This window comes from Argentina anserina, chromosome 6 (assembly GCF_933775445.1).
Source record: "Argentina anserina chromosome 6, drPotAnse1.1, whole genome shotgun sequence".
NCBI classification, from domain to species: domain Eukaryota; kingdom Viridiplantae; phylum Streptophyta; class Magnoliopsida; order Rosales; family Rosaceae; genus Argentina; species Argentina anserina.
Window position 1 is genome coordinate 29,477,034 of NC_065877.1, and position 70,540 is coordinate 29,547,573.

The 70,540-nt window shown below is 37.0% G+C and overlaps 9 protein-coding genes, 1 long non-coding RNA gene and 1 pseudogene across 14 annotated transcripts in view; 4 read left to right on the forward strand and 7 right to left on the reverse strand.

Moving 5' to 3' along the window:
- Nucleotides 1–1,308: 1,308 nt before the first annotated feature.
- Nucleotides 1,309–2,213, reverse strand: LOC126799498 (uncharacterized). Its single transcript, XM_050526710.1, has one exon. It carries the CDS (start codon nt 2,211–2,213, stop codon nt 1,362–1,364), a length of 852 nt encoding a protein of 283 aa, XP_050382667.1. The 3' UTR covers nt 1,309–1,361.
- Nucleotides 2,214–5,632: 3,419 nt separating this feature from the next.
- Nucleotides 5,633–8,161, reverse strand: LOC126799499 (glucan endo-1,3-beta-glucosidase 1-like). Its single transcript, XM_050526711.1, has 4 exons — nt 7,809–8,161; nt 6,479–6,946; nt 6,276–6,306; nt 5,633–6,131 (listed from the first exon to the last, which is right to left on the reverse strand). The coding sequence occupies exons 1-4, from the start codon at nt 7,885–7,887 to the stop codon at nt 5,966–5,968; spliced, it is 744 nt and encodes a 247-aa protein (XP_050382668.1). The 5' UTR covers nt 7,888–8,161; the 3' UTR covers nt 5,633–5,965.
- Nucleotides 8,162–10,123: 1,962 nt separating this feature from the next.
- On the forward strand, nt 10,124–11,752 carry LOC126797238 (pentatricopeptide repeat-containing protein At2g42920, chloroplastic). Its single transcript, XM_050523899.1, has one exon. The coding sequence runs from the start codon at nt 10,124–10,126 to the stop codon at nt 11,750–11,752; it is 1,629 nt and encodes a 542-aa protein (XP_050379856.1).
- A 175-nt stretch (nt 11,753–11,927) lies between these two features.
- LOC126798201 (AT-hook motif nuclear-localized protein 16) lies at nt 11,928–12,850 on the reverse strand. Its single transcript, XM_050525088.1, has one exon. The coding sequence runs from the start codon at nt 12,754–12,756 to the stop codon at nt 11,953–11,955; it is 804 nt and encodes a 267-aa protein (XP_050381045.1). The 5' UTR covers nt 12,757–12,850; the 3' UTR covers nt 11,928–11,952.
- Nucleotides 12,851–13,148: 298 nt separating this feature from the next.
- LOC126798200 (uncharacterized) lies at nt 13,149–19,780 on the reverse strand. 2 transcript variants are annotated; one of them, XM_050525087.1, is made up of 10 exons: nt 19,414–19,780; nt 18,640–18,683; nt 18,138–18,255; nt 17,955–18,057; nt 16,626–17,206; nt 15,972–16,236; nt 15,616–15,877; nt 14,560–14,721; nt 13,969–14,391; nt 13,149–13,597 (listed from the first exon to the last, which is right to left on the reverse strand). In XM_050525087.1, the coding sequence occupies exons 1-10, from the start codon at nt 19,592–19,594 to the stop codon at nt 13,376–13,378; spliced, it is 2,361 nt and encodes a 786-aa protein (XP_050381044.1). In that variant the 5' UTR covers nt 19,595–19,780; the 3' UTR covers nt 13,149–13,375. The 2 variants fall into 2 exon arrangements, with proteins under 2 accessions (XP_050381044.1, XP_050381043.1); XM_050525086.1 differs by having other exon boundaries at nt 13,149–13,654; nt 19,414–19,777.
- Nucleotides 19,781–22,231: 2,451 nt separating this feature from the next.
- On the forward strand, nt 22,232–26,439 carry LOC126797239 (uncharacterized; annotated as a pseudogene).
- Nucleotides 26,440–27,903: 1,464 nt separating this feature from the next.
- Nucleotides 27,904–29,713, forward strand: LOC126797968 (two-pore potassium channel 3-like). The gene is made up of 2 exons (XM_050524764.1): nt 27,904–29,187; nt 29,301–29,713. Exons 1-2 carry the CDS (start codon nt 28,133–28,135, stop codon nt 29,449–29,451), a joined length of 1,206 nt encoding a protein of 401 aa, XP_050380721.1. The 5' UTR covers nt 27,904–28,132; the 3' UTR covers nt 29,452–29,713.
- LOC126797969 (uncharacterized) lies at nt 28,671–33,591 on the reverse strand. Of its 2 annotated transcripts, XR_007672479.1 has the most exons (6): nt 33,406–33,591; nt 32,883–33,082; nt 30,742–31,217; nt 30,532–30,609; nt 28,946–29,164; nt 28,671–28,803 (listed from the first exon to the last, which is right to left on the reverse strand). XR_007672479.1 is itself a non-coding variant. In XM_050524765.1 (4 exons), exons 1-4 carry the CDS (start codon nt 33,557–33,559, stop codon nt 30,570–30,572), a joined length of 870 nt encoding a protein of 289 aa, XP_050380722.1. In that variant the 5' UTR covers nt 33,560–33,591; the 3' UTR covers nt 29,895–30,569. The 2 variants fall into 2 exon arrangements, 1 of the variants encoding a protein (XP_050380722.1); XM_050524765.1 differs by lacking the exons at nt 28,671–28,803; nt 28,946–29,164 and having other exon boundaries at nt 29,895–30,609.
- A 9,895-nt stretch (nt 33,592–43,486) lies between these two features.
- Nucleotides 43,487–45,718, forward strand: LOC126799079 (WRKY transcription factor 71-like). The gene is made up of 3 exons (XM_050526195.1): nt 43,487–44,203; nt 44,663–44,803; nt 45,169–45,718. Exons 1-3 carry the CDS (start codon nt 43,683–43,685, stop codon nt 45,605–45,607), a joined length of 1,101 nt encoding a protein of 366 aa, XP_050382152.1. The 5' UTR covers nt 43,487–43,682; the 3' UTR covers nt 45,608–45,718.
- A 15,823-nt stretch (nt 45,719–61,541) lies between these two features.
- LOC126799911 (uncharacterized) lies at nt 61,542–63,539 on the reverse strand. Of its 3 annotated transcripts, none has more exons than XR_007672666.1 (4): nt 63,390–63,539; nt 63,222–63,272; nt 62,335–63,155; nt 61,542–62,187 (listed from the first exon to the last, which is right to left on the reverse strand). It is a non-coding gene; the product is annotated as an uncharacterized LOC126799911 (long non-coding RNA). The 3 variants fall into 3 exon arrangements; XR_007672665.1 differs by having other exon boundaries at nt 62,335–62,529; nt 62,960–63,272; XR_007672664.1 differs by having other exon boundaries at nt 62,335–63,272.
- A 4,303-nt stretch (nt 63,540–67,842) lies between these two features.
- LOC126800829 (probable receptor-like protein kinase At2g42960) overlaps nt 67,843–70,540 on the reverse strand; it is a 4,792-nt gene continuing 2,094 nt past the window's right edge. Inside the window, exons 4-8 of the mRNA XM_050528236.1 lie at nt 70,237–70,359; nt 69,693–69,863; nt 69,480–69,609; nt 69,157–69,366; nt 67,843–68,399 (exon numbers count right to left, since the gene is read on the reverse strand). Of these exons, the coding sequence (XP_050384193.1) occupies nt 68,268–68,399; nt 69,157–69,366; nt 69,480–69,609; nt 69,693–69,863; nt 70,237–70,359 (766 nt within the window). The 3' untranslated portion in view covers nt 67,843–68,267. The remainder of the gene's footprint in view (nt 68,400–69,156; nt 69,367–69,479; nt 69,610–69,692; nt 69,864–70,236; nt 70,360–70,540) is intronic.

The following is a 70,540-nucleotide window of genomic DNA, read 5'->3' on the forward strand; positions in this document are numbered from 1 at the left end:
TCGCGGGGTCTTCAATTTCAAGGCCTGGGGGCAATGTTTGGGCCTAAAATAATACTCCGGTATTATCTAGACTATTTAGGCTCGTGGACCGGTTATTTGGGGAAAATACATCACAAAGCAAGATTACATGCCGTATTGTAATAGATTTAGGGGACTATCGCTGTATAGAATCTGAGTTGATTAAGGAAGGTGAATCTAAATCAACTAAGAAGTTCTCAAGACTTGATTCGCAAGAAAGAACAATTTGTGTTCTCTATATAAGGGGGTCGAATGTGCAGAATAACACACGCAACGTCAAAACAAACTATCGCGCAACCGCATAGTCAAATCTCCAGACGGAGTAAAAGTCCGATTCGCTTCGGCAACCAAGTCTCCTATCGGAGCGGAGCTACCCAGATGTACGCCTCGCGCTGCATGTAGCAAACAAGTCCGATTAACCTGGGCAACTAGAGTCAAGTCCATCGAGTCGCTAGCCTAGCTTATAGCAAACACAAAAGTCTGCACTAGTCAGCAAATCTCATTCGCGAGAGAGTCCTGCTATTAACGACACAATATAAGCTCTGCTTTTCCCCAAGCGGTCTAAAGTAAGATCGGCCATCTACTTGAGGTGGAGTGAAAGGTACCTAGCAACTCCGGTTGTGTATAGGTCATTCGAACTTCAGCGGTTTATCAGCAACTGCGGAGCAATCGTTTGAGAAGAAGACAGTACATGAGCGCAATCATCGTCAAACAAAGCAAGAGTTATACCTAACTCAAAGGTACTGGCACGCCGGTAACAACAGAGAACGAAGGGTCGAACCGTCTAGGGTTCGACACCGGGACTTGCTGATTGTTCTCTGAGGAGAATCCGTTTTCCCAGCTCGAACATTCTCGACGAATGTTTTGTCGTCAAAGACTCGTAAGTCCTACAAAAGAAATATCTCATTGACGAATTCTTGTCTAAAAGTTGGTTGGTACAAAGAAAATTGTCCATGATGTATGAATGAGCGCCATCAACCTATCTTCTCAAACAGTCAAATCACGTACATGGGTTAATTGAGAAGAAAAACTGAGAAAGAGAAAGGACCAGGAGAATTATGGTTGAACGTATATAAATGTTATAGCTACATGTTTGACATTGTATATCATACTGTATAATAAACCTTCTGCGCAAAATAGCTAGAACATATAGCAAACCAGAAGACGACCTTATCTACTTGATTGGCGGATTGTACACACACACACACACACACACATATATATATATATATATATATATCATTCATATCCATTGATCCGAGACCACTAAATCCTTGTCTTTGTGTTCAAGCTACAATTACAATAGAAACCTGTATCTAAACCCACAAACTTTCGAATCTCGATCAATAGCTGGACTTGGAAAAATTATATTCACCATACAAACTTTGTAATGGCATGCCTAACGCATCATCCACTGCCCGATCATACCACTTATCCCTCAGAGCTCTATTCAGCCGTTGAATGAAGCCCTTGCTGTACCCTTCGTAAGAACACAACAACTTTACCACGGCCAGAGGGTTCTTGTCCCCCCACCAAATGTATCCCTCGCCCGCCTGCAACTTCCCGCCGGCAACACCACTTGTCAGGCCATTAAACCCTTCCGCTGCCACCCTTATATACTCCACCATTCCTTCCACTAGCTCCGGCGGAGCACCTGACCCTCTGCCATCCCAGAGCCACACGCGGGCCATACCACGTCGTATTGCTGCCAATAATGCACGGTCAGCGTTGGCCTCTTCCATAACCGAAGGGCTTATGTTCACCACAAAGTTACCGTCATCTTCTACGACGACACCTTCTGCAGAATTTGTTAGGTTCACGGTGGCGAGCCTCACGACGACACGGTTTATTTGCTTCTTGGGGATGTCGACGTCTCTAGGGTAAAGAAGGTGCTCGATGAAATCGCTGGCGTCGAGGACGATGCGGGTGATTTTGTCGTTGGCAACGTAGAAGAGGTTGAAGCGCTGGCCGGCGGGGGTATCTCGAACGACTTCGTTTAGGACGGTGATGTCAAACCCTTTAGAGGCTTCGTGGTTTGCCCATAATGAGAGGAGTACAACCAAGATGACGGAAATGAAACGAATGAGAATTCCGGCGTTTGATGTGGAATCAGACGACGTTGTTTCACAATTTGTGAGTGGTTTTCTCTCAATGAGGGGTTGGAAGAGGGATTGATGGTCCTCCATAGCCACCATAGCTGAAGGCTGAACACGAAATTAAAGATCAAATGCAAGTGATCATAGGATATGAAGCCGAGAAGATAATATGATATGAAAGCGAGACAAGTGGTTTCTAAATATTTAGGCCCCATGTAACATGTGCTTTTAATATTCTCTTATAATGATTGAAAGGACTCAAAGGAGCAACCGGCATATCTGCATAGCAATTTTAGGCTTACTGTAATTTTGGTTTCTGGCTTAACATGTTTAGCACGTACTTTGTAATTTTGCCGAAGTCGGATCACTTTCTTTCGAGTTTAAACTATGATTAAGTGTTATCTTTGCCATACGTAAATTTTACAAGTTTAGACTAGAATTGCAACCAAATATATAAATTATAAGATAATTGATTTAGAGCTGCATGTCTATAGATGGACCCTAGCTAGTTGCAACTTGTGTGGAATTAGGTAGTTGATCTATCTGCACTACATGCATGTCTTTGCCTAAATTTATTATTTTCAAGTGTTGATATTTCTTCTTTGAAACCCTTAAACAAAGAGTGGATTTCTAAGTTTCAGAAGTGTGCTGATATTTCATGTGTTAATATCAAGTGGGATTAATTTGGTGCAGCCACCCGAGCCTGGGGAGAAATATATTGACCATTGAGGAGGCGCCTGTGGAGTCTCCGGCGAAGAAAAGAGGACGACCAGCCTCTTCTGCTGCGTCCAGTGGCGGATTTAGGCTAGTTTTGCAAGGGCTTAAGCCCTGGTGGGATATTTGTAAAACATAATTAACCTACCATACCTACTTGTTAGGCTTGATTATGTTAATTCAGGGGTGCTAGGTTCAACTCCCCCTAAAAGTATTTTATTTTGTTCTTGTTCAGTCCTTCTTAGTCTTACCGATTAGAACTTGAGCATGTAATGAAGTTTATCTTGTTTGTTGTTTTGCATCTGGTTTTGATTTTTAGTTTTAGGTTACATTATTGTTCTTGTGGTGCTGCAGTACTTTGATAACAAAATGAAGTTTCGCTTGACTAAAAAACAGTGTCACCTGCTAATAAGATTTGAATGCTCGTCACTTTTCCATTGCTTATTGGCTAAATGAAAATTTCATCAACTCAAAAAATCATACTGTAAGACCATATAGACTCAAAAATACACTATATTCTTCTTTATCTAATAGACTTTTTTTGAAGCCCGATTAGCTAATTCATCCTGGATCCGCCACTGGCTGCGTCTTCAAAGAAGTTGAAGCTCATCACTAGTGAGATGGTGCCGGCAACAGGTCAGGACTCAGGAAGGTAAAATACAGAAAACGTTGAGTGTGAAGCTGACTGTTAAAACAATAGGCTTGATCGAGCAACCAGATGGGTCATTTGTTGCTGCTAACAAGAGTCCAGGGACCGATGAAGGCTATGAAGAGACCAAGAAGAAAAGGGGGCGTCCTCCAGGCAAGAAAAACAACAATCCGCCAATTAACAAGAAAGAACCAGAGTTCCCCAAGTTTGATTATTTTTTGAGAAAATTAGAGATATGCTCAATAATGGAGCACATTTTTAAAACTAAATCCATACCTCTAATTTTATTTAATCTACACCTAATATGCATTTTTGATTGACTATATTGCCCTTCTAACATTAGACAAAAATCTTCCATGAATATAGTTGTTGGCTATAATTGAAATTCACTATTTCCTTGTTATCATCCATTTGAATTTAAAGCATGATGCTAAAATATTGATTTGTTTTGATTTTACCATAATATATTACACCATTAAATTCGGATGATTATTGACTTGAGTATATATTTCAATGTATGTTGATTTCAACAGTATCCATTTTATATACAAAATCCAGGTTTAGTTTTAAAATCTGAAGAGAATATGTTCATTCGTCTTGCTTGTAAGAAATAGTAGGAGGCAAGCATGCTACAATACTTCTTTCTTATGTCTATGAAGAACAAGAGTTTAGAAAGAAAAGAAAATGGTCGGTGATTAGATCAAGGAATTGGCAGAATACTTTTTGTGATTATGTTTTCACTTAGCTTCTAAACTCACATGTGGTGTTTGTCTACGTATGCCAAAAATGTCTACTTGTAAGGTATGTCTTTTGTGCTTTAATTTTCTTCTTCTCTTGTTGGGTCTATTCTCATATGATTCATATCAATTGTATGATAGGAAAATAAGCTCTGAAATTCACACTTTACCTACAAAATAGCTAATATATAAGTGAGAATCGAATTTAACCTAAATGCATGTAAGATGTTATTCCCTCAACTATAGGTATAATATAGTAATTAATCTAACAAAGAGAACAAATAAATCTTTAACAAAAAATCTATTATCCAGGTATCATACAAAGAAAAAGAGTTTAAAGACCATGTACCTATTGAATAGTCATGGTTAACTCACAATGGTAGAATATATGTATATATATATATATATAGTCCCTATCCAGAGTGAAGCTTCACTCTGAAATTACAGAGTGAAGTTCCAATTTTGGCACACTTTTCGGTCAAATTTTTTCACTATAAGCTCATCAATATTTAGGTATGTTATTCAAGATCATCTCCATAAAGTTTCATCCAATTTGATAATGGTTTGAGCTTTCAAAATTGAGATTTACATGAACGGTTCACGTTGAATAATTTTAATTCATTCATTCATTTAATATAATTTCAATACCTTAACGATGTCCGAATTAGATGAAATTTTGTAGAGATGATCTTGAATAACATACCTAAATATTGAATCACTTATGGTGAAAAAAATTGACCGAAAAGTGTGCCAAAATTAGAACTTCACTCTGTAATTTCAGAGTGAAGCTTCACTCTGGATAGAGACTGTATATATATACCTAAGAAATAGGTTGACAAGAGAATATAATCATAATATATAGGTAAATATTTTAAATTAGTTTTTAGTTAGGCAAAATATTTAAATACCTCTAAATTAAAAAATTTAGATTACTGAAAATAAAATATATTAAAACATTTCAATTAGGAAAACTCCATCATTTTGGCAATTATGACAAATTTAATGAAATTACAATTAAAAATATATGCAATTAAGATATTTAATGTTGACGTTATTTTTGGAAGTTGACTTATATATGTTTAGCAAATTTAAATAGTGGCAATTTGTGTAATTTTTTTAAAATAAAAGCTAATAGTTTAGCTTAAAGTGAGAGTGAGTTTAGTTTAAAATGGGGTCAAAAAATTGGGTGTATAATGCAATACTCTTTATTTTTTTCTGATCATTCTATTAGCCCTAATGTTAAGGACAAAAACAAAATTTAAAGTTTTTGTTTATTTTAAATAATGTCCTGCAATTATGTTTTTTTTGTAGTTGTAAGATGAATAAATCGTGCTTAATATTCGAATAAATAGAAGAAGATAAAAGAAAAGATCCTTTCAAAAAAAAAAAGAGGAAAGAACAATTAAAAAAAATTATCAAGGCAAATACTACACACATAAGTTCTGCTTCTACAGACAGACCCAGATCCAGAACCAACAGAGAAATGCCCAAGCCCATTGTTCACTACTGTACAATGTATCAATAAGTTCCTGTCAAAATTTATTGGGAATTACAAGAATTTCTTTTGGTCTGGTAGCTGCTACATAGCTACCTCTAGAAGCAACCCTTTTCTAAGGTCTCATCAATAAGAAAAGATATTGATATATCCATTGCAAAAGTCATCTGAATGCAGTAAGCCATTTTAATTTTTAAATGCGTGCCTCCCCATATATATGCTACATACTATCCCCCAAATCAAACACCTGAGCTTTTTAATCAATTAGAACCACCATCAGAGACATCATAGTGAACAAGTTTTGCAGGCTACGCAACTTTCTTGCAGCAGCAGCTGCTGAAGAGGTAGAAGGACCAGAAGGTACCGCACCGAAAACAGTCGATCCACTTGAATTTGTTGTGTTCAGAACCGATGAACTTGTGCTGCAAACCCATTGCATGTATACACATAAGTCTTGCCTAACCCCTCATTCATTAAAAAAAATGTATACACATAAGAAAGTTGATATTTCTCACTAAATAGGTGGTGGCAGAACTTTAGTAAATAAGCAGAATGGGGAAGTTTACCTTGTGGATGGATATTGACATGTCCCAGTACCTAAACAGCAAACACAATGTTAAAATTAAGAAAAATATAGGGAGTGGGAGTAAATGATGTTTCGAAATTGTTCATCGAACTATACTTTTCACAAAGATGTACCTAGTCAATGGTTCTTGTAACAGAAAACCGAAAATAAGAAAAATGCAAAAAATAAGAGGTAGTGTCTTACTAGGATCAGTGTTGGTGATGACAGCAGTGCCACCAAAATTGCAGCTATTTGGAACTGGATTTTTCTGATAAAAATTATTGAATGCAAAAGAAGCATGGTCTCGGACAGTGCTGGGGTTGTAACAACTTCGACCAAGCTGAATCTCTGAACAATCAGTGCCACCATAGCCGCAAGCATAGTCCAATGCAACTTGTAATGCCATTTTTGATGCACTTGGGCTAGCAACACACCAACTTGCAGAAGTAGATGATGTTGTGGTACTATAAGAGGGGGTTATAGTAACTGGAGAGGTTGAATCTGGTGTGGAAGTAGGGTTCATAATCGGTGTCGATGAAGTGGTAGTGGTGGGAGTTATTGTAGGAACTGTGGTTATTGGAGTAGTGATGTCATTCTGGGTTGTGGAAATTGAAGTGGTAATGTGTAGCTGTTTGTCTTCATGGCTTTGTTCTTTGATTCTCACCTTCAGACCTGTACTAGAAAGGACATCTTTATATATTCTGTTCAGTCATTCCAGTGCCTTTTGAACATGGCAATAGTGGTACCAAATTTGAATTTGTTCCCATTTTCAAAAACAACATCATACCCTACATATTGTTTCAACAATTTATCCCAAATAGTAATCATTTGATCAAGTCTTGAACTTTTTTTTTTTGGTTACAGTATAAACTATTAAGACTTAGTCATATATATATATATATATATATATATAAGCAAAAGCCGGGGGGGGGGGGATATAAATGAACATCATCATTAAAAGTTTGAAGAACTAGTACTCTAAACCCTGCTTCTGAAAAGAGAAAGAAGCAGAAATCTGGAGAATGCAAACATAAGCAGAAAGCCATCTTGAGGAATCTTAATGATCCAAAATGAGATTTATTATGCAGATAAAAAAAATTGCACCTCAATATTTTTAAAAGAGAAAAAAAATAGTGATTAGCTTGAAATGATTTGGAATGAAACTTCATCAGTGTTCCATTAAGAATCCAGAAAAAGAACCACACTTAAAATGACAAAGTTCCTTCTGAGCAAGAAATATGCATATCCATTAGTCAATCAAACTCTGACTCAGAAATTGGATTCTCAACGAACACATAACTAGATTCTTATTAGTAGCCGAAAGTTGATGGGAAGAGGATTATTAAGGTATTAAAATTCATTGTCAAAGGCTGACAGAAACAAAGAAAAAGTTAAAGAAGCTAATGGGGATTATTGCCACATTATAAAATTTAACAAAACAAAATAATAGATGCTGTCACATTGGATTAGAAAGAAAACCAAATATAAAACTGGAAAGAAGCCGCATGAAGTTCAAATCAAGAAAGGAATTCACCTGAACAGAAGAAATGACCCAATAGGATCAGGAAAACTATTAAACCATAGTTAAACCTTCCACCGATAATCATCACCATCCTCTGTTGCTTCTATTTGATGCCTCTTCCTTCTCCTCCTTTTCTGCTTCTTCTGCTGCTCTTGTGGTTCTTCGATATGGTGTTAACTCTACCTAGTCCTACTTTCCCTCGGTTTGAAAGAAAGAAAGAACAAGAAGGATATGTTGAACTGGATACTTATGAATGATGTTGTTGAAAAGAAAGGATTTTTGTACCTCTTTGTCAATTTCATGTACTTAAAATATGCATATATAAGTTTGAAAGGAAGTGCAACCCAGAGAGAGAGAGAGAGAGAGAGAGAGAGAGAGAGAGATGGGTTGTTAGTGTAATGTAGGGGGGAGGTGCAAGCAAAGGGAGGGTGCAAAAAGGAGGGAAAAGTGAGGGCAAGGGAAGAAGGTTGAAGAAAAAAGTAAAGAGAGAAATGTTTGGAATTTAGGTTTGGTCTCTGCGGGATGGTTAGTGATGATTGTAATGATGGTGGTGATATGTTCATTTTGCCTTTCTCTGTTTTCTCTCACACTCCTTTCTTTATGTTGGTTGATACCACTGAATCTGGTAGCCATTAATCACCATATTTCAATTACTTTATTTCTGGTGGGAGACAGTAGAGTTCCAAATTCTTTATGATCACATAGCTAGGTACCCAAATTATAGTCTGAAAGCCTTGAAGATTATTAGAAACAACATATAGGTGAAGTCTTTATTGGTTTCTTTTGTTGTTGGGAACTTGGGATAGATTTTCTTGCAAGGCCTTGTAGATAGTTAGGTTGTTAATTAGAAGAAGTATGACTACCTACTGGATAAGCAACAAGCATATTTGTATCTGTACATTATTTTTCTTTTTTTGCTGCTTCTTCTTCTTTCTTCTGTGATTATACAGCAACATCTGTTATTGTTGAATCAATCTTAGGACATCCTAATCAGGGGCATATCATTAAACTAATATGCATTATTAATCTAAATAATCATGACACTTTCGGGTATTTTAACTCGCTGAATCTTTACTCAAACATGGTTGTAAAATCCAGTTAGTAGCTTGACTAGCTTCTATGTAAGGAAAGCAACCACAGTTAATGAGTTAGCTTACAAGCCAACCCTCCTTCTCTACTAGTATGTAAAAACTTTCTCAGACTCCTAATTAGCATCTATGCTTAGTCATTGATTACCATTTTAATCATGGATCAGTGTTTGTATCTGGAAATGTATGTGGGGTACCATATTTTGAACAAAGTAAACTGAATTGATGAAATGAATATTAAAGTGGACTGACTAGAATTCTATCCTAAGCCTGCACTTTTGACCAATTGAATTCCTAATATACCTACACTGTGTATAATCCATCAACCCTAGTCTCTGCTTTATGCTTTTTTTCTAAAGAAAGGCAGTTCTTGATTGTTACTCCTATAATCCCCTCCCATTAGTATTTAGTGGGAATGTTTTTGATTGAGACTAAAGAGTATAAAATAATTGGGGGGCTAAGATTCAGCCTTCTATTATAATTATCCTTTCTTTGTAGAATTGTAGCCATCATAAACATCTGTATTTATAAACATTAAACAGTGTACCTAAATTTAATTTTGAGGCACCTTAGAGTCTGCACATATCTGTAGCTTTCATTACTTAGTGACTGAGGTTTAAAGCATTTGGAAAAACTAGTTTTTACCACAAAACTATGGAATACTTTTACCTGTTATGCTAGTTCACAAAATTACTACATTAACAACGATTTAATTGAACTAAATTATGACATTGACAATTAAATTATTCGATTCATTTTACATATTTACATATCATTAAATAAAATTACCATGTTTCTAACAATTTGTTCAAAAAATTGTAAAATGTTATTAGTGAAGTAATTACCTATAATTAACTAATTACCTAAATAATGATTCATTTTACCATAATGGCAACAAATTTGTTGTCATATTTGTAACGTGGGTATCATATACATGTGTAAGTAGAAAATTCCGTATTAACACTCTAAATTTTCACACATATTTTCCTCTACAGTTGTGTCATTCCAGCTAGATAATCACTTGTGCATTGTAACGTTACCAGATAAACGGTAAAACTTACCTTGTTAGCCAACAATCGTCGGAAAAGATCAGTAACTCTTGAATTCGTCGGCAACCGTATTTGACGCCTTTTGTTTTCACATACTGTAGTACAAACCAGACAACACTCTTCTGCAATTTTTCAAATGAAAGGGGTTAGCAGTTAGATAGAACTCCAGAAAACAAGAGCCGCACAAGAAATGACACCATGTTGTTGCTCATTCACTTCATCAACCTCAATATCCAAATTCATCTCAGACCAACCACACCTCGCCATGCTAGAAAACCAATGCACCAACATGAAAGACCTCCAGAAAATCCATGCCCACCTCATCAAAACCGGCCTAGTCAATGACACAGTTGCCGGCAGCCGTGTCTTGGCCTTTTGTGCCTCCCCGGTCGGAAACATCAACTATGCCTACGCAGTTTTCCGACATATCCACAACCCAAACCTCTTCATCTGGAACACTATCATTCGAGGTTTCTCCAACAGCTCAAACCCTGAAGTTGCCATTTCTCTTTTCATTGACATGTTGGTCACTTCAACTGTCCTGCCACAAAGGTTGACGTACCCTTCAGTTTTCAAGGCTTATGCTCAAGTGGGGTGTGCCCATGATGGAGCTCAGCTTCATGGGAGAGTTGTAAAGTTGGGTCTTGAAAGTGACCAGTTTATAAGGAACACCATCATACATATGTACTCAAACTGTGGCTTCTTGAGTGAAGCAAGGAGAGTGTTTGATGAAGACTTGGAGTTTGACATTGTGGCTTGGAATTCTATGATAATGGGGCTTTCTAAATGTGGTGAAGTTGGGGAGTCTAGAAGGCTGTTTGATAAAATGCCACAAAGGAATTCGATTTCGTGGAATTCGATGATTGGTGGATATGTTAGGAATGGAATGTACACAGAAGCATTGGATTTATTTGGTGAAATGCAGAAGGAGAAGATGAAGCCTAGTGAGTTTACAATGGTGAGCCTGTTGAATGCTTCAGCTCAATTAGGAGCAATTAGTCAAGGGGAGTGGATTCATGAATATATAAGGAAAAATCGTATTCAACTCAATGCAATTGTTGTAACAGCAATCATCAATATGTATTGCAAATGTGGAAGCATTGAAAAAGCTGTTCGTGTGTTTGAGGCAGCTCCTATAACAGGGTTATCTTGTTGGAACTCCATCATTATGGGGTTAGCCACTAATGGTTGTGAAGAAGAAGCCATTGAGCTATTCTCAAGGCTCGAATCTTCGAGTTTTGTACCCAATGATGTCAGTTTTCTTGGTGTTCTAACCGCATGTAGTCACTCCGGGATGGTGGAGAATGCAAGGAAGTATTTTTCAGTAATGATAGAAACATATAGGATTGCACCATCCATTAAGCACTACAGTTGCATGGTTGATGTTTTAGGCAGAGCCGGACTTCTTGAAGAAGCTGAGAATATCATACACGGTATGCCAATAAAAGCCGACGCGATCATTTGGGGTTCTTTGCTCTCATCTTGTAGAAAGCACAGAAACATGGAGATGGCTAAGCGGGCAGCAAAGCATGTGATTGAGTTGGATCCGAGTGACAGTTGTGGTTATGTGTTGATGTCAAATCTTTATGCTGCCTCTAGTCAATTTCAGGAAGCAATGCGAGAAAGGCTTTTAATGAAAGAGCAGAAGATTGAGAAAGAACCGGGATGCAGTTTGATCGAAGTGGATGGAGAGGTTCATGAGTTTATAGCTGGTGGAAGGCTGCATCAAAAAGCCCCCGAGATTTATACACTATTGAATGGATTGGGATTTATGTTGCAAGGAAATGCAACAGATTATGATGAACTTGCTGCCTTTTAAATTATGAAAAATTCAAAGTATTAGAAGCCACTCTTCTCCTTACATGATGTGTATATATACTTAATTAAAGTTACATAAACACGAAAACCCAGCATTTGAGGGGGCATGTGTTTTTCATACAAACCCTTGTTACAAGTAACAATACATATGAAGAATAGTAATGCCAGATACTAATGGTGACATGGTGCTCCAATCATGTTTCATGTCTTTGACATAGTTCGTCCTGATGCCCAAGAGTATACCTCAGGGGGCACATTACCATTAGTGAGCAGATTTGGAGGAAGTCCATATAAATCTGACATATCCAGGTGGTGGTGACGACCATTTTGGTATTGCTGGTTTTGCAAAGCTGCAGCTACTTCATCTTCATCCAGTGGAAGACGATCGAACGTAGCATTCATGAATGATGCAGCCATGATGAAAACTGGCCCTGAGGCAATGAGTGCACCAACCACACCCCCACCTACAACCTGCCCCTGAGCCCCAGCTAAGTATATGGTTAAACCTGTAATCCCAGGAGGGGCTGGAGGAGGCAAGATTGATCCGAGCAATGAGAGAATCTCAAAACGACCGTGGAGGGTCACAATGGCTCCAGAGGAAGCTGGTTGCCGCAGTGTGACATTGGTTACACAACCACTTCCACTCAGTATGCAAATGCCTCTTTGTTTCCTCCTTGCAAAGTTGGTTAAACTCTCACTCACATCACAGCCTGAACTCACTTCCATAGCATGCGCACGCAGCGCATTAGCACTGTCGCGGGTGACAATGATAGGCGGCTTTGGCTTGTTTTTAGACCCTGCCGGCCTGCCACGAGGTCGCCTGATTGTCTCCCCTTCGGATGCTGAAGAAACCGGTTGCATTGGCTTTGGTATTTTGGGTATCACAAGCAATGCATCAATGCCAGGCCTGTGATGATTATTACCTTTTTTATCTGCCTCCTGGCTCCGGTCGACTGAAGTTCTAGACACAACATTAGGTCCTGTTAGATCCGCACTTCCTGCCATTTTCTCATACACAATGATCAGAGAATCACCATGAGCTGCATTCACAATGTGGTTATATATAGTACCATATATTGCCAATAGTTTTATGAGCAAACCAGAAAGAATGAACCAGGATTAGGAGATGTTTAAGTGATACCAACCATATAATTATCACTAGTTTTATTAAACTCCATTGTGACAATCACTGCCTAACTCCCAACTGACTTCTTCATGTCAATTGCCTTTCCCAACAGTCGGATATGGCTCGTATTGTACTTAAATCATTCACAAATCTTACAAGTTGGTTAATCTGAGCTTACACTACCAACATCTACTCTTAATCAATTTTAGCTAATGGGGATTCTAATGTGCAGCACAACGCAATGAAGATATCAAGTAGCCCTTTCACTAGCAAAGTCAAAATTGGCAAGCTGTCCCATTCATTCAAAAATTATGCCCCAACATAGTTTCGTAGGATACAGCATTAGGGCAAAAGGCACAAAACAATAACTTCTTTGTTCAGAGTATGTACAATTGGTCAACCAGCCAGTACCACCGTGATTCTGAACTTAGTAAACAACCCTACTTAGCCAACCCCAAACTCGCTACAACCCCGAGGGAAAAAATAGACAAAAAGGACTCAGTAAGTCTGCTGCCAAATTTGGTGCAACTGCTGAGGTGACAAGTCTGGCCTACCAGCAATACCACCAAAGCCTGATTCATTGTGGCTTTGACGTTGTCGTTCTTGTGTTAAGCCCATTTGAGAATTATAGAGATCAGGGTATCCCATGGATCCGTAATGCTGCAGTTGTGAAGGAACCTGTCCAGCCTGCTCTTGTCGATATCCTGCATACTGTTGATTCTGCCCAAGTAAGCTGTTATATGCACTGTCTTGAGCGGAAGACAATGTTCTTGAACTCTGATTTCCACACAGAGTAGTTTAGAAAAGAGATTAAGAAATCAAAGTGATAACATGACCCATGAAACAACACAGCAAACAAGACTTGTGATACTACAAGAAAGGAAATTTGTTACATGCATGAGATGCACCACTTATCACAAAAGTTCTATCAGTTTCTATTATCTATTGGTTCAATCATGATGTCAACAACCACTTGCAAATCTTCACATATGACCACCATTTTCATAAAAAAAAGTAGATGTGAGATGAAAGGAGGAATGAGTCAATATTGAACTAGTTTACTTAGTAACAGCTAAATAAAAGAGCTGTACCTGGTGAAGAGGGTTTAAGTGGTTTCCATCCTTGTACTGAGAACGAAATACATCATCATAGTCCATATTGCTGATCGGCGCAACAGATGAGTTATGCAAATAATTTCCATGAACATTGGTAGAGGTCCCAAAACTCCCATGGCCACCACCGGCAGCAGATGGTGACACTCTGCTTATTGAGGCACCATTTCTGTGCTGTGGGAGGTTGTACTCCATTCCTGACACAGATTGATGGAGGCCAGCACCACCTACATATGCTTGCTGCAATGATGCTGGTGTACGCGAGAAGCTCTGAGGTGGAGTGGGGTAGCCAATAATATTTGCTATTTGTTCGTAAGTAGGTTGAATGTATGACCGAGCTGTAAGGTGCTGAGGAAGCACAGAGGACACCTCAGCTAAAGGCAAGGCAGCAGATCTCAGAGCCTGTATGATTTAATTGCCACAGATATCAGCAGTCATATCTAATTTTGTCATTGAAACATTGCAAGAGGACAGGACCTTTCTTCTAAGGGTCCAATAAACAGGAACTATTTCACTGGAGCATACACATCACATGAGTTTGACGTACAGAAGGATCCACCCATTGCTTACCTCAGACATCGAAATGGTTGAACTGTTTACAGATGAAACTGCACTGCTGTATCTTGAAGGCATTGATGGTGTCCCCAATAACTGTGAGAATGGAAGATCAGAACCTCTTAAAGATTGAAAAGTCGACTCCAAAAGATCACTTCGCAGAGAATCTGGATACGCCTGAAGTTTTATAAGATAAAGATAGAGTGAGGGAACTTGAATGAGATCAGAAAATATTGCAAATACATAAAATATCTAAGATGAACTATTAACATCTGCAAGCCGGACAACAATTAATCTGAACTGCATGCTATGGAGCTGATACTCTGGGTGCTCAGCTGAAACATTAGAACAAAGTACACCAGCAGACTCCAGATGGGCATAATTTAATTAAAGATTTATTAGTATTTGCAATTGTATATAAATAACATAAGAATCCCCAAAGACCACAAAACAGACAACTTGCTAAATAACCGGACCTGCGCGAAATGTTGAAATGATCATGATAAATAAATGCAAATGAGAATTGCTTGGCTCTTTAATTTCTCCAACACCCATGATGAAAACAGAAGTCGGCTCCGCGTTCGTTTTTGATTTCTAAAGTAACATGGCATTTCTTTTGCATGAAAAAAAAACCTGATAGTGGAGTGCTATGAAATTTCATTTGATACGTAAATACTCAGTGACAAAGGTTGAGGGCACCAATCAAATGCTACAACTTCCAGCAAATCAAAAAAAGAAAATTCACGCCAATATAAGGCTTTCACAACCACAAGTACAGTCAGTCCATGAAGCCAAAACTTTAAACAGCAACTGACTTTACATCAGATGCAAATCATGGCTTCATTGCATGGAAATAGCTTTTGTCCAATACTTACGAAATTCATCCAAAATATGTTAACCTAGGCTGGATACATGAGAACAGAATGCAGCAGAGACAACATCCGTGATCACAGTGCAGTAGAGACAACATCCATAATCAGAGAGTGCAGCAGAAAAATTTCTTTTATAACAGATGCGATAACTTTAAAAAAGAAAAATCTTTATCATGCAGAATTGTCTAATATAATATACCATATCACTTTGAAGAGGTGGAACGTTTTTGAATTTTGGTTCTTCCCATGCAAAAGACATTCCAGAACTGGCTCTCAGGATGTTGTCAGAACTGAAATCAGGTAGAGCTGTGATGCCTTTATGCCCTAGAGCTTCAAGAATATCATGCTTTACTAGCTCCGGCTGTGAATTTGCAGGAAAATCATAATATTTAGCATCTATGGTTGCTCTCCCGTTGTCGTATAAGGATCCAAGTAGCTCATCGTGATTATATCCTGAATTTCTGAACAGAAGAAAAAAAATCAAAGAATTAGGAGACATTACAGCTCAAATATGATAAGAATTGAGAAAAAGCTTCATGCCTGGTATCCAAGTACCCAGAAAATGATGCATCTACTCCTGAATAGGTTCCTCCCAAGTCATTTTGGAAGGACTGTGACCTCGAAGCAGTATTATTTCCTGATTTGTAGGTGCCAAAACTCAAATGTGAGCAATCAGCAGCCAATTCTTGCAAATTGTTTGGAAGGACTACTGTACACTGATCCTCGGGCTCCTCCTTTTTCAGACTCAGTTGCTGCATGTTTATAGTAGCTGATGATACAGCAACATCATCAGATATAGACTGATTTGGAAATGCTTTACCTGAATTACACAAAAACCAAACATTATTATGAAAGGTAACAAAAAGTTCCCTCAGTGATAAGTGAATTTTAAAAGTTCACAAAAGGCAACAGACCGAGAATATCAGCACTAAAGTAAAACAACATGAGTGGGTGGACATGCTTAATTCAGTTTGTGATGATATAACTTGAACCAAACAAGCACGACATGAACCATTCTTATATATTATTAACTATCCAATTTCTAATTCTGCATTTAAATAATATTTTGACAAATATTATCACTTTATGAGAAGAAAGAAGTCAATATAGAAAATTGTGTTTGATTATGAATTGTAGCATGAACTTATGAGCAATGAGTGAGAGAGAGAGAGATAGGAGTTGTACCATTTTTGTAGGTAAAACCATTACCTTCCTCATTCTCATTTGTACGCCTATGAGAGCCACAAGAACTTGAATTAGATGACAAACTGTCAACACGATAAGATCTTCCACTAGAACCATCAACTATCTTGGCTCTACCAGACACACTATGGTCAGAACCATGATTTTCACTATTAAAACCCACCTCTGAACCACGGACCTTATCTGGCTGGTAATCCCTCAGCATGTTGGATTCAGTACAATATGAGTTGGACCTATTAGTATGCGCATCCTCATTTGCATTTATAGCTGATGACCCATTGGCAGCTGTTGACTGCTCAATCACAGGCCATTCATCACCGAGGGCATTCTGTCCAGCAGCATCACCAGAATATTGGGAAGATCCCACATTGTAATTAAACGAATTTGTTTCACATGCATCTTGATGCAAAGATGATATCTCAGATGATATATGTGAACCCTTACTGGGGTTCTTACCCATTTTTACAATGTCAGCCATAGAAAAATGTCCTGAGCTCATGGTCGACCAAGCAGATTGATTTCCAATAGAAGGTTGTGCAGATGCAGAGATGACATCACCCGACCCTAATGAACTGCTAAAAGAATCACTGCAGCAGATATTGAAAAATAATCTGACCATGAGTAATTATATAAACAGCAGTATGTGATTATTCTACAGATTTGACTGTTTGCTATCCTGATTTAACACTGATATTAACAACAAAAGTAAAGATCATGTAGCATGCAATCCTGCCTCAGTTACGCCATTCAATTAAACAACTTTCACTTTTACAGTAAAGAAATCCAATTGGGATTCTCATCCACTGTCCTTTTCCCATTCCTCCATCCTTTCTCTCTAACATTGCCCGTTTCGAATTCCTCAATCTTTACGCACTAACATAACCCTACCACATGCAAAGTTACTAAAATTTAAACTTATAAACCATCATCAGGCTATCATATAATCGGCTAACTTACAACTCTTCTACTTCCAGTAAAAGCAAACAAAGAATAGAATGTCACAATGCATTAATGCAAATTGCAAACCCCCTTATAGTTGTAGACTAGCCTCCTACAAGGGTAGACCAACTCGACGCAAATCCAGACCTGGCTTCCTGATTGTGTATAATTTTCTACCACTGTCGAACGTGATGTAGAGTTCTACCACTGTCAGAAGCGCTGTGGGTCTACCACTCTAGGAAGCCAGTCTACCACAATAAATTATCAATGTAGCCTGAGGGAACCCAACAAAGAAAAAAAGAACTCTAGGCTAACTTATGATCTCATTCTCCCACAATTACATCTGTAATGAAAAAAAAAGGGAATTACAGACTAGAATCTCATAGTAATACTTGCCTGTGAGATAAAGGTTGCTGGTTTGTAGTTCTTCCTACAATGGAAGGATGAGGTGAAGGAGCAGCAAACCCGTTTTGTCCTTTGTATGCGGCTTTACCAAGCTCTAAAAAAAGATTATGAAACTTTGAAAACTAAGACATGCAATAATGAAATGCATAACTATGCTAGAAAAGTTCAATATACCATTGTAACTCATTTGAGTTGACCCACAGGATCCGGTAATGTGTTCAGTAGCAGCTCTAACTCCACGAATTGAACTACCATTGTAAACTCGCGGCCTAAAATCTTGTGTTTCCTTCATCTGACAATTTTGAAAAAACGCCTGAACTATTAATAAAATACAAATAATGAAAAGCACAGAATGTGGGATGAAAAAGAGAAAGCTGTTATAACCATGTCAATTTCACTATACTCAATCTTAACTCAAAATAGATAACATACATAGTGAAGAAAAGAATCACATGTCACCAAAAAAAAAACTAGCAGCAAGGCAGAGATTATTATTATTTTTTAACATATTAACCGACATTGAACTTTCACTTTAAACCACATTCATCCCATGCAAAAGACAGGCAGATGAAATACCAAAACCCTCTAAGCTGCAAACTACAAGACAAAAAAGTTAATATGATCTTATTTTACAGAAAGGCAGAAACTTGAAATTAGAGGAATTTCACAAAAATACCTCTTTCCTTCTTTCACGTTTGCTCTTCACCTCATGAAAGGTATCTACAAAATTACAAAATACTGATTCAGTGATGAATTTAAACAGTATTGAATCCAAAAGTAGTATAAGCAAATTCCACCAAGTAGATATAAAACTAAACTCAATATACTACAAGAAGCAGCACGCCTAAAACCTTTCAGATCAAACTAAACCGAGCATATGCATGATGTTTCATTCCACTATTTCCCAATAAAAAATTGAAACACAACCTACAACGCCACAAGGTCTGTTACTTCAACTGCTATCACATACTAGTACTAAAGTCGTAAATTTTTGCCATTGCTAAAATAAAGCAACACTCTGAGTCCAAACTTTTCTTCAACTTCTACCCATTTCATTTCTCAGCAGCAGAATGCATAAAAAAATATAATAAAAAAGATTAGGCCACTACAACACAGTCAATTCAGTCCAACCATTCAGTCCTCACACTAACAATTTTCCCGGCAACCAAAAAAAAATCAAAACTTCAAGAAAAACAAATCCAAATTTCACACCAATATGCCAAAGCCAGAACAAAATCCCACCTTACTCATAAAAAAAGGAGGCCCAATCCTATTCCTTATCTCATCCCAAATTTCACATCAACCAAACACTTTACAACCATTAAAAAAATATTTTTTAAAAAAAAACCCAAAGCTTTCACCTCATTCCGAATTTACTTTTCTAATTAAATAAAAGAACGAACGGTGAAAAAAAAGAAGAAGCAGAGGTGGTGGTGGCGGCAGTGGAAACCTAAAGAGAGGAGGCGCTGTACGGCTTCGTTGGGGTCCATGTTACATTCTTTAAGCACGGCGTAGATCTCAGCCTCGGGGCAGTTGACGACCTCCTTCAGGCTCTGTATCACCTTCTTCGTCCCCGGCAGGAACTGCGACGCTCCTCCTCCTCCTACTCCGCTCTTGCTCTCGCTGCCCATCGCCGCCGCACAAGACTCGGAAAACAAAAGAACGATTTTCTTCCTCGCCGGAAAATTTACGGTTGCGGCCAAAAAGAAATTTTCCGATCACAAAAACCCTCACAGTCTCTCTCTCTCTCTCAGCGATAAACGACGTTGGTTTTCTCTCTCGCTTTATCGTTTTGGCTTTTATAGGCTCCCGCTCCCCCGTTTTTTTTTTTTTTTGGAAATAATATTTTCGTGGTGGACTGATTTTAAGTAGGATTCGAAATAGTAACAGTAAAAGTCAGGAGGTGGTGCTAGTTTTACTGCCTGTTTGGATTTGGGTATTCGTCACAGACGATTTTGGATGGGCCACGAAGGCCTGCGGGGCCCTTTGGTGCGGGGAAATAGGCGGTCGTGGAGAGTGGGGTGATTTTGAGAGCGGAGACTGGCTGTGAGACTAGCAGGCATGGCTCTGTAAGAAGTATTTTCGTTAATTAACACTATTTAGAGAACCAGAGATAAAATTGAATGAAAGCATTTGCAGTGAAATTCGTTTCTGGATTATGTATTTTGGACATTAATTCAAGTGTTTAAGGCTTCACAAATTTTTTAGTTCACTTTTCAACTTAGTGTTATGTAATTCATTTACGCCTTACTCATCGTGGAAGAACAATGATGTAATTAAATTTTGAACCTTAAAAGTCCATAAATAAAACATGAGAAAAGTATATAAAATACTACTGTTGATACAATAAATGCATTTTATCCCCCTTTTGTACCAAAGATTCGATAGTTTATATATATCGAGAACCTTTCTGAGTGGTTCTGGGGTACGTGATTCTAAGGGAACTTATAATGTGCCGCTAGGCGGTACTTAGGCGGGAGACCCGGAATTAGACGTTGAGCTAGACGGTTCTAGGCGGTGCTAGGTGGCTCTTCTTGTAGTCTCTAGCAATGGTCTAAATATCGGTTATCGGCATCGTATCGGTTTTGTAAAATAAGGATATAACGGGGATATATCGAGATATATCGGATTATATCGGATTTATCGTTTTTGTTAATTTTTAATTTAAATTTAATATATTTATAAACATATACTTCAAAATATTCAAAATATACCAAATAATATTAACTACTAAGTACTAATTGAACAAAAATAGGTGCACAAAAGATAGATTGAGATATTGATTATGCATTCATGCATTATAAACTCTCTCATCATCATAATCAAAGTCAAAATCATCTTCTCTATTATCTTCATCCTCATCTTCTGAGATAAAATCATCTTCATAAATCACATTATGTCTATTTGCGTTGAAATTCCTCAGAACGACATCGTCTCCTTAAAAAAAAATCACCGAAAAAAAGTAACAAGAAAAAAAGTCACAGAAAAAAAAAGTCCACAGAAAAAAAAAAGTCCACCAAAAAAAAGTCTACCGAAAAAAAAGTCAAACGAAAAAAATCCACCGATATATCGCATGTTGACCCGATATTTTTGAGTTGACCGATATATTAAGGCGATATGGCATTTATCCTATCGGTTTCTAAATATCACCGATATATCGCCGATATATCCCCAATATATCCTGATATTTAGAACACTGGTCTCTAGTCAATGGCACGGCCGTCCGACTCTCTCTAGGCCTCTAGCTCCCTTTACTCAATCTCTTCATGAGAAAGTTAGGTTGATTACATTATTGTCGATATCCCAAGTCACTGGTCATAAGTCATATCACCTTCATCCTCCACAGAATGCCTAAGTCTAATATATCAATAATATGCGTCCAACAAAATTACAGTACAAAAGTTGCGAATCATAATGCCTCGTATCAAACCCAATAAAATAAAACGAATGAAGTTAATCTCTAATTGGCAGAGTTCAGATTTGACTAGAATAACGAACAATTTACACCTGGGTTTGACACATTGTCAGTGTTGGTGTAACTTGTTCATTATTCTAGTCCAACACTCATGCAGCCTCACTGTAAAGCTTTCCACGTGCCAAAGCTCACCGCTGAACACTTGCTTTCCAATCTTCTCACAACACCCTCTCTCTCCCTCTTTCTTCTTAGGCCTCGCATATTACCCAACCTCATCAACCTTAATTCTGTCAGGTACGTTTTGTTATTGAGTTTCATTCTTGCTTGGGCTTAGTTTTCCCCTTCTTACCAGGCATTTGGTAAGGTTGGTTTGACAAGTCTTCATCTTATGATAATTGATCACTGATATGTGCTGTTTATGCTAAAGTTTTGTTCTTGTAACAAGTCAGATACAAATAGCTGAGCTTTACTATGGTATTGGAATTCATGTAAAAGGTTATTTCTTGGGGCCAAAAGATATCGGTGATATCATGGTGCCACTCAGGTCCGTTCTCTGCTGGAACTGATGTGCTTCTATGCTAGCCTTAATTATGTATTTGGAATTTTGGATCATTCACATGTGCTTTAAACGATAAAATATGGAAAGTTGCAATGGATTTGGAGCTATAATTTACCTTGGGGGCTTGTTGGTTGTGAACTTGATATCAGAGTTTCTGAAAATCTGTTGATATATGCCTCATAGTTGTGAACTTGTGATGGAAAATTTTGTTTTTCTTTAATTTGCGCTCTGGATATTGATGTTCTCTGCTCATAGGCTTTGTTTGACTGTGGATAGATAAGGCCAGTTTGAATGATGACTACTCCTGTGAGAAACCACATGAATAAGCTACAGGATCAGAAACGCGATTCTAATAGTAGTGATGTCAGTCCAGTTAGAGATCTTTGGACTGATCGACTCATTTGTGCATTTGAGTTTGTTCGAGGGCATAAAAAGGTTCTGTCAGCTCAATTTGTTGTAAAGGATGCAGCAAACAAGCAAGTTTCGTCACCGGAGCTGAATAAGTCCTGTCACTCGAGAAAGAATGTGAAGAACTCATGTAGGTCCTCACTGAAAAGAGTTTCAGGAGTTGGTCAGAAACAAAAGGAAGAAGGCCTTAGCTGCAAACAGGATTCTCACTCAGGCCATTTCCGTGGGAGAGAAGCTCTTCCAAAAAGTTGTTGGGTACCGATTGGCTGGGATAGGATTTCTGAACTAGTCCAGACAGTGCAAGTTGATGATGGCTGGGACTCGCAGCCTATGCAGTTTGCAAGCGATGAAGATGATGATGCGGTAGCAGATGTGGCAGCTCCTTACTGGGAACGGCCGGTAGGGCCGACTTGGTGGTGTCACGTAGCTGCTGGTCAAGTGGTCATCCATGCGTTAACTCATGGGTGACTACTGTTCAATGGCTGCATCCTGCTGTCAGTATTGCTCTGCGAGATGAAAGTAGGCTGATAAGTGATCGAATGAAGCACCTTCTATATGAGGTAAGACACTTATGCACCTTCGAAAGTACTTATTTGTTTTTTAATTATTGGGCTCAATGACTACCTTTTGTAAGAATTTGTTATATATATATATATATGATTATATATATACAAATTTGATCAAAAATTGGTAAAAAGATGGAAATCTGCACCAAAATCTTGATGCGGACCTCCGCAGCCAAGAAGGGCTGTATATATGATTGTCTTACGAATCATATAATGACATTTTTTGTAGCATATGTGTTTGTCATGTACAGGATCTCTTGGATGTCATCATACCATCTGTTTCACATGCAGACATTGCATCTTTTTGTAAATGCATGTATTTTTTCTGTTCTATTACCAGGTTCCTGTAGGGTTGCTAGCGGACTATTATTTGAGCTCCTGGGCCAGTCTGCAGGTGACCCATTTGCTGATGAAGATGACATTCCCATTGTTCTTAGATCATGGTAGGCACAGAATTTTCTAGTATCAGCATTGCATGTTAAAGGTTCGGCACATAACATTAATGTGTTGGGAATAGCAGAAGTTCAGGTTTGCTTACATTCATGAACAAGTTATTCTCGACTTTTGGATGTTTCTCTTTGCCTGCTTAATGTCCTCAATTATTCGTGAAGGAGCTGCTTGCTACTGAGGGCATTACCATGCCACGAACAATTCATGAAGTCATAGCACAATTAGCCTGCCGCCTTGCATGTTGGGATGATAGGTACGGAATTTCCTTCTGGTGATCTGCCTTCTGCCCTTCTCCATATTCTTCACTACTTCTTTCAGTCAAATTAGTCGACCTCTGGTTTCGCACCTACTTTTGAGAGAATAGTTGTCAAAAGATGATCAATTACTTTATCAGTCAGATTATTCTGTTTTTCCCACTAAAAATCATCTAAAAGTTACATGTGATATCTAGCACAAACTTTACTGATTTATATGAAGTGAAATGTGCGGCTACTATAATGTCTTGAATCTGTAATGCTTTCAGGTTATTTCACAAATCCATTTTTGGAGCGGCAGATGAAGTTGAACTGAAGTTCATGAACAGGTGCTGCAGTGCACACTGGACTATTTAATCACAGTATGAAGAATGTTTACATTGGAACTGTACTGTTTTCAACGTTTTACGTACCCAAAAATGATATTCACTTATGAATAGGAGAACCCATGAAGATATGCATCAGTTCAGTATAATATTGAACCAAGAAATCCGAAGGTTATCAACCCAGGTATCAGGTCTCATAGCAGTAAATTTTCTTCTTGTGTAGTAGTGTGATCGATTTATTTCACAAGTTAGGCTGTGGCTGGTTCTTTGTTCTATAATTGTGCTTTATAAGAGAAGAGCTTTATTTATGTACGTCTGGTTTGCTATTGTGATGTCTATCTCTTTCCCAAATTTTGGTCTGATTATAGTTAACAACATAACTGGACTGATGAATTTTTTTTCTCTGATCATAGCTTATAGAAATTTGAGTCTGACATGAACTTGATTTTTTTTTTTATACACCTTCAAGGTTATAAGAGTGAAGTGGTCTCTGCATGCAAGACAAGAAATTGTGTTCGAGCTTCTGTGGCACTTGAGACAAGGCAGTTGCTGGAAAAAGTTACAAAGTATACAAGAGAGATGATGGAAGAGAAAGAAGCAGTTCGTGGTCGATTGTTTACCATTCAAGATGTGATGCAGAGCACTGTCCGTGCATAGTTACAGGTTTGAAAAAAAAGATACTCTCAAAATACTTTATTGTTCATTCAACTCTTCTTTGAATCTTTTGATGGAAACTGCATTTGATTACGCATATTTGAGAAATGTTACTTTGGCTAGTATTAATTTGTGAATAGCTTATGGCAACTTGATTGTTCCGTTTTCAATAAGTTACCTTCATCATAAGGTCTGGTTGTTATAATTGACTAAATTGAGTGACCTGGTGAACAAAATTTTGTCGAATGAAAATGCTGATGCAGCGGAACTAACCCGTTGGAATCCACAAGACTAGGTTTTTTCGAATCCATGAGAAGTTCTGAAATCCATCAAGATAATTGAGAAAACTCAAAAATTTATTGATATAAAAGTTGTCTAAATACAAAGAAAGATGATGTTTATATATGCATCAATAACCCAAAGTCATAATCTAACATCGAAACTTAAAGAATCCAAATTAAAAAAGAAATAAATAAACATAAATAAAAAAAGTTCTAAAAGTAAAATATAACTAGTCTAAAATACTAATCCCGAATCGGAATAGTAAAATGTCATTATTTGGTTTAAATTTAACGGGGCTCACTAAAGTGAGTCTTGTAGATCTCGTCGTTCCCATTCCAGAAAAGTATTATGCGTCTCAAACAGACATTCTGAATAAAATCTGCTCAAATCTGCTCAATCTGATTCACAAATTAAAATCTGCAATTTCATACGAGCAACCCAAAAAGTCTAAAAGATCATATTCTTAAATATTACAGCAGCTAATTGTGTTAGAACGCGCGAATTACCTAGTTTCAAATCATTCTTCTTGATTAATCGCCACTTCATTGTCTTTATATTTTTCTGATTTAATTTACTTCATCTTTGTTCTACATCAAATACAGATAGAAATTACCAGCGGCATAACATGTAAGAAATCTAATATACATATTGAACTCGGTCGCAAGAACAACTAACATATGCACTGCGGATGATGATAAGTAACCTGAAATTACACTTGCTCCTCTCCTACTTGAATGCTTGTTAATGATTGCAATAATACGGATCAAGGTGTAAATGTAGACGTCAAGGAGTAGGATCAGTAGAAAAATGTCAGCTTGAAATACACTTGTCAACTGCATTCAGTCTAATGTAAAGGAACATACATGTTCTTCTGGTGCTTAGTCCTTGGACATACTCATCTCTAAATTTGGCTTTGTATTACAAAGTTAAGGGAGTCCCAAACCCTTAGGCAACTATATTTTATCATTACAACTGTTTGTATCGAGTTCTGCCATAAACATGAAAGCTTCTATTTATCCTTAGGCGTACATAAACTTGGCGATTTCATTTTAGCTTAAGTCTCTTGGATTAAGTTCATGTTTAACTTCAAACTAACTTTCTTAGTTAGTTTGATTCCCAATAAGTGTGGACTTCTGATGGCCTGATGTACGTAGTTGTGGGACTTTACAGATTCTTACATGCTACTCTGATTCCAGGACAAAAGCCTAACAGTTCAACATAATTTGGGAGTGTTTGGGGGTTGTGGCCTTGTCCTTTCTATTATAACTGGACTTTTTGGGATCAATGTAGACGGAATACCTGGAGCCGCAAGAACACCATATGCATTTGGTTTATTTTCTGCTGCTCTGGTCTTCTTGGGGGTTGTACTAATTGGAATTGGATTGGTTAACCTTGGGTTGAAGAAACCTAATGTTGAGGAGAATGCTGAAGTTAGAAAACTAGAGCTCCAAGAGCTGGTCAAGTTGTTTGAGAAGGAAGCAGAGTCTCATGCACAATTACGAAAAACTGTTCCCAGAACTACCCCAACTGCTGCTGCACGCCTCCCGAATGGTGCAGGTTAAATTATCATCATTTGAACAACAATGATTCAAGTTATTCAATACACTTTCCTTATGCAGCAAATATATTTAATACAATTGAAGATAAAAATAGTGTTTTTCCTAGTTTGTAATGCAAATGTTCAGGTGACACACAGAGATTGTGGATGAACCTTCTGCCAGATTAATGAGCCATCTCATCTGTGGGTAGACTACCAGATTGTGCGGGTTTTGTTGTCATGAGCTGAATGAATAAATTGGCGTTCTTCATGTTGAACAATCTTCTTTGGATATTTTGTTGGTCTGGAGCTATGTAGCACCGACACCGACACGGCGCGACACCGCGACACGACAAATCTAAAAAACCTAGATTCCGACACGGCGTCGACACGGCTATTTATATATAATTTAATATATTTATTAATGCATAAAAGAAATATATAACACATGAAATAATGCATAAAAGATTCAAGTTCATTCCATTGAATAACAAATCAAAAGAAATAAATCTAATGAAATAAGAAAGGGAAAACGATGGGGCTGATGCAAAATTTGGGTTAATTCTGTTTTGTTTTTATATATTTTTAATATAAAATGATGATGTGGCGTGTCTGTCAAAGTATCGGAGAAGTGTCGGAAAAGTCAATATTATTGACACGCCACGTGGCGTGTCAGGGAAGTGTCGGAGTGTCGGGGAGTGTCAGACACTCCGACACTCCGGCCTTAGAAGTGTCGGTGCTACATAGGTCTGGAGTAATCATTTTTGGACTTTGCTTCCCCTTGCAATCTTGCATCTTTAATTTTAGGAGGTGTTGCTGATTTGTAAGGTCACTTCTTCTTTTTGGTTGATAAGGATTATAGATGTATACTTTTTAGGAGCCTCTTTGGTCCAGAAAGTGGAGCTACTAGTTCAACTCATCCTCACTGTCACATATCCCTCTGGCATCTGTATTATTTTTCATCATTTTTAGCTAGCAATAAACTTGCTCAGACAGCAAGCAAGAAGCTATGACAAAAAGAGCATTCTTGTCTCTAATGTTGCTTCTTTGTTCCAGCAACTTGTTATTCAATATGATCAGATCATCGAAACAAAAGAGCAAGTTCAACAAGAAGACAACAAATGAGGTTTTGCGTTATAATGTAACTAGCTATCAAATGAGATGCAGTCTGGTTAAATATTAATGGGGCCTGTGTGACAAAGCATGCTGATCAGAACAATAATTAAATAGAAGTGAATGAGGAGTTATATATAGCTCTGAACTGCAAATGACACTAATAATACGCAGAAAGTAACATAAAATATGAGAAAGAAACAGAAAGTCCAAGTGTGATGTGATGAGATCAATACTACATAATTTTGTTTGTCTTTTAATGGCTGATTTTAAAGGAATTTAGATAATGAAGCATCAGTTATGGTTATGTTCAGTAGCTAATTAACCTTAAACAGTGAGTTTGAATATGATGGTTAGCTAGAAAATTCGAAAGTTGGAATCAAAATTGCATAGAATGGGGGAGTAACTGAGTAAGCTTCGTGATTAGTCTTCAACAAGTTGGCTGCAGTTTAAAACCACCTAAAACTACCACAGCAACTTAACCTACTCTTCTATCATGGCTTGACTTGTAGTTGGAACTCCTTTTCTTCCATGAAACAAGCAACAGCTCAATAATAGAATAGACTTTGAATCAATATGAGGCATACAATATATGCAGACTAACCATGGATGATCAGCCCTTTCTTTCCAAGATTGCAGCAGAGGCAGCTGGTGAAGAAGGGACTAGCAGACCAACACCAAGAAGATCATCAAGAGACTTCCGCTCAAGTTTCCTTGATCTCGGTCCGTCGCGCCGTGATACTCAGCTAATCACAAGCGCCGGTGATATTATTGTTCCCATAACTCCCAGTTCATCTTCATATGCAAATCTCATTGTCAACTTAAACAAGAACAGGAAAAGAAGGCTCAAACGTCGATCACACTCAGCTCCCTCGGTGTTCACAGACTTCAAGGAGACGATTCAAGACTCTTTGGATCCCAGACCTGCCCCCAAATCAACCCCTAACATTGTCAGGCAAGCCTCCATCGGCGTCATAGTTTATATCATTATTGGCATTGTGGTCTACTTGACCACCGGAGGTATTTCAGGGGAGGTTGTCACATATAAGCCGGTGGACGCCTTGTACTTCATTGTTGTCACGCTCTGCACAATTGGATATGGTGACATTGTTCCAGACACAACAGTTACCAAACTCTTCACTTGTTTCTTCATATTGGTTGGGTTTGGTTTCATCGATATTCTGCTACATGGGTTGGTGACCTACATCTGTGACCGGCAAGAATCGGTTTTGTTGAGCACGGTGGATGAGAATAAGTTCAATACAATGGTTCAGGCCTATTTCATTGATAAAGAGAAGGGGAGGATGAGAATAAGAATGAAGGTATCCTTGGCTTTGACAGTAGTCTTTTGTTGTATAGCTATAGGCACAATAGTAGCTCATTATGTAGAGAGTTACAGCTGGGTTGATAGTTTTTACCTATCTGTTACCTCAGTCACAACAGTAGGCTTTGGAGATTATGCTTTCAAAACCGTAGGAGGAAGATGTTTTGCAGTAGTCTGGTTACTGGTAAGCACATTTGCTGTTGCACGGGCGTTCTTGTTCCTGACAGAGATGAGAATCGACAAGAGAAATCGCAAAATTGCAAAATGGGTTCTTCAAAAGGAGGTCACCCTAAGGGATTTACTGGCAGCAGACCTGGATAACGATGGATGCATCAGGTACCCTAAATTTTCTGTATATGGATATAACCAAGTTTGATATGTATTCCCTTTCCGAATATGCATTTAGAATCTACTGGTTTTACTCTGCTTATATGAACTCTGTTTTTCAGCAAATCAGAGTTTGTTTTGTACAAGCTGAAGGAGATGGGGATGGTAGCTAATAAGGACATCCTGCTAATTTGCAAACAATTTGATTCTTTGGGGCATAGCAATGATGGCAAGATTACTCTTGTGAACCTAATGGAAGGCGACAATGACTGACCCCATCAATGGAAATACCAAAGCAGACAATGAAGATATTTTTTTTTTCTATTTTTCACTATAGAATACAACATAAATTTGATGGTTTTACTCTCAGCAGAATTCAATTCTTTTGTTCATAGTATTGCTCCTGAATAAGAAATGGGCACCCAAAGATCTTATGTCATTGTGACCAGCTCATTTTCCGATCATCCTTCAATTAGCAGTTTAGCACCCAAGTAAATGTAAATGCTACAAGATTTTCAGAAATATAGATGGTTGTTTGTAAGGAGTTTTTTTTAAAGAACTAATGTAAGGAGTTTAAAATGGATTTTTCCCCTCCCATCAAAGAACATGCAAAACTATATTGTATGGAACAAAAAAAAAATAACCTACTTACATCAACAGAGTTTGAAAAGAAAAAAGAGACAAATCTAGAGTTAAAATTATATATGTTTTCATAAATGACTTTTATTTACTATAGCAACATGTTTACTGCCTATATTCAATACATATCATTAATTCAGGAAGTCTGCGAATTCAAGAGCACAGACTTGAACAATAAAGAAATATTATAGATTTACAAGCATAAGTGGCCTCAGAAATAAAATCTTGTTGCTTTCATTAGTAGGGCCAAACCTTCAGATGTTTCCCTTAAATAATATGAATGCAAAAAGAAATGAGGTGCTTAGGTGGGTTGTTGATACTAGATTTGTTTTTAAACCTGCCATATCTGAGATTTTCCTATCTAATATTTGGAGAAGCCAATAAGCTAAAAAGAATTTCACAATCATACCATCAGTTATCAGTTTAAGATTTAGAGCTTGTGAAGGCCTAAAAATTTCAGCAATATAGGAGGGCAATTGCACATCCTCAGCCTGCAGTACCCAACGCTGAAATGGAGGCATATGGAGCATAGAAGCAGATGGCATACAGACACTTTCCTCACAAGTTTTCATGCAGTAACTTTCAATAGGGTTCTAAGAAGTATGATCCAAACACTAGGGACTGAAAAATCATGTACTATTTGAACTATGCAGGTGCGACATATCTATTCATTAGTACCCGTTTCCACAACTCTTATGAAAACACAATTCTTACCAGATGATTGAGAATGAATGACCTGAAAGTCTGAAACTTTATATGACCTCGACATTTGCCTGCTTGATACTTGAAATTCTGAACCACAAAGATCATGGGGAAGCAAATGAATTTAACCGTAGCACAGATTCAGCCAAATATAAGATCTAAATGAACAATTCTATATTAGGACTAGATTCATATGATAATAGGGAACAGGTAAAACTATACCTCTGTCTAATGCCACCTACACTCTCAATAAGTTCCATTATCTGTTGCACCTTGAAATTTTTTGCCTTCTCGTGGTTGTCTACCACCAGGGTTGAGAACCTTAATACAGTGCTGAGTTCTGCTTCAATTTTATTAAGTTTATTATCCAGATGCTCCAAGAAATTCTCAAAAGAGGTTATTCCCTGCAAACTACTAATGTTGTCATCTTCATTCAACACTCCACTTTTTAAAGGTTTTGGAACCTCATCTCCTATTGGCTCAACTGGTAAGCTTGCTTGATTCTCCGTAGGGAGCAAGTTCCCTTGGTCATCAGTAAGTTCTGGGCCCTTGAGGCCAAGTTCTTTGACCTCATCCAATTCTTGTGCCTCTTCAGGTGTTGGGGATACAATTCGAACTGGACTGTAAGCATCTTGTCTGACAACTTCAAGATCCAAAGCAACATTTCCAATTAGCTGCCTCTCTTTTACAGTAATTGCCTGCAACCAAATAAAGATTTCTCCTCATCATATAATAGCGTGAACATTATACAGTAAAAGATCAAAATTTGGAAACAAAAAAAAAATAGATAACAGAGGTAGCCACCACCCAGGGGATTGCCATCATATGACAACCTCCCAACACCATTCCTGTTTTGTTCATCCAAATAGCTTATTAAACACGCATAAGGCCCTGTAATCAGCTGGTGTATATCGCATCTTATATTACCCTCTCTGACTAACTGCCACTATAAGGTCATTGTGATGGGCGAATGGAGCATGGGGTTTTCTGGTTCAGCTGCCTTTTTACATATCACACACGAATACGGGGAGGCACAAAGATTGTTGTTGCGTGATTTAAATCTCAAGTATTTCATCCTGCCATGAGCTATAAACCGAGCTAGCACTTGTACCTCCAGATTTTAGACTTCCGTATGCCAAGAGAGGGATCGAAAAATGGACGAGAAGGGTTATTGATTAATTGATTCAAATTTGACTTACAAGGATACAATTGTCACAATCTTGACCCTCCAACCATTCTCACATATATTTCTTATTTGTTTTTGAGAAGAGTATACTCCCTCTCTTCAGTGAAGTGCCAAAGTAGATTCCAAATGAGCCTTTGTTCTTCATTAACAAACTTCTTGCACCTTAAATCCCCCTTTTCCATAGCTAGTGAAACAACACCCCCCTTGACTAAATGGTCCTTTCTCCCCGCCAACACTCCTTCCCTCTTTTGAATCCTACTAATTAACCACTGCTACAAGATTCTGTGATGAGTTAACATATTTTTTAATTAGTAAAATTTTACACCATCCTTCTAATCTCCTCTATAGCTATTCTTTCACCAGAACCCGAACTAATTTCCTTAAAGTAATGAACAAGAATCATCCCAAAACACTTTCATCATTTTTTTTTTCTGATAAGAAACAGCTTTTATTTAATAACGTCATATTTAGCATACTGCAACAAACTGGTTAAGGAGTCCACAGAAGAGTCCAGAGAAAGCAGCAAACAAGAAAGAGCAATCGCCACTAACCAGCCTAGTCACCTTATGACTACTTAAACTACAACTGCCTTCCGATTTAAGATAATAGAGAAAATGGTGTAATTTTCGAATTCCCAAGGAAGAGACACATAAAGATGTCTGGAATCTAGCTCTTTCCCAAACACCTTCCTGCTCTGCACCCCTATTAGACAAAAAAACTTTTCTACCTGAATCAGCCAGAGAGCAAACAGCTTACAAACCCAGAGGACTTTGGCCTTTTATCCTCTGACAAAAGCTTGATGCTTGTCATGTAACAGATCAATCCTCGCTGTTGAACTTATGCCAGCCTAACAGCTTCTACTATAAAATTTAAGCAACTTCACAATCTACAGCTTCTATATTTCTTAATCCGTATGGGTGCCTAATAAAATCTTAAGGTGATGAGAATTAAATTCATAATTATATCTATGGATCTTCAAATAGCCAACGAACATACACAGGCAAATGTCCTATTCCAATTGGCAGCAACCACCCTGATTTTCAGTAATGTTGAAGCTTATCAATCCGGACACAAAGGATCATGGCTTTCTAGCATAAACTGATTCAAATAGCACAGCGACTATAATCTATTTTCTTAGAAAAAAACAAATCTTTCATGGTTATAACAGCTAGTTTACCTCATTAAGCTTCGCCGAAAGCTCATCAAGCATTTCAATGCGTTTCTTTGACTTCTCCAATGCCTGCATGACTTTCTTCTTCTGAAAGAGCATTTCCCTAGCTTCGTCTTCCCTCCCGGTCCGGACATTGATCGCTGCTTGCCGTCTAAGCTTCTCAGCCGCCTCGGACAGCCGCAGAAGCCTCAACCTTGCATTATTAGCTAAGCCAACAAACCATAAATTATTCTAAAATCATCTCAAGTACACTATTACACTACAACATAGTTATCAAAAGTATGCAAAACATAACCAACAGAAAGGTTCATCTTCATCCTAGACTAAAAGCACATTAGAACAAAAAAAAGAAGAACAGGAATTAAGTTATAACTAAGTTACTGGTTCTGAAACTAAACCCAGCAACAAAAATTGGCTTGAACTGATAAACAGATAGTCTAATGACAAAAGACAACAACTTGTATAAGATGTTCAATAATTGGCTTGAAGTGATCAGAGTGCATATGAATATATTTGGTTGTGTATATACCTTTGTCTTTGGTGGTCTCAGCCTCAGAATGAAGCTGACCCAGTTGGACACGTAGATTTTCTGAGTTGATATTGGAAGCCATGGCGGAGAACACTGGCGGCCTGAAAGGGACGGCCATGGCGGTGCCACCACCACTCTTCATCAGCATCATCATCCTCCTCCGTTAACTCTCCCCCTTTGCTCTCTCATCGCTCTGACTAAGATGAAAGGAAAGACGGGCCGGCCCATCAAATTTGGGCCTTTTCTGTTGATTATGTTTTCATTAATGAATGAAATGGACGAAAAGTCTCTCCTCAAATATATCATCAAATCATTCAAATGTATAAATGTCAAGTCTTACGAGCATTCACCCCATCTAGAGCAACATTACGGAAAACTGTAACCTGAAATCATGCGGTCATCATTGCACAAATAATGTCACAGAAATAACACCAATTGTCCACCATAAGATTATAGCATATATAGAAGTATAGAACGGTGCACCATAGATAAACCAGTATCTTGCAAGCATTATACATGACAACTGATGTTAGTGAGGTCGAGTATGGAGGAAAAGTAGCACTGATGCCTAAACAATGAAACAAAAGGTTTTTTCTATGAAAAAAATAAAATAAAAAATGTTGGAGAAGTATGTGATATTAACTCCTCTACGACATTCGATTTAGGACGACAACTGAAAGGGAAAGGAAAAAAATTCAGATAATGATTACATTCAGTTATCCTAATAAATTACTTCCACAAACTGACCTTGAACTCAATGACGGATCTAGAGTCGAAATATTAGGTTAGCGGAGAAAATTTTATTATTAATTAGGATGATTTGTGTTGAGGATTTAATATGGATGTTAAATGTACCTAGTAAATTTCTTTATATACTCGGCATAATAAGTTTTTGCCTTACATTTTCAATTTTATCACTGACATTATTCAATAATGTGAGATCACTGAGATGTCTCGAACTACACTCATTCTTGTCTCTATAATCTCCATCAAGTTTCAGATCCTTATGCTTTCAAGCTTTGTACAAGATTTCCATGTTTTGGACCATTAGGGAAAACAAAACGGTGATAGAGATTCATTATATTACTCTAATAATCATTTAATCCGATACATACCCAATAGCACATCAAGAGCTATATATTGATTTGGGTGGTTATCACAATTAAATCCTACGAAGGAACGCATATCTACCTCCAAAATAAGTACAATTAAGAACTCAATTAATCCAAAATGAAGTCGAATAATCCAGTAGTATGACATATTGATAGCTCGCAAAGGACCTTGACGCAGTAGGTGAAATTGATTAAGATTTTATAAAGACAGAAGAATTTAAGAGTTCGTTTGATGAATGATGACATAATTGGTAGGAGAGAAGAAGGAATCAGATTATGGTAGCAAACTAGCAATGAAATGGATGAAAAAGTAGGATACTGAAGCATATAGGCATATATGTACGACATGATGACATAGATTACTTGAATTGAGGTCGATATCCGGATGAAGGCTTCAATGTATTTGGACAACGTAACAGGGGTTCTGTATTGTCTTTCTTGTGTTATATATCGATCATTCGGACTCCAGTTGATGAGCCTCTGAGGTGAATAAAGCATAGTTTGTGTTCTGGTATTTTGTGTCCCATCTATCATTTCCTTTCGGACTTGACACTCGAGTATCTATACATCTCTTCACTTTGGACCCATCGATCGAATTTTGGCTCCACATAAACCAATCATCCATCGTGATCGAATATCATCAGTCACTCATGACGTACAACTTCCCATCATATCACACTCAATGATCGATGGAGCTGGAAAGAAGTGATTTTGACAACCTCCTAAATTCATAATCTCATATAGTACTACTGTACTATTACGATAAGTCAATGAGCCTGTGGTTTCGATCTGATCAAAGGACGGGAAGAAAAATGAAGGAACTTCGTCAATGTGTTAACCAGGGTTAGGCCGGGATGCATGCCACTCTTGAATATCTCGTCTAAATAAATTAAGCTCTTCATGGCCTCATGGGTGCTTGTTTTTGGTCAGAAAGAGATCATGCATGGGAGCATCTCTTTTTATATCAGTCACAAGAAGGTTAATTAATTAGTGCGGCAATGCTTGAAATTCATTTCTTTTGATTTTTGATTTTTGATTTTTGATTTTTATAACAGTAAAATTTAGTGTCGTGTTTTACTAACCCATACGGTTTACAGAAATCGAGTTGAATGGCTGAAGTACGTCATGATATATTTGCGTAGAGCGAAGACTATATCACGGCATGCTGAACTACTGGATCCGATAGTGGAAAAGTACGTCGAGTTAAGCGGCTTGTAGAAATCATTGCTTCATTGATTCAGTTTACTATGTTGAAATTAAGTTGAATAGTTATTATACCAGTCAGATAGAGAAGTTAAGTAGTTAACATTAAAAAGATCGATAAGATTGAAGCTCCATTCAGAAAATATCTGATGCATTTACGTCTATGACGACGATGAGCTAGTACGTAGTTACGTACTGCCGCTGGTGTATACATGTACTCGATCATCTGCACATTTTACATACCAGATTTTCTGGGTTACCTGTATATGTAAATTACTCCCTAATTTGCAAATGGCATTTTGTAACTAATATACTGAGAAATTCATCATTATACAGTACGTGTGCATTGGATTCAAAAGACTATATATGATACCATGCATGTCATAAATTATTGCCTTACAAAGGTGTATGAGACTCACTTAATTACTTGTCAGATACAGAAGTCCATTCTCAGAACTCCTCAAGAGGTAAACTTGTCTCCAGTGATTGATTTTGTTAAATTTAGGTCAATTCCAATCTGTACGTGTACGTACTTTCTTCACGTAGATCATGATATGTACGTATACAAAATTTTAAATTGCTATCTGCTAGCTACCTAGATAACCTGTGAAGGCGTTAATATGTAACATTTAATTAGTGGCTGTACCAATCAAAAGCTTATATCAAAATATGTATAGTTATTTAGTCTTGTCATTTTGTACGCAAATTTCGGAATGACGAGTTCCTCACAAGTCACAAGCAAGTAAACCCTAGCTAGCTAGCTAGTTATAAAAATAACATAAAGTAAAGACTGTGATGACTGGTTCTTATGGATATTCGACTCTATATGATAGATTTGTTATTTGATTGATGAAAATTAGACAATGAAGGTTCTACTAAGCTCAATTTTACGAACTATATATGAAGAGACAGAAGAGTACATTCCTCTATAATTGACATCTTTTTTGCTTTTTAGTCAAATATAATGTACGTACTTTGTTTTCTCTTGTGTACTTTAATCTTTCTTTCGCTCGCATTCTTGAAGTACCTACAATTGCTGTTCATTTGTATAAGCCGATTCAAAATATGAAAAACGTACCATTTGCCCTTTTTTATTTGTGCTTGTTTTCATCTCCTCTTATTGTCTTTCATTCTTTTCTCTTTAGACATAATTTAATTCTCTCCTTTATTTATTTCCTCCATAACCAGATGTTCTAGAATGTTGTTGCAAACCAACACTACAATGTTAATTAATAAACATTTTTCATAAACGCGCTAAGTCAATTTTGCTTCTTTCTGTCTCCATCTAAACTGAATTCATCACATAAAAGTAAACACTGTGGAATCAAATAGCTCCTTTCTTTGTTTGAATGCTACAAAAGGCTGTGATTTATTTAAGCAAGTCTGACCATTTGAGCACATATACAAAGATACATATAGGGCTAGTCAACTTTCAATAAAATTGATCTATTGTTGATTCTTATGTCAAGACTTGTTTGCTATATATATGCAGAAACATTATCATCATCTTTCCCTTTCATCTTTAATATCTAAATCCATTGGTGGAACAGATCAAGCAGGAACACAATTTATTGTGTACATATTTAATTCATTGGTAGTTTAGATCTGTAGTGGCATAATTAAGTTAAGGTTGAATAGATTCCCTTTCAGTCTAGACACTTTAGTGGTTGGATTTGCAGTCAAGAATGCTTCTGACTTTAAGAAGAATCCATAGAGCTGTTCTGAACTCCTTTCACATTTGAACTCGAAATTTTCCACAGTATCGCACATAGTCAAGTAATGATCATATATGAAAAATGCATCAATAATATATTAAGAATTAGTAGCTACAGTTAGCAGTATAAAACCCAACTCGATCCAGAAAGAATGTCAACATGACAACACCAACCACTTTGTGACATATATCTGTAAACTAGTTAGTTAGGCAATAAATTAACAGCTTCTGTTTATTAGGTCATTCTAAGTAATATATATATATATATATATATACATATATACATATATACATATATATATATATAGTACATAATTAGTACTGCTATGCTTTTGATCTGGGTAGCTTAGTGATCTATATGTAGAATTAGTGAAATAGTACTAGAAGTTAAAATGATCATTTGCCTAACATTAACTAAAACGGTGAGCTTACCACTTGTACACATGCATACATACATATATATATATATATATATATATATATATATATGATCGATCGACCTCGAGTCAAACATGTACGCTATAACTAATTAATCGAATATGCTGGTGCATGTTCATTTTGTTCGATCATTATGTACATGCAGTAATGCGTGATCGTTAACCAGCTCTAAACCCTAACAATCTCCAAGACAATGGTTGTAGCTTAAATTTTTTTTGGCCCGCTGAAGTATTAATATATCCCGGAAACTTAATGCAGCTGAAGGTTCTGATCATCTAAATTAATTGCAGCATCAATTTTGTTCTTTTAGTTGGCAGCTGGTATATATAAGAATTCTCATTCATCACATGAAGTTAAGTGAAGCTAGAAACCAACAAATTAAACCAACCAAAGAAATTTGCAGCATCAACATACAAATTACTGCGTATGTCATGACTAATTCAGTAATTCTTACCTAATGACACTAAAATGCTAAGATATTGTATTACTTAAATCAAACTATTAATAAGAATGCAGAGCTATACACTATATCTCCAAGATCAGCCATAAAAATTAGGTGGCTTAATTTACTAAATACTTCACGTATAGTCGTATACTTACTTGTCTATTTCTTCATGATTGATTGTAACTACCTAGACCTAACAATAGCCTGTTCTCCATTGACCGAAACTCCAATGCATGCCATTGTTACTATATAGTCAGATACAGATCGCATACCCCTTTTAACATTTACAAAGGACACAACAATGTCAACAATATCAAGCTTCCTCTATCTAGCTTCATTCCTTCTTGGATTTTAATTATTATGGTTTCCTTTTAGGATTTTTGCATATATATATGCTCCTCCTATCAAAAGCCACACCATGCACTCAAATATTCCCATGGCATCAAGATCGATCAGATCACATAATATTCTCAATTATTAACCAACCTTTTCCATTGGAAGCTGCTGATCTATCACAATTACTTAATTGCCTCAGTACTTCTGATATTGTTTATCGATCATAGATGCAAATTACATCTTCGAATCTATTATTTTTCTTTTTCATCATGACCTCTTTGACACTTATGAGATCGATTATGCTATTCTTATATGACATCTCTACTTCTGCATCAACAAGATCGTTGAGATCAATTTGACACGACAGTTTCTTGTACAGATCACTTGCCCGTGGCAAAATTACGTACCAAAATCAATATTGGCTAAATCATTTAGTTTCCACATGATTGACAGCATCTATAAATATAATCAGAAACCAATTTGATCGGATAGTCTATATGGAATTATATGGACTACTAGCTGGCATGATTACGATTATCATACACGTACCCGAACGACACAAACAGAACCGCGTAAAAGACAGCAATATTGTATTCCATTGTATTAATACAAAAAGGATAGCAATACTGTGGGAAAACGCATGCTGTTTAATCGTTTTCATTTAAACTTGGAAGACAAAATTGTATTGCACACCATGCCTGTAAATAAGTAGTTTAAACTTTAAATCATCTCAAATTTCATTGATAATATATATATGAAGTTGATTATATCGATCGTATTGTGGTACATGGTTCAATGTTAGCAGAATATAAGTTCTGTTTCTCTGACTCAGTAAGAAAATAGATAGAAGGTTATTGATCGATTAACTTCAACTTGTTTACATCATACACAACTGCATTGTATAGAAAAATCAAGCTTCATAATACCAAAATATTCCATAATGTATTCATGCCATTTCTAAATAGGTTAATTAGCATGCCTGCTTTAGAATTCCATCAATCCTTCGAAGAAAATATAATTGATGAAAAGAAAAACATAAATCGGTTTTCAACATGACAAGGATGTGAAGTTGGTATTTGACCAACTTTGCAGTTTGATGCGTTTGACCGAATAAGATCGAAGAAAAAGGAAGCCAGAACATATGAAGGTTTTGTAACGGAGATGACGGCAACGCCCAGTCAGCACGACATCGGCGTGGAGAAGGAACATAATTTCTCCCACGTGCTACGGTCAAAATGACGGTGCCAAACCCTAAACACGTGTAAGCTCTTGGAGACCACCGTAAGTCCGCAAAGTAGGACATTGCTGGATGGCCCAGGCCACCAAACCAGCAGACCCTACACACTTGCAAACGCAGTTGATCTTTCTTCAATGAAACCAGGGAGACTTTCTCATCATTCTCTCGTTCTTTCCGATATGCTATCTCTTATCGCAGAGCTTCATGATTCTCTTCCAACCTTATCCTGGCTTTGTAATACCCGAATTTTCGGATTTGATTTGTAATTTTTTTTGTAGATTATTAAATTTGGAATTTGAATAAAAATTGAATTTTTCGTTCTTCTTATCAATGTCAGATGAAACGGAACCGATTTCGGAAATTTAAATCGAAAAACGTTACAGTTTCAGTGACTCGAGTCGACTTTCATTTCGTCGTTCGTCTCTAAAAACTTTTTTCACGGAATTTATAGAGCTGGTCGATACGAGTTCATGGACGTGTGGCGCACCTTAATCAAACGTCGTATGTGAAAGTTATTATCGACGGAAGTTGGTTTCCGATTTTAGAATGTTATAAAAGGACTTTTTTTTGGAAACTTTCCAAAAAAATCAAAAACTCTCTCCGGTTTCTCTCTCCTCCCCCCCAATTCTTTCTCTCCCATCGCCGCTCCACTCTCCGACGATCTCCCTCATCCGGCCACCGTGCACAACACCGCCGGTGTCGTTGGGACCGCACGGCCGAGCCACGACGATCTACGGCACCGGCGAACCACCCTGCGCCATGACGCAGCGCCACCGAGAGAGGATAGTCGCTGCATCGACAAAGCGGCATCGCAAGAGCTCGGGGCTAACTTTCCTCCGCTAATCCTCACCTCCGGTTCCACCTGCAAGTGACTTGGAGCTCAAATCGCGCCGCCACTTCGTCCTCCACGAATTCAACCACCGTCGGCATCTTGAGCTTCACTGGCGACTTCCCGGCTGTTCTAGGGTCCGATATAGGTACGAAAACATCTCTCTCTGTGTAATCTACAATTTTGGTGTTGATTGTATTGTGTTTTGATGATGTTCGGAGGAGGAGGAGTTAGGGCGGCACGTGGGAGCAAGCAGGTGAGAAGTGGGTGGGTGCAGGCAAGCTCACGCGCGGTCGTGTGTGTGGCGTGTGAGCACCACGCGCGGTGGACTGAGGTGGCGCGTGAGGCCCACGCGCGGCTGCTACAAGGTCGGGCATGAGCTCCACGCGCCGTCGTGAACAATGTTTCATGAACAGTGTTTCGTGAACTGTGTTTCATGAACAATAAATTATGAACAGTGGTAATGCGTCTTCGTCGGTGAATTTTACGTATCGTTTTCTAAGCAATTTATCATGCCATTAGCTGACCGACGAGACGAGTGAGAGAATTACTTTTAGCGTCGTGGAAGTTGCACACATGCAATAAGGTGAGTAACAGTATAGTAGTTTATCATGCTATACTATTACGTTCTTATTTCCATATGAGTTTGTACTATGACAACTATATTTATATTATTGAGCAAGAGTCGCTTGGTTGTCGTACAATAAACATGTGTTGATTGCTATATTGTACGCGGTTTTAACATTGAGTCTTGTTAAAACGTTTTTTGGTCTTCGGACGTGGTTGGCAGTAGTAGGAACCGAGCCTTGGCGGGGTGTCTGTTACGATTCAGTTAGAGCTCTAGTCTATCTGCCGGTGTACTGCATGAGGGGTAACAAATGGGTTTCCTAGGTCTCATGAGTACCTATATTTTTGTGTGATATTGGGTAACAGATGGGTTGCCCATTATCTGTCGGCGTACTACATGAGGGATAACATATGAGTACCTGGGTCTCATGAGTACCCGTATTTTAAATGTAATTTGGGCAAACAGATGGGTTGCCCAATGTTTTATGAGTACTTATATTTTCAGATGTTATTGGACAACCAGATGGGCCGTCCAGTATTTTACGAGTACATTTACCTTTAAATGTCATCAATACATTTACCTTTGCTTCGATTTCGAGTTTTATCACTCGAAATTTCGGAGTTGTGACAGGCTTCACCAAAATTTCTGTTCCCATGAAATTAACCTCTCCATATATCAAGGTTTTCCATTGTTTTCTCTGTGTGTACCTAACCAAGATCAGAACAACTGGTACGTGGTTAAATATGTAGAGAAACCAACTTAGTTAAATAAGAATGCATGTTAAAAAATATACTAATTCGGATCAAAACTTTAATTTACACATCACGGTACGTATACCATTCCACAATCAATCGAAAGACTAGAAAGTAGTAACGCTTGAATTAAAATTCTAGAATAGAGCACTCCTAAGTTATATGAATATATACTAATATTCAGATTAAACTGAAAATAATGGTTTAAATTTTCCAAAGATTGGACCATCACTTCGATCAAGATCCTTCTAAAGTTTTAAATTTGTACTGCCAGAATTCTGTTTTGGCACAAATTTGAAGTTTTGGCTTTGCTTTTCTTGTCAATTCGATATACACAGACAAAACACATTAAAAGAAACAAAATGTGAAAATAATGAAAGGGGTAGAGGGTTGGGTTGCCTCCCAACAAGCTCTGCTCTTTAATGTCTTGCAGCTAGACAGTTTTCACTTGTCAAGAATAATGAGAGGGTTTAGGTCTTGGTTCCTTCAAATGCTCAACCCATTGTGGCTAGTTTGATGTTTCGCAATGGTTGGAGAAGTTCAACGACAGTTATTTTTCCTAACTCCAGCGAGAGGCTGTTGAAACAACACATTTTTGCTCTACAATTGCAGAGGAGTAACTACCCCTTCTTTCGCGGAAAGGGGGACTTGTTACTGATCCCACGTCATTGAAGTGGAGCAGCTTGCCCTTGGGTATGATCCACTCAATGGCTTAAAGTTATTATATATTTTAGTCGGTGGTACTCTTTTCTTGGTTCGGAGTTTTGTCCATAGGGTTTTATCCAAACAAGGTTTTAACGAGGCCACCATATTTTAGGCTTGAGAAAGAGTGAAAGACATCCTCCCACTTCTTCCATTTTATTGTTATAAGTTTGTATTTGGTGAAAGTTTCAGGCAGCACACTCACGCTTTTATTTCTTGACTTTCTTATCAGATTGTGGATTGTCTTTCTTGACATTCCCATACTTATAGCTTTCTAATATATTCAATTGTTGTATGCATCTTATATATCAATGAAACGTTCTTATTCTAAAAAAAAGGTACTTCTATAATTAATGGTTATAAATTAATAGCTGTGTTTGAGTTAAATTCATCTACAATCATGTCTAAGAGATATATACACTATGTACACTTAGTTTCATAGATCTAAACGCTCACTAGTATATACTGAATAATAGTACGTACTATCTTTAGAAAAATCACTGTTCATTACGTCGACTTGGCCTTGTCGATCGCTACCAAATTTTCAGAGATCTAAAATTGCATCCAGTTACTAATATGAAGGAAAGTGATATCCAAAAATGCAAACTATGCGTTTCTTTAAGAAAACATGCATATATTAGGTTGAGGATGAGCTTGGGTTAATTTGGAGTTTTGGGGCGTATTTGCCCACATTAATGAGTTTCGAAACACAAGTAGCAAAAGGGAAGTGTGCTAGACAGCCAAATTAAGCTAGCTACCGACGTCCCATCCTATAGATCAGTCTCTCTCTCTCTCTCTCTCTCTCTCTCTCGGAAAGCTAAAGATCTAACCTAAAGCTCATTTTCTCTCAAAGAACAGAGAATCTTAGTCCCATCTCTCACAAAGTCCTCTTTCTCCTCCTTTCTTCTTTCTCTTCTTCCGGCCTCTGTATATCATCTTCCATGTCAAATGAAAAGAAAATCCCTTACCTGCAGTATGACCCTTTTGATTACAATCCCCACGAAATCGACAGGTCAAGCTTTCCAGTCTTCAATTATGGCTCTAGTTCCATATACAATATTCCTCAAACACCAGTAGCAGAACCCCAAACTCAAAACCTACATGGTTTTGAATCCGATCCTTCGTATCTAATGAGCTTCGCCGACTGCTTAAATGGGTCAATGGACTACACCACCCTCTCAAAAGCCTTTGATATTTCATGTTCATCATCTGAAGTCATTTCTTCACCGCTGTTAGATCAGGGGGATCATTTGATCAACAAGGCTGCAGCGGCTGGTGTAGGATATCAAAACCCGTCCACACCGAACTCATCCATATCAACTTCATCTAATGAAGCTGGTACGGCTCGCCATGAGCATGAAAATGATCAAGATTCAGATAAAATCAGCAAGAAAGATAAGCAACCGCAGGTAGTACAGTCTGAAGAAGCTCCAGGAGATCATGAAGACAAGTCAAAGCAAGTGTAAGTTTTCTTTTGGTTCTTCGCTTCTTTCTTGCTAGATTCATGGTAAAGGTGAAATATTGAGCTAAATTTAAGGAACCTCTCCATTCCCCTCTTGGTATATGGAATAATCAATAGGGATAGCTTGAATAAAGTTTTGTCTTGATCTAGTAAGGTATACTTCAAAGTTCAAAGTCTTACATATATTATAACGTCTGAGAAATTGAACTTTTTAATTAATGAATTTTGCCCTTATGTTTTCAACGGGCAGATCATATCAGTCATATGTATGACTTAATTGGGTTACCTCGCATGAGTCACAGAGATCTGGGCTCCCTTCCTCTTATTTGCTATGTAGAAGAACCCTAACGTATATAGCTAGTCATTTTAATTTGGAATGGAAATGTAGGGCATAATGTCTTTACTTTTCTTAATTTTTGATCCAGTTGCTTATTGACTGAAGAGCTCGTTATGTAACAGGAACAAGGCAAAAAAGAAAGAGAAAAAGCAGAGAGAACCGCGGTTTGCCTTCTTGACCAAGAGTGAAATTGATCACCTTGAAGATGGTTACAGATGGAGAAAGTACGGACAGAAGGCAGTCAAGAATAGCCCCTATCCTAGGTTAATTTTTCATTGGTTTAATTTGCTTTCGTTAACTACATCCTTAAATACAGCGATATAACTAGTCTCAAATTTGTCAATAACCACTATCTGATTACTGTGTTGAAGTCAATTATCAATCAATTTTCATGTTACCATGCATGGCCTTCAAATAATTCCCAACTATTTAAGTAGCTTTCCTATACATGTTTACGAACACTAACTATAGCTTTTGTTTGTTCTTCATTGCATATAAATACGTGTTCTTTATTTCTATCTCAATCTGTGATACTGATACAATGACAGAAACTAATTAAGTTACAGTAAATTCTTGAATAGGGTTTAATGTAATTATTGGTGATCTCATTGAGCTTTTAAATTCTCAGAAGTTATTACAGATGCACTACTCAGAAATGCAATGTAAAGAAACGTGTGGAGAGATCGTTGCAGGATCCGGCGATTGTGATCACAACATATGAGGGGCAGCACAACCATCAATGTCCAGCGACACTTCGAGGCAGTATCAATGCTGTTGGAATGTTGACACCTTCCTTTTTGGCATCAGCTGCATCGGGAGGCTTCGGGAATAGTAACAACGGATCCTCAACATTTCCACACGAATTGATAGCCCAGCTGCTTACTCCAGTCAATAACAACCAATTTCAACTGCAAGCTCATCATCATGATCCAGCAAGTTCCATGTTATACTCAAATCTCATGAGTACTCTTCATCAAAATCAACAGCAGCACCAGCTACATGTTCCTCATGACTATACTTGGTTGCAGGACTTAGCTCCCTCATTTAGTCAGAAGAAAGACCCATGAAGGAGGAGCAATTTAAATACATATATAGCAGCACTGAAATGACTGAATGTATTAAGTATGTATTCGGGCCATCAGTACTCTAGCTCTTAGTTTGCGCTGTAATTAATACTACTCGATCCTCTACTAGCTAGCTAGTAAGAATGTAATTAAAATAGATATGATAAATGGTTATTCCTTCATAACAAATACATATCAAAACAATGTAATTAATCAAATCATCTTGCATAACATAAATCTATATATTAAAATACTAACTAGTCTTGAAATATATTTAAAAAAAATAAGAACAATGTTTGTACTAGCTTCAAGCTTCAAAATTGTCATCATCATCAATTAGAATATCACAATTTAAATCATCATTCAAATGTCACCATCACCATCATCATCACCTCAAACGACACATCCAACAACATCATCTCCAACACCAACATAGATTTGGTAGAATGGATTGGTAGAGGTGGTCTTTCTAAAGTCTCAATCTGAAAACCTAAAAGACCTATAAAAAATAGTTTTTTAAATAAAAAATTGTCTATTCAAAAAAAAATTCTTGAACTAAAAAAAAACAGAAATTCTTTTTGAGGCATTCGCCTTTCGCGTCTTAAAACGCCTTTTGTGCCTTGGTGTGCACCTTTCGCGCCTCGGTGCCTAGACAACTAAGGCTAAGGCCTTTTAGCGTACGCCTTGCGCCTTGCGCCTTTTACGCCTTGAGGCGAGCCTCAGGCGCGTTTTTTAAAACATTGGTACTACTACAACTGGTTTGAAAGACACTCTTCTAAGCTTCATTCTCACAATGAGCGATCGAAGGCAGTTCTTTGGAGCAAATTTTCATATACGGCAACCCTAGAGCAACTGGACATGTGCTAAGTACATGAAGCTATCATTTTAGGAGCCTTATTTTGGATGTGTTTATCTGTTTTTGGTATACATTAATAGTGGACAGCTTTTATTTTTGATTAACGGGTGGATATTTTGAATAAATATTTTTTTCTTGTTTTCTAATAGACTTTTTGGGTTTGACAAGGAATGAGCTTTGCATGGATACTGGCCTTGCCGCCTTGGGCCTGTAATAATAATAAATCCAAAGATCTAATAAGTTTTTTTGAACTTGAGGAAATTTATTAAAAACCGGGAAACTAAACACACTGCATAGATACATCAAGAGAAAGCAAAATATGAAGAGAGGAAGATGGAAACTGACACCAGTCAGCTGGACACTTCCTCTGTCGAGCTAAAAAAGCAAGATGATTGGCCACCTTATTAGCAAGTCGGCTGGTCCAAACCCATCTAAAAGAGCACAAAACCAACTGTTAAGCTCTGAATGTGATCCACCAGAGGCACCACAGACCAGTCTGGAGATTGAGTGGAGGATGTGAGAGTCCTAACCAGTTGTAGAGAGTCTATTTCGAAAATAAAGTGAGAAGAGGGAAGAGAAAGAACCAATTGAACCCCAAGGCGAGCGGCCAGAGCCTCTGCAACCAAATGAGATGGAGCCAAAACCTGGGAACACATCCCAGAAAGAACAGAGCCCGTAGACGATCGAGCAATCGCAGCAATGCATGCTCCATCAGGTGTCCAAGAGGCATCCATATTGATTATTAGAAAGCAGATCTATCATATCTTTGTCATTTAGATTTGTAGTGGAAAATGAATTAAAATTGATTATGTGCTGATATGGATTCGATTTGTATAGGATACAGATTTGATTGTAATAGGATTGTATAGTTATTTTCTTCATTTCTTGTCTCTTGGGTATATCGAGCAAATGTGTTGTACAAGTAATAGAGTCTGTATATACTTGCTATCTATCAATAAAATGAATCAATTCAGCCAAACATCTTCTTTTTTATGGTATTAGAGCAGGAGTAATATCCTGACTCTATTATCTTCTTCTTACTGTTTTTTATCTCTCGTGCAGCCGCTCCTATCATTTGTTTTACCTTTCGTGCAGCCCTCTCACCTTGATTGGTGATCCATAAATGTTATATTGTTTTTCAGCAAATATTTAATCAATTCAGAAGGCCACAATGACCAAGGTCTTTTCAAAAGGTCTTCAGGCACCTTCACCAAGAATCAGCTTGGTTTATCCCCAATATCATCACAGAAATGGATCATTGACAGCGGTGCTACTGACCATATAGTTTCGTTATCATATAAGTTGTCTTGCAATAAAAATGGTTCAATGATTTCTTTCTTGTTGCCGAATGGAGTAAAGACGCCAATATCTTCAACATGATCAATACCCTTGAGTTCTCATTTCATTCTTCATGATGTGCTATGTATTTCGAAGTTTAAAGTTGATTTAATGTCTATTAGTCGACTCACAAGGGGATTGAATTGTTCGGTAACCTTCTTTCCTTATTGGTGTATTTTACATGATCTAGTTTCGAGGGAGGTGATTGGTTTGGGAAAACAACGCAATAGTCTTTACTATTTAATGACACTGACGACAAATAAAAATAAGTTAAAACCAAATCACTCACCACCTATCCAATCTGCTTGTCATCTTACCGTGTCCTCTGCTAGTTTGTGGCATCATCGTTTAGGCCATGTTGGATCTCGACCCCTAGAGTATATAGCCAAACACTCTTTGAATACATCTCTCAATTCTGATAATCATGTATGTGATGTTTGCCCATTAGCAAAACAACATTGTCTTCCCTTTGGTTCCGGTTCAATCTCGTCCGTTAGTCTTTTTGATCTTACTCATGGTGATATTTGGGGTCCTTACAAAGATCGTGCTATTTTTGGTGCTCATTATTTCCTTACTCTTGTAGATGATTATTCTCGATTCACTTGGGTTTTCTTGATGCAACATAAGGATGAAACCCAATCTTTGGTGAAGCAATTCTTTTCATTTGCATCCACTCAATTCTCGTCCAAAATAAAAAGTTTCATAGTGATAATGGTTCTAAATTTCTTTCTCTTCGAACTTATTTCAAAGATTGTAATAACCCGATTTCTCGGGTTCAATTTGTATGAATTCTTAGAAATTAATAAACTTACAAAATTTAATACATCACATTTTTTGCTTCACGACGATGTTAAATAAAAAACAGAACCGTCTTCGGAAATCTAAATTGGAAAAACGTTACGTTTCCGCGACGCCGGAATCAACTTTTACTCTGTCACTCCTTTCTGAAAAATTCCTTCACGAAAGTTGTAGAGCTCGTCGATACATTCGTGAACATATCACGCATTCTAATCGGGCGTCATATGTGAAAGTTATTACCGACGAAAGTTAGTTTCCGATTTTAGAAAAAGTTATAAAAAGGAATTTTTAGAAGATTGGGTTTCTCTCTCTCACCCCGCATCCCTCTTCTCTCTCTCCTAGTGATTCCGAACAATAAATTTTGTAAAAAGTAATTTTGTACAGTAAATGTAAAAAGTAAATTTTGTTCAGTAATTGTAAAAGTAAATTTCTGAAATAGTAAATCGGTGAATGGTATTTATTGGAACAATAATATGTAAACAGTACATACATGAACAGTAATACGTGAACAATATTTACGCGAACAGTAATTACGTAAAAATCGTAAATTGCTTAACAGTAAACAGTAGTACTGATTCAGCATTCGAGGTTTTACGTAATGTTTCTAATTGCTTTTTATATAACTAGGTGATCGACAAAACAAGTGAAGAATTTGCTTTCGGTATTGTGGAAATTACGCTCAGGAAAATAAGGTAAGTAAATCTCACTATGACAAGTTTACCCTTTGTAGTGATTCATTATTTACGCTTTGTTTAAAAGACCGAACTATGATACGTATATAGTATAGTGGGTTGTGTATGTGTATAAATGGTAAATACGATATCTATATATGAGTTGCTATACTATATACTGTCATATTCATATTTCCAAATGAGTTTATTTATAGCACTAATATTTATTTTATTTGAGCATGAATCGCTTGTCTTTTTGTACAATAACATGTGAGGAATTTATTGTACATGGTTTTAACTTGAGTTATGTTAAAACGTTTTTTTATCTTCGGACGTGTTGGCATGTCGGAACCTAGCCTTGGCCGCGCGACAGTTACGTTTTAGTTATAGCTCTAGTCTGTCGGCCGGTGTACTGCATTAGGGGTAACATATGAGTTACCTGCTTATGAGTACCCATATTTTTAGATATTGGATAATAGATGGGTTCCCCAATGTCTGACGGCGTACTGCATGATGGTAACATATGAGTACTTGTGTCTCATGAGTACCCGTATTATAAATGTATTTGGGTAAAGAGATGGGTTGTCCGATTTCTCATGAGCACTTATATTTCCAGATATTATTGGACAACCAGATGGGCCGTCATGTGACTCATGAGTACATTTATAATTAAATATTTTCAGTATTTTTCTCTTGTATTACTATGCACGTTATATTGTTGTTTTACTCATACGAGCTGCAAAGCTTACCGGGTTTGTGTTTATCAATTCGACTGAGATGTACTATGAACTCAGTAACGATACGCTGTGACTATAAGATGATTTCGATGTATTGAGATTGTTTTAGAGTTTTTCATGGTTTCAATTTTGAGTTTAACACTTGAAAATTCGGGGTCGTGACAAAGATAATGGGGTTCTTTTTCAACATTCTTGTGTTTATACGCCTCAACAAAATGGGGTAGTAGAGCGCAAACATCATCACATTCTCCAAATTGCTCGAGCACTCAAAATTCAAGCTAATCTTCTTACAAAGTTTTGGGGAGATTGTGTACTTCATGCCGCTCATGTGATCAATCATTTACCTACCCCACTTCTTTCTTTCCAAACCCCTTTCGAGCGTCTCTATTCCAAACCACTTCCTTATCACCACCTTCGTATTTTTGGTTGTTTGGCATACGCTACAAATGTCAAAATTACACATAAATTTGCTCCTAGGGCAGCCAAATACATTTTCATTGGGTATTTGGTTGGTCAAAAAGCCTATAAATTCTATGATCTTTCTACCCATAAAATCTTTACCAGTCGCGATGTGGTTTTTCATGAAGATATTTTTCCATATGTTTCTAGTATCGAACCAAATTCAAGTCAGCCTATCTCATCATCATCCACTCCAGGCCTAAATTCATCACAACCCAATCCAATTTTCACTCCACATACCCAATCAGCTGGTTCACCAACGCACCCGTGTGCCTCCAACACAAAGAATGGTGACTCTTTTTCCAGCGACGAAATTAGTGTACCAATGCTTCCGATCGATCACTTTCAGCCTCTACACACATGCCAACCTTTGATTCGATCCCTCAGGCATCTGAAACCTCCAATCCGACTTTCATCCACAAAACCCGTCATCGCTGATCGGGAATTTCCAATCTTACAGTCATCAAATCCTATTCCGGTTGGTTCCTCTTATCCAACTTCCATCACAATCTCTTCTTCTCCTCTTGTCACACCCATTCCAGTCGAGTCTGTCCATGTTCTTCAACCTGAAGTTATTGCTCAGCAAGAAGTTGAGCCATCTCTTCGTCGGTCTACCAGGACACATGTGCCTTTTGTTCTCCTCTGTGACTATGTGTGTTCCGAGGTCCAATCTACAGTCCCAAACTCGTCATCTTCCTTGGCGCTAGGTTCTGTGAAAGGTACTCGTTATCCTCTGAGCAATTACTTATCATATCATCCATATACTCCACTGTATCAATCCTTTGTTGCTCAGATCACACAGGTCCTTGAGCCTCGCACTTATGCTGAAGCTGCTACTCATCCTAAGTGGCAGGATGCAATGAAATCAGAATTGGAGGCATTGAAGGCCAACAACACTTGGACACTTACTACTTTACCACCTGGTAAAACACCCATTGATTGTCGGTGGGTTTATAAAATGAAGCATCGATCAGATGGCTCTATTGAAAGGTGTAAAGCTCGGTTGGTCGCTAAAGGTTTCACACAAATGGAAGGTATTGACTACCATGATACTTTTTCTCATATTGCTAAAATTGTGTCAGTTTGTTGTTTGTTGTTTTTAGCTGCTGCTCAAAATTGGTCAATTCATCAGTTAGATGTCAATAATGCCTTCTTACATGGTGATCTTCATGAGGAAATATATGTGTCCCCTCATCCTGGTCTTCAGCGACGAGGGGAGAGCTTAGTTTGTCGCCTCAACAAGTCTCTGTATGGTTTAAAGCAAGCCTTACGGCAGTGGTTTGAAAAATTTTCCATTGCTATTCAATCATTTGGTTATGTCCAGTCTAAGACAGATTATTCATTGTTCACTCGAAAAAAAGGGAAATTCATTCACTGCATTATTGATATATGTTGAAGACGTACTGATTACTGGTAATGATCCCATGGCTATTTCTGCTTTGAATAATTTTCTTAACAGTCAGTTTCGTATCAAGGATCTCGGTGACTTAAAGTTTTTTCTGGGTATAGAAGTTTCTTGTTCCAAAAATGGCATTTATATATTTCAACGAATGTATGCATTGGAGATTATCAGTGATGCAGGTTTATCAGGGGCAGCTCCTGCTGATACGCCTATGGAACATGGTCTGAAAATTGTCGGACAAGGGAGATTTACTCAAAGATGCATCATGTTATAGAAGACTGGTAGGTAAATTAATTTACCTCACCATATCAAGGCCGAAAATTACTTATTCAGTGCATGTATTGAGTAGATTTATGCATGAGTCACGAAAGTCACACATGGATGCAGCTTTGCGGGTTGTTCGCTACCTTAAAAAGGCACTAGGTCAATGTCTTTTTTTCCCTCCTAAAGTGATTTAAAACTCCGTGCTTATTGTGATTCAGATTGCACTGGTTGTCCCATGACTCGTAGGTCCACTACGAGCTATTGTATTTTTCTTGGACCCTCCTTAATTTCTTGGAGATCAAAACGTCAAAAGACACTATATGTATCTCCAGCAGAGGCGGAATACTGTGCTATGACGGGAACATGTTGTGAGTTGACTTGGCTACGACATTTGCTTAAAGATCTCAGTCTTTCTTTTCATGAATCAGCCTTGCTCTTTTGTGATAACAAGGCAGCCCTACACATTACAACGAATCTCGTATTTCACGAGCGAACTACACATATCGAGATGGATTGCCACTACATTAGAGACAAAATTTTGGATGGTTCAGTGGCCATAAGGTATGTGAATTCTGCCTATCAACTTGTCGATGTTCTTACTAAACCTTTGAGGAAAGAAATATTTGTTCCTATGATTCGCAAGTTAGGAGTGCAAGACATCCACTCTCTAACTTGAGGGGGCGTGTTAGAAAGCAGATCTATTATATCTTTCTCATTTAGGTTTGTATTGGAAAGTGAATTAAAGTTGATTATGTGTTGATATAGATTCGATTTGTATAGGATACATATTTGATTGTAATAGGATTGTATAACTATTTTCTTCCTTTCTTGTCTCTTGGGTATATGGAGCAAACATGTTGTACAAGTAGTAGAGTCTGCATATATTTTCCATCTATCAATAGAATGAATCAATTCAGCCAAACATCTTCTGTTTTAAAAAGAAGATATTAACTACAACCTGTTTTCTCTAAGAAGATTAACTACAACTTGTTTTCTCCTGAGTCATTGATTTAGGAGGAATTTGTGCGGATGGAGGTTGGCTCGGTGGCTACAGGCGACGAGGGCTCCATGTGCCAGGATCAAATAGGGGAGACAGAATGATTTCCTATTCGTACTAGGAAAGATTCTTCTTCGTCATTAGGGTTCGATAATACTTACTCAACCAAGTACACATTGTTGTTCGGCTTGGTTTTTGTGGGGATTGTTTCTCTTTGGTGTCGTAGAAGTTATTATTTTTTGTTTTTAAGTTTTCGAACTTTTTTTGTTATATCCGTTGTTTTGGACTCTTTTCTTGCTTGAACTTATGTTGGTTTTTTTTCTTTCTTAGTGTAAGTTGGCCTTAGCATGACTTGTCATCCTATTGCTTGATCATTTGCGGTCGTTATGGCATTTTCCACCGGGAGAATTTGATTCATTTTCCTCAAAAAGAAGAAGAAGAAGAAGAAAGAGGTATAAGCTAAGGGCGTCCTTCATGATAAATTATAGCACATCTTCTTCTAAACTATGCCTAGTTACAAGCATGAGACCGAGACAACCTATCAATCCCTAATTAAGCGCATGAACAAGAGTCGATGGTAATGTTTCTACCCATAAAACATGTAACAACATTAGTTATCTCTCAATATTCTAACCTCGAAATCATCCTCATCCATGGCTTTCAAGTTTGTTTTTTTTTCTATCATTTGTCTCTTCCATGATTCGTTTGCGCTTATGGCTTACTTCACCTTTCTAGTTTTAGATCTCTGAAAAAAAAATTATGCGGCTTAGTTTGCGCTTGTGCAAAATTAGTTTGTTACAAGAGTTGAGATTTATCTTCTTTGTTCAAATTGCAAATGATAGTACACTTTCCTCTTTCTATGGATGTCTTCTTCAAAATAACTAGCCACACAACATTTCACACCATCCAAGTTGCTGGCAACGATCACTAGCCCGAGCCACTCGTTCAAGACATTCTATAAGATTTTGTTGGATTTGTTTGATGTATTTATAATCATCTTTTAGGTGGATCCTTAATTATGAGACACTTTGTCTTTAAACAAAACATGAAAGCCTTAGCAATGATCTTATCAGTTACCTTTATAGTGTTTCTCTAATTTATCCTGCTTATCCCAAGCATGGTATCTCATACGATCGCCATCTGGAGTCACTCCACGAAATACGCACTACTACAATTATCCCCAATGCACACTGATGCAAATTAGTATCTATTAGGGGCAAAGGACTCAGATATCAGTGTAATGGCAATAACACTTGTGCAACCACTAAAAAACTATCAGTGCCCTCTATAAGAGGTTCTAATAGAGTTTTACACATTAATAAAATATCAGTGGAAGCACTTCATCCAAGGTAAAGTGAACACCAAATTTCACACTGATATCAGTGACATTGTAATGCTACTGATATCAGTGGAAAATTTGTGAAGTTATATTAAAAAAAATTATGTGCTAATTGGCATCTTTTATTACAATATTGTACAACGTACTCTATTCTAAATTTATACTACAATACTAACTACAACTTTAATCATCAATACATGATATGAGCATTTTGTGCGACGTTCTTAACATGTTTTTACCTCAATTTGTACTTTGTTTAGCCCTTATTGTTGTACTATTGAGTCATTGAGTCGTAGTAAGAGTCTTGGGCGGTATTGGATGCATTTTTGTGCTTACATGAGTTAAAAACGCATAATTGGTCTAGAGTCCTAGTTTGACTAGGAATCCTTGTTAGGTTTTGAAACTAATTATCTCTTACTTATGATTTTATTTTCTTATTTTCAGATTTGATTGAAGAGATAATTAAAGAAAAAGAGATGGAGCTAAATCATGCAACAATTAAATAGAAGATGATCATTAAAGGCATAAAACATGGCATGATTTAGGGATTAAAGCATGACATGTCTTAGGGAATAAAACTTTCCATGATTTAAGGGATTAAAGCATGGCATTATTATAGGAAGAAAGAAGCAATTTCAAACCCTCCATCTTTCCTCTATATATACATGGCTTCACCTCTCAAATATCATCACTTCTCATTAGCATTCAAGAGCCAAAACTCTACCAAAACACCACCATAAACTTCCCTCACAAATTAGCCAAGCCGTCCACCCCAAAACCATCATCATCTCCACCGAGTTTCACCATTGAAGACACACCTCCAAGGTTCCTACAACGTGTGATTCTCGCAACTCATCTCCATGGCTTCGTCTATTTGTGTTAATCTACAATTCTTTGTCTATAAAGATTGTAAGTTGTTGTTTATGTGGAAATATTGGTTTTGTATTTGTTTTAAAATTTTCAGATTGTATTTGATATTTTTTTGAGACTATGTCGAATCTATGTTCTTATAATTAATGAGTTTGTATTTCTATTGTTGTGTTCTAATCATCTTTCTCATACTTTTAGATAATTTTCAGATATGTGCATATGAATTTAGTGGTTGGATGCAATCCCTAAGATTGTGTTTGAGTGCTAGATTCATCAACCATATTGACACAAATCGAATCATGCCCTAAGTAGGTTCGGTTTGTGTTGATTAAAAGTGGTAAAAATTCTGGAAATTTGCATGTAAAACCATGGTGGGTGACGCCATACATGAAACATGTCTCCAACAAAGATTTGGTGCTTAAATGTAATCTTGTTTGATTTTTACTCTAAGTGTTATTGAATTCGATTGCATGCAAATTTAGATTAGGCCCTAAGTCAATCTAAATGTTAATTGAAATCTTGCATGATTAGATGATCTCCTAAGGCTCTAATTGTATTGGTGTCTAAAAAGTATGTAATTGGTCGAATTAGAATGAATGATAGGTTCGAACTTGTAATTATGTGGTGTAATGATAAATTTGGTTTAAGTTTGTTAAAGAGAAGTCGATCATGTAAATAGTAATTTAGGTTTTATTTTAGTAGTTAATAATCAATCTCAAACCCCCAATTATTTGTTAACACTAAAAGTTTAGAGTTCCCTTCAATTCCCCGGAAAGAACGATCCCTGCTTATTCTATACTAACGATGATGTTTTACAGGGTTTATTATAGACGTTTTAACCAACGCTCTATCATTTTGGCGCCGTTGCCGGGGAATTGAGAAAATCTCAATTCTTTGAAGTGTTAATTTTGTACTATATTGTATATTTGTAAAAATAAATTCATGTGAATAGTAACATTCAGTAAAAACAATTACAAGTTTTTTTTTACATCTAAAAAAAAAGTAAATCTCTGTAAATTTTTTTTTTACTTTTTTTTGTAAGTGTAAAAATGTAAAAATACTTATAAATTGTAAAAATAAAAAGTAAAAAAAACTTTATCTTTATAAAAATAAATTTTGTGTACAGTAAATAGTAAATTTAAAAAAATAAAAAAATAAATGTATGTGAACAGTACTAGGTAACAGTAAAAAATTAAACTTTTTTTAAATATATTTTTTGTGATAAATGTTTTAATTTTGTCTTAAATAATTTTTAAGGAAACTAAATGTTTATTTATGCTTAGTTTATTGTAAGTTATAAAGTGAACGGAATAGATAAAGTCTATTTTGTTAATATTAGCCTTAACCCTCCATTTGTACCTTTTAAGGTCACTTGGGGTTGAGGGCGGCTTTTATTAACATGAGCAGTCTAACACAAATTTATTCCGAGCTGAGTAAGGGGCATGCTATTTTCATTACCCTGGTTCAAGGTTTACAAAATTGGATCTCAGAGGCTCATAGGCTGACATACATCTCGGTGATGGAGTCGATAGTGGAAACATCTTTTCGAGGGTGTAGCCTCCGTGGTGTCCAACAAATGAGTCATGCCTTGCGACTATCTCTGAATCTAGCTATCTAGCCTTCTGAAACAAAAGAATGAGTTTGTGTCTAGACAACATACTTAGGCCGCATGTCCACCTCGCTTTATAATTTAGAAAATAACTTTGTATAAATAGATGTATATAGTTTCAAAAGAAAATGATATTCTAACTTTTAAGGTATATCGGATAAAGCAAGACCCTTACCTGGGGTTGTTTCAGTCCATTACACAGTTAGCTTCTCTGCTCCACGTACCTTAAATATTAGGATTGTGTGTGAATAAAATCAATTAGACTTAGTAATACTTTACGCTTGTAGATTTCGTAACATAAAAAAAAATTAAAAAATTAAAAAAAAGAATAAAAAGAAAAAGAAAAAAATAATGAAGAATAAAAGAAAAAATGATTAGAGGAAATAAGTTCCAAGTGGGCCAGAAAGTTTTGTTATTCCATTCGAGGCTTATGTTGTTTCCAGGAAAACTTCGTTCGCGTTGGGTTGGCCCATTTGTTGTTACTAACGTGTTTGCTCATGGTGCAGTTGAGATTAAAAGTGATACAACAGGGAAGACATTCAAGGTAAATGGGCATCGACTTAAGCCATACTATGAGCCATTTGAGGAGCACACGTATGAGGAGACAATTGTGAGAGATGCGCCTAACGGAGAATGAACATGAGAAAGTCTAGGCTGAGAGACTATAAAACTCAAGCGCTGCATAGGAGGCAACCCATTTCAACTTTATCTGTGGAGGAGTCGTCTACGAGAGTTTGAATTTTCTCATCCCTTCACTCTTATGGTTGACTTGTATATGTGTTGATATGTGATCTTATTCTATGCATGTGAATTACATTCTTACTATTGAGCTTACATTGAGGACAATGTAATTTTCTAAGTGTGGGGTAGGGTTGCAAGTTCATTGATTATTTGTGTCATGATAAAAAAAATCCAAAAAAATAAAAAATAAAAATTATTGCTTTATTGAGTCTTAGGATGCCCCTAAAGTCTAGAATGATTATGTCTCGAAAATACATAGATGATGGTTTTGCATTTCATACGAATTGAATTGTAAGTTTCATTGATGATGTGGATTTGGTATGAACATATGAGATTTCGATTGATTGATTATGACATACATGTTTTGGTCAGTTTAAAGTCCATAACAACCTGTGAGTTTTTGAGCCTATATGTACTTTTTTTTCATGAGATGTAATTTAAAATTTCGTGATTATTCATGAACCTCATTATTCTTTGCATATTCAATAACTATGTGTCATAGCTTTTAATGGACTCTAGAATTTACTAGAACTCACTTTGGTGATTGTTGAAACATTTAAGTCATAAAATGTTCTGATTTTGAAAATGATTTATGGATCATTTCTAGGAATACCACCACTTTAGCCAAACAACCATGTATCCCTATATGTGCCTTGTTTGGGACCCCTTAGTTGAACCACATTTAAGCCTACATTGAGCCTTTTATTCATCACCTATGTTATCTCCATGCTTAGTATAGTTACCTCTACCTTGTCCTATAGATTTGGCAGAATTCTTATTGAGATGATGTTGTGATGATACATGAAATAAGTGTGGGGTGGAAGACATTTGAAAAAAAAATCAACAAGCTTTTAAGCAAGCATTGCCGAAAAAAAAACAAGAAAAAAAAAAGAATGATGAACTCGGCAAGAAAAAAAAATGTTATGTTGTTTTTCATTTGTGATTTGGAGTTGAGTTGTAATTGAAGGTCTAAAAATTTTTACTTGACCTTTGTCCATGTTCACTTTGTGGTTAGAATGATGATTGTGCCAAACTTGTTATATTCGGCCCCTGATGGTGTGTGGTGTCATAAGGATGATGTTTACTCTGCTAAGTCTATAGGATTACCTTTGTGATTCCTTGATATTCCATGCCTTTAGCTACGCCTAAACATTTACCTTATCTAATGATCCTAATGATTCTTAAAATGAGCAAATCTTGGTTTGTGGAGATGATCACAAGAGTTGAGCATATGGTTTTGGTCCATTTGTGCACTTAGTTGTTAAATGAGGTTTTCCTATGTTATTCACAAAGTGCTTTCATTAGTTGAAATATGCAAGTTATTTGATGCATTAATATCTTTTCTCTTGCATATACTTATGTGTGAATGATAACCATGAATTTGAGTGAAAAGAAGAGAGTATGCCTTGTGAGGAGGATTGGATTGACTAAACATGTTATGTGCTTATTGTCTCATTTCTTACTTATTCATACTATGAAGCATGTTTATGAAACTTAGAATTTATGTGCTTACATTCAAATGCTTAAACTTGAAAACTATGTGTTTTGAGATTCTGAGGCAATCATTTAGGGGCAATAGTGTCTTATTTAGTTTTATTTTGCCAAGGGACTAGCAAAAGCCAAGTGTGGGGTAGTTGATATGAGCACTTTGTGCGACGTTCTTAACATGTTTTTACCTCAATTTATACTTTGTTTAGCCCTTATTGTTGTACTATTGAGTCATTGAGTCGTAGTAAGAGTCTTGGGCGGTATTGGATGCATTTTTGTGCTTACATGAGTTAAAAACGCATAATTGGTCTAGAGTCCTAGTTTGACTAGGAATCATTGTTAGGTTTTGATTTAGGGATTAAAGCATGGCATGTCTTAGGGAATAAAACTTTCCATGATTTAAGGGATTAAAGCATGGCATTATTATAGGAAGAAAGAAGCAATTTCAAACCCTCCATCTTTCCTCTATATATACATGGCTTCACCTCTCAAATATCATCACTTCTCATTAGCATTCAAGAGCCAAAACTCTACCAAAACACCACCATAAACTTCCCTCACAAATTAGCCAAGCCGTCCACCCCAAAACCATCATCATCTCCACCGAGTTTCACCATTGAAGACACACCTCCAAGGTTCCTACAACGTGTGATTCTCGCAACTCATCTCCATGACTTCGTCTATTTGTGTTAATCTACAATTCTTTGTCTATAAAGATTGTAAGTTGTTGTTTATGTGGAAATATTGGTTTTGTATATGTTTTAAAATTTTCAGATTGTATTTGATATTTTTTTGAGACTATGTCGAATCTATGTTCTTATAATTAATGAGTTTGTATTTCTATTGTTGTGTTCTAATCATCTTTCTCATACTTTTAGATAATTTTCAGATATGTGCATATGAATTTAGTGGTTGGATGCAATCCCTAAGATTGTGTTTGAGTGCTAGATTCATCAACCATATTGACACAAATCGAATCATGCCCTAAGTAAGTTCGGTTTGTGTTGATTAAAAGTGGTAAAAATTCTGGAAATTTGCATGTAAAACCATGGTGGGTGACGCCATACATGAAACATGTCTCCAACAAAGATTTGGTGCTTAAATGTAATCTTGTTTGATTTCTACTCTAAGTGTTATTGAATTCGATTGCATGCAAATTTAGATTAGGCCCTAAGTCAATGTAAATGTTAATTGAAATCTTGCATGATTAGATGATCTCCTAAGGCTCTAATTGTATTGGTGTCTAAAAAGTATGTAATTGGTCGAATTAGAATGAATGATAAGTTCGAACTTGTAATTATGTGGTGTAATGATAAATTTGGTTTAAATTTGTTAAAGAGAAGTCGATCATGTAAATAGTAATTTAGGTTTTATTTTAGTAGTTAATAATCAATCTCAAACCCCCAATTATTTGTTAACACTAAAAGTTTAGAGTTCCCTTCAATTCCCCGGAAAGAACGATCCCTGCTTATTCTATACTAACGATGATGTTTTACAGGGTTTATTATAGACGTTTTAACCAACGCTCTATCAATACATAAACACCAAGATTCTTCATCCATCAGCTGCAACTCTTCTTTGATACTAACAACCTGCACATGACCTCAACTTAGTCAGTTCTTTCTAAAATACACACCTACCTCTTGACATATAAAAGACAGAACAATGAAGTGAAAGGTATTTTTTTTGTTCTAAACATGTGGTATAACATATCAGTTATTTATATGGGCATTCAAATAACATTAAAGAAGACATTACAGAACAATAAAGTTTAAAACTGACGGAATAACAATGAAAATGAATAGCATTTTGCATATACTTCAAATTTCCAACACTTTTGGTCATGAAAACAATTATTAGAAAACATATGAAACTACCTCAGAGTCGATTGATATTTGACCCAACTTCTCAAGCTCTGCAATGACACAATTTGGGCAATCCAAATATCCAATGAGTGATTATATGTGAGATATCAATATAGAAAAATACATGGAAGAGAAAATGAACAAGAAGGCCAACACATTATCTTCACCAATTTACTCCAAATCAATCAATTATAAAACTGATCATAAAAAAAACAACATATGATGATGTTGAGGAAAATAGAATAATCTTCCTATTATTTTGTTACCATGAATATAAAGAGGACTAGACTCTGGATATCAAAACTATGCATGTCTATCATATGAATTGCATTTCATATATACTTGAAATATATAGTAATCAACACCCTTTAAGTATGGACAAGAAAGTGAAGAAACAGTATGGATAAGAAAATATAGAGACCGAGTGAGCAAAATCATGTTAGTAATATTAAATTTTGACTATAATTAAAGAAAGCAATTCTCTAGTTTGGTTGAATTCCATTTTGATAGCAAATAAATCATATATTTCAGTGTGCTCTTTCTGCAGTCAATTTATCAGCAGTCCTGCCCCCCTTATTCTTCGTAGTTGTATCTGTTACAATTTGAATGCAAGAATGATCAACGTCTCCCATTCAATATATACCTTCCTAATTACCATTGTTTTCTACAAAAGTTGTTCTTATAGATTTTCCAATACTACTATCACGTACAAGAAATGTTCTTTGTATCCTAGATGGCTATTATCATTCTTTATGAAAGCTTTGCAAATAATATGTAGCAAATTTCACCTATCTATCCAACAACACTACCGGACACAACAGAAGCAACTGCACCAGCAGTTATGCCTGCAACCGCAACAGGGCCTATGACCCCCAATGCTACAGCTCCAATGGCTCCAACAGCTCTTGCACCACCAATTCCACCAGTTGTAGTTGCTATAGAACTAGCTGAAGAGGGACTTCTAGTATCATGCTCCGCACTCTCCAACACCCAAACAAGAACGACAGAGTAATCTATGATCCCAAGGTGCCTTTATCTTCAATCTGAACAGGTTTCATCCGGCAGAGTGATCATTGGAGTTGATAATTTTGTGCTCTGAGAGAGTCCTAACTGCATCAAGAATAGATATATCTGCTGCAATCTCAATTACTGCCAAATATAACAATGATATTAGAGGGTTAGAGGACCTGCAATGTCGAATTTCAGCTAGCTCATGCAATTCATATATAATCCTGATAAATCATGTCATTGATGAATTGAAACTAAGATGAACAATAACAATACTAGTGCAAGTACCTTTTCCTCCATGAAGGGCTTGTCATACGAAATTGTAACTTTTGGAAATGCATATGTTAAATTCTCTTGAAGCTCATGTAGTAATATCTTCTTAAAACTGAATCCTTTCGCAGTAGGCATCGTAGCAGCTTGACCTTCTAGGACTCTTGGGAATTCCCCTTCCCTCTTGTGCTACTTCTGTCATGTTGACACAGACTAAAGGCACAAAACTGGAATTATCAATGTCATCATATGTAGCCATTTACTCATCAAAATAGTAGAATATTCAGTTACACAAGGATAAAAGATTAGATTTTATGCACTCTATAAGGTTCATCCATTTGGCAATCTTCGACTATGTCCACAAACATCATAGAATCAAATCAAATAAATTTATTTTAGCCATATCCAAGAGACTCAAAGATCATTCCAAAGTCCAACTCGGTTCTATGATTTTGGAATAAAAGAAATATCAGCGTAGATTGATCGATTAGATTAAAATTCCCAACTATCTCAACAACCAAAACGTAACACCCAAAAAATCCCCCAAATTTCAAAGCAACGAAGGAATTAAGATCCAAATGCAGCAAGAATACAATAAAGGAAGGGCCAAACCCTAAGGCGGTGTGGGGGAAGCGGAGCGTACCTTTTCGTTTTTGAAGCAAGTACGAACATTGCTGAGCTCCTTATTGACGCAAAGGCGCTCCTGCTCTTTGTTGGGGCAATTCCTAATGCCGCTGATGAAACATAGAGGCCTCGCATGCCACACAAAACCATGGCCGCTCAGATCTAGTGCCCTCCCGGCGAGACTCATTCCTCGGATACAACAGATCCTTCTAGATCTAAGACAACCACCACCACTTATCAGCTCTAGAAATGTGAGAGAGAGAGAGAGAGAGAGTTGGGACCAAAATCTAGTCGAATATCTCGTAAAAGGCCGGGATGTAGGCGGCGACGCGCTGGACCCTCAGCAACATCGAAAGCAAAATTAGTATCACAAATCCTAAACAAAAATGAAAATGAAGAAAGAACTGATTCATCAAATCTGAATCTAAAATAGTCTAAAGAGCAAATACCTCAAGCTCCGGTAAAAGTTGAAGATCTCTGACATGGCAGCTGAAAAGATTGAAGTTAGTAGAAGACGGGGAAGTCAGAGCCCTTGCAATATGAATTTTGTTTCAGATTGGAGGCTTCTTTGGTTTCAGAATAACTTCGTAATTAAAGAAGAGGAGATATCAATTTAGTGGTTCAGATGTTTGAGTCTGAATTTAGAGAGAGAAAGAGGAAATAGGGATTGTGTCTAAAGCGTTGGATCAGCTCTTCATTAGAAGGTATCAACAAAGCTGATAAAAGCATGTGTGTCGGCTCCACTACATGCATAATTTACAAGTTTGTAACCCTTAATATTGTTTTAGGGATTAAGATAATATTAGTTTTCATGTAGTGTGTATCATACACACCGATCACTAGTGACATGCAAAAAAAAAAACCAACTGATAATTAATATTAGTGTGTTAATGTTGTATATTGGCACTGATGTCACATTGGTGGCAAGTCTAAGGGGTGCTATTGGGAAGATTTGTAGTAGTGACGACCTCTTTGTTACATGTTAAAAAAATCACATAATTCTCTCTCTAGATTTGGAAGACTTGGAAGATGCAAATCTGTAAAGGTATATACTGTTTTTTTTTTTTCATTTTGTGGTTTTGAGAAGATTCAATATAAAACAAGTCCATGATATTTGATATGATATTACAAATGCTTAACTCACACATCAATTAACATGATGCAGGTATGTAAGTGGCACGGCGTGTGGTACCTTGACACCATCATAGTCTGTACAAACAGTAGTTATGATGTGGACAAGGTGCCAGACATCACCAATGTTTGGAGTCGGACTTATAGGTACTCTATAGGTTTGCTCAGAGTCTGCACCCTTTAGGGAACTCCTATCCAGACGAGTTAAACTATTTCATGGAGATGCTAGCTATAGCAGAGAATGAGTAAGTATCTGATCAACTACAAATTTTTTACGCTTGTAATTTTTTTTTTTATAGTTTGTTAATCTCGATCTTGTCTTGTCCCTGAGGAATGGAAGTGGTTCAAGCTAAAAAATGCTTACTGTTTATAGTTGAGACAAGATTTGATTGGATGAAATAACATGAGGGAGAGGTTGTGATTGAAGTATTTCATCGAACAACTTCAGGGTGTCCTCGACTTTACCCACACTAGTAGAAAATAGCTAGGTACTTCTAGATTTATCGAGTTTGGCCAATAATTGAGGGTTAGCGGGGCAGTCAAACTCATATGTATCTCCTCTCACTTACGCATCATATACTAAAGTGAGGACTCCTTGAAGTATGCGCACTCGTCTATCCAACGATCTAGTCTTATCCATCCAGAGTTGCTCCACCAAATACGACCTTTTTATTACATGTTTATGTGACATAAAATATAAAAATTTCACATAATTCTCTCTCTCTCTCTCTCTCTCTCTCTCTCTCTCTCTCTCTCTCTCTCTCTCTCTCTCTCTCTCTCTCTCTCTCTCTCTCTCTCTCTCTCCTCTCTCTCTCTCACCTCTACTCTCTCCTCTCTCTCTCTACGCTCTCTCTCTCTCTCTCTCTCTCTCATTTGGAAGACTTGGAAGCCGTAAGATCTACAAGAGTATTGCTATTTTTCATTTTGTAGTTTTGAGAAGATTGAATACAATACAATACAATATATATGATATTTGATACAATCTATGATGTGGACAACGTGCCCAGACATCAACAATGTTCAGAGCCAACTGATAGAGTACACATAAGCACTGTTCAAGTTTGCTCAGTCTCAATCTTTGGGGAACTCCTATCCAGACGATTTCAACCATTTCATGGAGATGCTAACTACAACAGAGAATGAGTAAGTATCCGATCAACTACAAATTTTGCGCCCACTATTTTCATTTTGTAGTTTGTTAATCTTGATCTTGTCTTGTACTTGAGGAATGGAAGATGTTCAAGCAAATAAATGCTTACTGAAATTCTTGAAGAATTTTATAGTGTAGATCCCTAATAGGGAGATGAATAAAGACTTACTACCCATATGGGATCTAGCTATTCAATTGCAAATCAATTAAATAAATACTCTATGTCACTCTCAGATTTATATGTAAATACTTGGTGACATAGGAGTGTTTGTGGGTCTTCTCAGACATAGTTTGTCTAGAGTTTAGTGGTGAGATTTCACAAAAGATCAATACTTGAGATTTCTCTTCTTTGGTTGAAACTGCCGATGAGAGCATGTTTTCCCTCTTTCTTCAGTTATCTCCTCTGAAATAAACCGCAAGCATTTCACATCATCCAGTCATTGGTGACAATCACCAATCTACGCTGCTCCTTTACGACATTCCACAAGATTTTATTATATTGGCTTGCGCATTTATGATCTCTTTTTGGGTTGATCCTTATGAAACACTGTCTTTGCACAAAACATGGAATTCTTGTACTGATCGCAGTTACCTTTGTAGTGTATCTCTATTTATCTTTGTCATCCCAAGCATAGCAGCTTCAAGATGATAGTCACCCTAAGCCATTCCACCAAAGGACGATCTCTTTTGTCAAATGTGGTCGGCCACACATAATACTTGATGAGATATTTTCACAAAGCCTTAGTCAAGTGACGCAAAAGATTAAAAAAAATTACAACATCCCCAACATTTCGGCAACAATAAAGGGAGGCTTATTCCAAGCGCCAAGGTGCACATAGACCTTTGACAGACCAAGTAAACGAAGTTAGTATGTAATTTGAAAAAAAAAATCTTTTCCAAAATAAATTAATGCTGTAAAAAATCAAAAGAACCTAGAATTACATAACTTGCCATCGATGTCAATGAGGTTCGAGCAAGTTATTGGAGGAGAAAAGATGAGTGGCACGAGTCGTAATTTTTAAGAAAAATATGGGCAATGGTTTAAGGAATTTAATTGGATTGAGTGTTTTCTAATTTTCAAATCTTACTTGACTTTTTTTTCAATTTCATGTATCAAATATGAATTTTTTTATAAGAAACTCAGAAAATTATTCTCATAAGACATAAATGTGGAAGAATAATTGAGATTTTATTTTATTTTATATTTGTAATTTTAATGTCTTTTTGGTCATTTCACCTATGTTGACTTTGTCAAAATTAGTATGAAAAAATAAGGAGCCGTATGTGCAATTTTAGAATGTATGAATAAAACACCCTTAACTTAACTACGACTCCTTTTTATAAAATTTTTTTTTTTAAAAAAAACTATTACTCTACTAGCTAGTAAGCACTTACAATTTTATCGTAGAGTATGCGAGCGGGGACCGCTGAGGCTTTAATATGCGGGATCAATATTGGGTGCACTGTAGAGTACTACTGCAAGTGCAGTGTCTACACACATATTGATCTAAATAACTCTTGTAAACGCCAGTTGTATAGTGAGCGAGGGCAGTTTTTTTGGAGATCAATGCATCATGATACGATAAGGTTTTCATGCATACAAACTAGTTAATTACCAACTAATCAACCATCTTACATATCACTCACCCTATATAAAGTCTGTACAATCCTGTTCGCCCCAGTATAGCTGCATTGTGAAATCAAGGCGCGCATTGGCAATGTTCTTGCTCCAAATCCTCTCGCTTTGTCCATTTACAGTGAGATAGAGATCCCGTGAAACGACAACGTACATTATATGGTTTCACCCCTTTGAGATTTAAAATGCCAGACTGGAAGTTGCCTTTGAGAATTCCGGCCGGTCACCTTGTCTAGGAGCGAGTTGAAGAGAAATCCTGCAATCAAGTCCAGGTTGGATATTCCATCTTCTTTGTAAATCTTTGATGGTTAGTAAAATTCCTCTCAACAAAATAAAGCGAAAAACTTTGCACAAACAAATTTCAGTATCTTGTTACTTATCTCTAACTGTTGGTCAGTAATTTCGATTCCTATCCACGGCCGAACCATTAGTGCAAACTCTGCAATATATTGAAATCTCACTGGAAGAGTTAGATACAACACGATCAATGAATAGGGCATCGTCTAATGCCCCCCATTGGCAACATTGTTGCTATCCAAACTTCCAACCACAGAATTGTTGCTAAAAGATGACCGTTAAAATGTCTAGGGCCAAAGAGACAAAAGCTTGACAACCCAAATTCCAACATAGCTGGTAGCTTTTCCCATTCCACCCCATCAGCATAGCCTTTTTCTCAAGCTGAAGCTGACCCAACAAGAACTTCGCCATCAAGATAGGGTATAGCTTTTTATGATTGCTTTCAAGATTGAAACCTAATACAAGATACATCATCAATACCAACATTATCATAGTTCATCATGAAAACCAGAGCCTGGATGTGAAACATAATCCCAGCAGACAAGGCCTAATGGTTTAAAACTTTAAACCAACTGTTAATGTAAAGACCGTCTGAAATTCTAAAAGAAAAAAAAGCAAGAGCATGGAGCACGGAGCAAGCATAACCATACCGTGATAAAAGGCACGACATATAACTGTAAAAAGGGAGAAAGCCAATCATCTTCATCATTAGCAATTGTTTTTGGATAGAACATGATAAATTTTAAATTAAATTAATAGAGTAAATAGTAAGTAATGGGAGCCATTCAACCTTCATAAATGAAGAACAGTAATGACCTAAAAATTTGGGGAGGAAAAGAGAAAAAAATACAATCATTGTATGATGAACAGCTCATTGATTCCCCAAGAAACGTCTGTACAACAAGGGGCTCTCTCTCTCTCCCTCCCTCTCTGAAAATTCCCTGCTAATGGAGTTGGGGTTACCCTTCCTTCATTCTCGAAGAATCAGAGTCGAATGCTTCATGGTTGAAGCAGGCCATGGCCATCTCCAATCCAAATCCCCTCTCTTGAATTAATATATATTTTGTAAAAGACACTTTGAGATGTATATGTAGATTATGTTTTTCGTCAGTCCTATGCATGAATTGTCTTGGCTATTTGGTTCTCCAGATCCCCTGGCTTGTTTTCTGTATCACCTGAGATAGAATTTTCCTTCAAAGATTCAATTTCCATGCTTGTTGTACGAGTCTTTCTGTTCCTTCGATCCTGAATATCAAGTTAGCAAAATAAGATTTGTCATACCATCCAAAGTTTGATGACCAAAATGCGCTGACTTTCCCACAACATCATGAGTGGTTTGGTGTATATCAGGACAAGTTATACACTGAAACTGTGGAAAGAGTTCTAGGGTATACAAAGTGCACAATACGAAAACAAGGTAAGAAAAACAGTATCTTCTGTCTAGATGAATAAGAACTTGCAAGCTAATGACTGCACCAAGGCTTAGAGTAGATAACAAGGTTGTTGCGTAGTGACACGGGCAGTACTGACTAGTAATTATTGAATATAAACAGGCTGACAGACCACCAGAATGAACACCTTGCATTCCACGTTCGTGACACACACACAATCAAGAATACAAAAAGAAACAAACTGATACTTAAAGCCTCTATTTGGCAGCACGTATTAAATTGACCTACTGGGGTAACATATTCACCTGTTTTACCCGAACTAAACACTCATCTGACAAATCAAGATCAAATAGAACTATGGAAGCTTATAATAACACTAATGAATAAGTCAAATTACATAATACTCCCAACACATTAAAGAGGGCAAAAAGCAGTCCTAGTTCATGGCTACCCTATCTAAGGTCATATTATCTGCCACATCTAATAATCAAAGACAAATTCCAAAAGGTGATTGCACGTAGTCCACATATAAAAAACAGTACTCTCGTGTAAACAGCAGGAACCAAATAAAGCAACTAAAGTTCATTTCTAAGGAAGATGATGATTGGTACCTCTTGGAATGGGTATTCATCAGCTTCAAGCATACGCACAACCTGGCTCATTTTAGGTCTGTTCTCTGCCTCGTGATCAACACACCTAAGTGCAACCAAAAGGGCACGTTTTAAAGACCGTGTACTAGGTTTTGCTTCAAGGTTTTGATCCACAACCTCCTCTGCTCGTCTTGCGCCTACCATCAGTTTCAGCCACTCAACAAGATTCACCTGCCATGAGTATGAAGAAATCCTTCTCAAAATCCTATGCATTCTAGCAAAACACATGATAACCAGTACATGGTGAAGACAGACAATTTCAGGAATAGTCTTAGAATGTGTACCTCATTAGTAGGCCGACCGTAGTCCACGGGGTCCCTGCCGGTAACTGCTTCAAGAAGGAGGACACCAAAACTGTAAATGTCACTCTTCTCATTTAACAAGCCAGTATTAGCATACTCTGGTGCCACATAACTGCATAACAGATCAGTTTATGCTCACATCAAGAAAAATGTTACAGATATATTATCAAACTTGGTACTTATATGATTACATACCCAAATGTTCCCATTACTCGAGTGGTTATGTGACTTTCCCCTGAATCCAAAAGTTTGGCCAACCCAAAATCTGAAACCTTGGAATTGAACTCATCATCAATCAAAATATTGCTTGATTTTATATCTCTGTGGATAACTTTTGGTTCTATAGCTTCATGTAGATAAGCAAGCCTGCAAGTCAATATGCACATGATTTTCAATCACCCAAATTGGTCTCAAATTGAGTCTTATCATTACTAAAGTCTCAATGGAACTAGATGATGGACCATATTCTCAGCAGTTGAAAAACTTCTTATCAAATTATTGCAATTATGCAATATGATAAAAGCTTGGTCAGTCTAATGCTTCAAGACGGAAAATATCTGCGTGCATGCTAATGCTTTCATCTAGAATAATCTCACACATGAAGATACTGAGTATGATATTGTGCCTTAGTAGGATCCAAATGACTGGGCTTTTGGAACTATTATATGATCAATGAAACCTTAATTTTAACGCAAAAAAAAAAAACCATGTAAAATCTTTCAGCTCAAAAATTACTTACGCTCTGGCAGTGCCAAGAATCACCTTCATGCGGGCCTCCCAAGTAAGAGTGCCCTGTTGACGCATGGCCCCATGCAGCCACTGTTCTAGGTTTCCATTATTTACATATTCATACACCAGCATCCTATGCAGAGAAAAATAACTTGTTGAGTAAAATAAAAAACGAACCTGAAATCCAAATGCCAAGCACTCTAGGAAAACAGATGTGGAGAACGTTACAAATAATCTATACTAGCATATACTGTCCTGGCATACAATATTAAGTCATTGGAGAATAACATAATGAATGCAAAAATAAAAAATCA

Coding starts and splice junctions, on each gene's coding strand:
- LOC126799498 (XM_050526710.1), bottom strand. CDS start 2,213: ATGGTGGCTATGGAGGACCATCAATCCCTCTTCCAACCCCTCATTGAG.
- LOC126799499 (XM_050526711.1), bottom strand. CDS start 7,887: ATGGTGATGATTATCGGTGGAAGGTTTAACTATGGTTTAATAGTTTTC. Junction 6,307..6,478: donor CATCACCAACACTGATCCTA/GTAAGACACTAC, acceptor TTTGCTGTTTAG/GTACTGGGACATGTCAATAT. Junction 6,132..6,275: donor TGTCAATATCCATCCACAAG/GTAAACTTCCCC, acceptor ATGGGTTTGCAG/CACAAGTTCATCGGTTCTGA.
- LOC126797238 (XM_050523899.1), top strand. CDS start 10,124: ATGACACCATGTTGTTGCTCATTCACTTCATCAACCTCAATATCCAAA.
- LOC126798201 (XM_050525088.1), bottom strand. CDS start 12,756: ATGGCAGGAAGTGCGGATCTAACAGGACCTAATGTTGTGTCTAGAACT.
- LOC126798200 (XM_050525086.1), bottom strand. CDS start 19,594: ATGGGCAGCGAGAGCAAGAGCGGAGTAGGAGGAGGAGGAGCGTCGCAG. Junction 18,256..18,639: donor AACGTGAAAGAAGGAAAGAG/GTATTTTTGTGA, acceptor CAAAATTGTCAG/ATGAAGGAAACACAAGATTT. Junction 17,207..17,954: donor CAGCAACCTTTATCTCACAG/GCAAGTATTACT, acceptor TATCTGCTGCAG/TGATTCTTTTAGCAGTTCAT.
- LOC126797968 (XM_050524764.1), top strand. CDS start 28,133: ATGGATGATCAGCCCTTTCTTTCCAAGATTGCAGCAGAGGCAGCTGGT. Junction 29,188..29,300: donor GATAACGATGGATGCATCAG/GTACCCTAAATT, acceptor TCTGTTTTTCAG/CAAATCAGAGTTTGTTTTGT.
- LOC126797969 (XM_050524765.1), bottom strand. CDS start 33,559: ATGATGATGCTGATGAAGAGTGGTGGTGGCACCGCCATGGCCGTCCCT. Junction 33,083..33,405: donor TGAGACCACCAAAGACAAAG/GTATATACACAA, acceptor TTGTTGGCTTAG/CTAATAATGCAAGGTTGAGG. Junction 30,610..30,741: donor GTAGGTGGCATTAGACAGAG/GTATAGTTTTAC, acceptor TTTGTGGTTCAG/AATTTCAAGTATCAAGCAGG.
- LOC126799079 (XM_050526195.1), top strand. CDS start 43,683: ATGTCAAATGAAAAGAAAATCCCTTACCTGCAGTATGACCCTTTTGAT. Junction 44,204..44,662: donor GAAGACAAGTCAAAGCAAGT/GTAAGTTTTCTT, acceptor GTTATGTAACAG/GAACAAGGCAAAAAAGAAAG. Junction 44,804..45,168: donor AAGAATAGCCCCTATCCTAG/GTTAATTTTTCA, acceptor TTAAATTCTCAG/AAGTTATTACAGATGCACTA.